The 72,089-nt window shown below is 48.4% G+C and overlaps 1 protein-coding gene across 1 annotated transcript; it reads right to left on the bottom strand.

Moving 5' to 3' along the window:
- Positions 1 to 3,019: 3,019 nt before the first annotated feature.
- Positions 3,020 to 54,788, bottom strand: LOC144752963 (uncharacterized). The gene is made up of 6 exons (XM_078640769.1): positions 54,605 to 54,788; positions 20,387 to 20,455; positions 20,185 to 20,265; positions 16,012 to 16,287; positions 13,395 to 13,586; positions 3,020 to 3,132 (listed from the first exon to the last, which is right to left on the bottom strand). Exons 1-6 carry the CDS (start codon positions 54,678 to 54,680, stop codon positions 3,086 to 3,088), a joined length of 741 nt encoding a protein of 246 aa, XP_078496895.1. The 5' UTR covers positions 54,681 to 54,788; the 3' UTR covers positions 3,020 to 3,085.
- Positions 54,789 to 72,089: the final 17,301 nt, after the last annotated feature.

A 72,089-nucleotide genomic window follows, 5' to 3' on the forward strand; every position in this document is an offset into this window, starting at 1 on the left:
AGGGAGAGAAAGAGAGGTAGAGAGAGCGAGAGGAAGGGGGAAACAGAGAGAGCGTGAGAAAAGCGAGAAAAGCAGACAGTGGGTAGCTGGCGTCTACTGAGGGTGGAGGGGGTGGTTGATCAAAATAAAAAAAAAAAGAAAAATACTTACGGATCATGAAAGGCAACGTCCTCCTCACTCCGACAACTTCTGCTGAGACTGCAATGCAGGCCCCAGCAAACTCCTTCAACCAATCCAGGCCTGCTCACGTGCTGTTAACCAGCATGTGAGCAGGGCCCTGATTGGTGGGCGTGGCCTCCCTCATCACTGCTGAGAGCACTGGATGCCTGCACTTGCTCCCAACCTAGCTGTCTTAAAACACTATAAAGTGTGCATGTCTGGCTGGCCATCGCAAGACGGCCGGCCAAAGAGACATGCGCACTGTAAACAAGCACAAAGACAGCCCTCGGCCCACCACTCCTCCCTGCTCACTCAGCAGGCCTCGCTCCACCCTGAGACTCGGTTCAGGACAAGGCGACAAAATAAAATGGTAATCAATCACCATTTTATTTTTTTATCTCTGCGGCTTTGTGGGGTTCGTAAGTGGGACGATGTTCCTCCGCTCCAATGGAGGAGCCATCGCTGAAAGCAGAGAGTGAGAATCAGAGCGCGTGTGTGTGCCTCACGGTAAGTGCTGTGTACGCCGATCAATATTGCTCGAACTTCCATTGAGAGTCGATTAATTCTCGGTTTAGTTTTAAATAGTTTATTTCTCATTGCTTACACACATGCTTAACACACAAGCAGTTTGTTGATTGGTAGGGAGAAGAAAGCAGCCCATAGTATGTGTCCTTGGTAATGAGGTGGAGCCATGTTTGTGGGAGCGCGTCACCACCACGCGTCGAAGGGTTGGCCTCCGCAATGCGCAGCCTGAGGTGTGATCCCTTGCAGGGCCATCGCTGGACTCGCCCGGCAGAGTACCTTGGCTGTCTTCAGTTGGTGGGATAAGTCTGTAGGGTGCACTCCCACCTCATCTGTAGGTCTGTTGCTGGTCACCGCAGCATGAGGGTCAGTCGCGGGCTCCTGCAGGGGGGAGGCATGTTGTTACATTAGAGTGGTGCAATCCAACCCCACCAATAGGACAGACTCCCACCACCCTCACAGCCCACAAGCAGTGTGCACTATGCTTCAAGTTTTCCTACGTGTTTACTCATGGGGCATTATGCTGCGTCGCCTTACTTTGCGCTCATGGCGTTGTGGTGGTTTTTCCCGCGCAACCCCATGGACTTTGATGCTGCCCCGGATGTACAAAAACATGTGAACCTGGGGAAGAACCAAATCCTTACGACCCCTGAGGAATAGTCAGCGTAACAGCATGCAGTCAATGGGAAATCAGCACAAGAGAAGGCAGCCAATGAACAGCCCTTGCAACAGCAGGCAGCCAATGAGTGCCCAGTGCAACAGCAGGCATCCAAATGAGCACCCAGTGCAACAGTATGCAGCCAATGAGCACCCAGTGCAACAGTATGCAGCCAATGAGTGCCCAGTGCATCATTATGCAGGGCCAGTCCAACATTAGGCAATTCTAGTGAACGAGGGACATGTTATTCTTCTGTCTCCCTTTCTAACATCACTTCATGCTGCACACTTCTGGAACCTGGAACCCAGGTGATGCGCTGTATCTGTCCCTTTAACCCAGGTGATGCGCTGTACCTGTCACTTTAATCCAGGTGATGTTCTGTATATGTCCCTTCAACCCAAGTGGTACATTGTACTTGTCCCTTTAACCCAGGTGATGCACTGTATCTGTCCATGAACCCATGTCATGCGCTGTGCCTGTCCCCCATGTGATGCGCTGTACCTGTCCCTGAAACTCAGGTGATGTGCTGTACCTGTTCCAGTCACCCAGGTGATGCACTGTACCTGTCCATGTAGCCCAGGTGATGCACTGTACCTGTCCCTTTAACCCAGGCGATGAGCTGTACCTGTCACTGTAACCCATGTGATGTGCTGTACCTGTCCCTGTAAACCTGGTGATGAGCTGTACCTGTCCCTGTAACCCTGGTGATGAGCTGTACCTGTCACTGTAACCCATGTGATGTGCTGTACCTGTCCCTGTAAACCTGGTGATGTGCTGTACCTGTCCCTGTAACCCTGGTGATGAGCTGTACCTGTCACTGTAACCCATGTGATGTGCTGTACCTGTCCCTGTAAACCTGGTGATGAGCTGTACCTGTCCCTTTAACCCAGGTGATGCACTGTATCTGTCCATGAACCCATGTCATGCGCTGTGCCTGTCCCCCATGTGATGCGCTGTACCTGTCCCTGAAACTCAGGTGATGTGCTGTACCTGTTCCAGTCACCCAGGTGATGCGCTGTACCTGTCCCTGTAACCCAGGCGATGAGCTGTACCTGTCACTGTAACCCATGTGATGTGCTGTACCTGTCCCTGTAATCCAGGTGATGTGCTGTATCTGTCCCTGTAACCCCGGTGATGAGCTGTACCTGTCACTGTAACCCATGTGATGTGCTGTACCTGTCCCTGTAACCCAGGTGATGTGCTGTACCTGTTCTTGTAACCCAGGTGATGTGCTGTACCTGTCACTGTAACCCAGGTGATGCGCTGTACCTGTCACTGTAACCCAGGTGATGCGCTGTACCTGTCCCTGTAACCCAGGCGATGAGCTGTACCTGTCACTGTAACCCATGTGATGTGCTGTACCTGTCCCTGTAACCCAGGTGATGTGCTGTACCTGTTCTTGTAACCCAGGTGATGTGCTGTACCTGTCACTGTAACCCAGGTGATGCACTGTACCTGTCACTGTAACCCAGGTGATGCACTGTACCTGTCCCTGTAACCCTGGTGATGCTCTGCACCTGTCCCTGAAACTCAGGTGATGTGCTGTACCTGTTCGTGTCACCCAGGTGATGCACTGCACCAGTTCTTGTAGCCCAGGGGATGTGCTGTACCTATCCCTGTAACCCATGTGATGCGCTGTACTTGTCCCTCTAACCCAGGCGATGTGCTGTACCTGTCCCTGTAACCCAGGTGATGCGCTGTACCTGTATGTCGTGCCTCGGATGCTGGAATTCCAAGCTCATGCTTTCACTGTGCACTTTGGTGGCCTTTTACTCCTGATGAGCCACCAGGACCTGAAATAAACACAAAGTACGTGTTACACTATGAACATTTAGAAGCCACAGCCTAGACCCAAGATGGCGACAATCAACCCCTTTGCATAGAAGCCTCTGGGACCATAAACAAATCAGTAATCACCACCTTATGTCTTCAAGGTCGCCTCAACTTTATGGCGACAGACTAGCTTAGTGGCTGGGGTCAATCTTCCTTTGCAGAGGGTATCCCCCATACTGATGCTTCCCCAACATCACTCCCTGCCAGAGGGGTGATCTCTCCAGTGGATGCCTCTGTGCGGAGTGCCTGGGATTTGAGGACAGAGACGAACAGCTGGTGGAGCCGTGATGCGATTGTGCAGAGTCCAGCGATTGTTAAACCTGGTCATCTAGAATCGAGCCATATAGCAATACATATTTGTTAGACCTGGCACCTTGGCGTGGGTCTCCCTTCCACTTTTTGTTACTGTGCCTCATGTGTTTTGCTGGTGTAAGCTGCTCCGAGCACTGTGCCACTGCCAATCAGTGCCACAGTGCCAGTGCTCCCTGTATAAATGTATATGTTGATTGGATTCCATGATTAGCTTATTTGGTTTACTGTCAGACCCCAGTACAGTGCACCAGACGTGCTCAGTGCTTGTAAATCCAAATGCTGCTTGTGGGCTTGCAGCGCTGGTTGTGCCACCCACAGAAGCAGCCTTGTAAAATGTGTCTAAGGTCTGCCATTGCAGAGCTTGCGTGCAGTCTGGTACTGTCATGCTGACTGGGCAAGTGCACCCACTAGCCAGTCCCTAAACCTTCCCTTAACTTCATATCAGTCACCCCTATGGTAGGCCCAAGGGCAGGGTGCATTGTAAGTATAGGGTAGGACAAGCCCTGATGTGTGTGGCATGTCCTAATAGTGAATTACAGCCATTTTCGTTTTTCACTATTGCACGGCTACCTGTTCTCATAGGCCAGACTGGGCTGTTAGAATTGTTACATTCTATGATCCTAACAGACTCGGAGAACATGGTAGAAATTCGAGTTTAGTATGCCTGACTCAGAATAATAAAATACATCTTTTAGTAAAGTTTATTTTAATATTCTGTGTTTGCAAATACCACTTTTAGAAAGTAGGTATTTGCTTGCCTAACCATTTCAGCCCGCTTCTGCTAGGATGTGTATCTGCTGTCTGGTTTCTGTGAGTGACAGGGCTGGGCAATTCCAGGAGACAGACTGGGGCAGCCCAGTGATGAATAGAGAGATTTACATCCAGATGGGTGGCAGGAGTACATCTGGGTTCTGAATAGGCCTGTTCCTTTCCACCACAATGCTGGCTCCACCTTCTGTGGAGCGTCTGATGTCTCTGCCCTGCACATTGAAAGAAAAGTCTAAGAGTCATGTCAACAAAGTGCTCAAGAACTGGACTGGACTAGGCAAAGGCCCCCTGACCTCAGAGAACAAAAGATTAGGGGTATAAGTATTGGGACCCTGCTCCCAAGAAATTAGATCCTGCTTGACAAGAAGAAACCTCTGCCTGAGGAGAAGGAACTGGGAAAGCTGTAAGGAGGAGTACTGTCCCTGACCTGGGGGATTGGCCTGCAGTGGTTGCCTTGCTGCTGAAGGAGAGGAGAAAAAGACTACAAAGACTTTGCTTCAACTTGTGCATAAAGATCTCCAAGGGCTTGTGAGTGAGCTTGCCCCCTGAACGAAATCCCAGGACCAGTGGACTTCATCCGCCTCGCAATCCGCCGCTAGAAACGCTGTTTTTAGCATTTGCCGAGGCCAGGAGCTGTGGAAGCCTTGTACCATCAAATCGTGTCCAGCAACGCATCGTACCCCGACTGTCCGCTTCAATCAACGTGTCCTACGATCTGTAGATCGCACCATGACTGGCCGACTCCGCCACGTACAAACGCTTTGCCGCTTCGAGTCATCCTGGTTGGTATGACTTGCACCCTGACGCCGAAGTTCGAAGCTGCTGATCGCATCGGAAAGGGGAGTACGCTCTGTACGTCCGCCCCTCACCGCAGCCAAGACTGCTGCTGCGGATCCCGCAGTACGGCTCGTACGCCGCTTCGTAAAGTGAACGTATCGCATCCAGGACCGTCCACCTCACTCCACGCGGCCCACCCGCTCTACGCCGGGGCTCGCACCATAAAAGGGGCGACAATGCTTCTGGATTACCTTCTGTTTTACAGCGCATTGTCCGTGCCGAACACAACAATTAAGGTACTGTGAACGACTCGCACCACAGTGGTGTACGCGTCGGACCGAAGCGTCCGCTGCGCCCGTTTGTCTCTGTTAGACATTCTTTCCATCTCCGTGAGAGTCGGACAGAGGGTGTGAAGCGCACAGAACTAGAAATTACGCATTTTTAAAGAACACTTGATTGCTAAACAGTATTGTGGGCATTGTTGTCGTTATTGGGTCTTGTGCTAAGTCTCTATATAAAGATTAACTATTTTTGATATAATACTAGTGTGGTGTCCATTTGTGGTGTTGTCCCTTGATTACTCTGTATGATTAAAACTGCTTAACTTATTTCGCCTATGAAATAATCCTTGACTGCTCACGCCACGCCTCCTAGAGGGTGAGCAGGGTTTTTTTTGAGAGAATAATTCTCTTGCCCTGACTGGAGGAGAGGGTCCCTGCTTGTTACAAGTACCTACCAGTGCCAACCAGAGACCCCCAATTCTAATAATATTGAGATGGCAGTTGGGCAATACCGATTCCATCTAGAAACCTTCTCGAGGCAAGACACTATGCCAGGACCAGAGTTATCCTGTTTATTGATGGAGACGACCAACTGGGTGTCGTCGGCATAGGTAACAAGTTCTATCCCAAACGGAGTTACTATTTCTGCCAGAGCTCATGTAAATATTAAATAGAGTGGGTCTCAGGGCAGATCCCTGGGGGACCACGCATGTAAGGGGCAAGTGTTTTGAAACTATTTCATCTTCAAAGACTGTAAAAAAAATCTATTTACCAGGAAGGACTGCAGCCATTTCAGCGCTATTCCAGTCACTCCCATATCCCTGAGTCTTTGAATCATCAGTGAATGATTCACTGTGTCGAAGGCTGCGCTGAGGTCTAACAGAATAAGTGCAGCCTCCGCCATCCTGGATTTTTCTTGATGCCTCTACTACAGACAGGAGTGCAGTCTCCTTACCCTGCTGTGATCTAAATCCTGTCTGTGTGGGATGGAGACAGTTGTTATTTTCCAGGAATGCAGAAAGAGCGGAATTCACGTGTTTCTCAGCTATTTTACTTATTCACGGCAGCAGAGATATGGGTCAATAATTCACCCACTTCTCTGAGTCCAAGTTGTTTTTGTTAGTAGTGCTTTGACCATGGCCTGTTTTCATAGCGAGGGCACAATTCCCGCAGGAGGGAGGTATTGATCAAATCCAGTATAACTGGCGATACCGTCTCAGCGATCTTATTTAGGATAATAGGGGGACGGGATCTGTGGGGTACCAGATTTTAAATATCTCAGAATCCTTTGAAAAGAGGTTAGGTCCAGGGGGGAATACCCCCAAAAGATCCTGTTCATTTATTGTGTCTGTTGGTAATACCATTTGTTGGGCTATTGTCTGAGGGAAGGATATACAAAATGTTTTGTATTTTAGCAGAAAAGAACTCTGCAATTTGGTTACACTGAAGTTGGGCATTATCAGAGATAGGGAGGGGAGCGGGGGGAGTCAGGAGCGATTTTGCAATGTGAAAGATTTCACGAGGAGAATTTGCAGCCGATGTAATTTTATCTTGGTACTATCAAGCTTGGGCAGATTTTAGCTCTGTTTTATAAAGTTTTATGGATTCCCTATATTTAGCTTTGTTGGTTGCTAAAAAGTCCTTTCTCCTCTTCTTGCAATCGTTTACATGCTTGTTTGAGCTCCCGCAGTTTAGGGGAATACCAGGGGTTTTTATTGGCTCCTATTTTTATATACGTCACTTTTTGGGGGAAAACAGTGTTGAGTGAAGACTCGAGCCATTTATTGAGATTGTCATTTGCAATAATTGGATTTTGGTGAGATATTGGTGTGGTTACCCATGATTCCAACGGGAGTTTAGACCATGTGCGGGTCAGCTCTTTGGTCCTCTCCGCAGGTGTAGTAGTGTTCTGCGAAGCCCGGGTAAATGGGAGTAGAAAAATGGTCCTACCAGGGCAGTGGAATAGGCTTAGCAACAAGAAGATTCTGGATGTTAGAAAATATGGGGTCCAGCAGATGGTTTTTAGAATATGTCGGGCCAACCACTTTTTGATTAAGCTGAAAGGCCGCCAACCCATCAACCAGTTCTAACGTGGTAGTAAGTTGAGTGTCGTCAAATTGCATATTAAAATCTCCCAATAGTGTGAAATTGGGTAGGGGACTGGCAAAGTTGGCTACAATATCGAGCAGATCCTTACAAAATTGTCCGAGAGGGCCTGGGGGGCGATGTACTAAAATACCAGAAAAGGTGCAAACATGAAGTTGAAGTTAGTTGAAGAGACTTATAAAGCGCTCGATCACCGTGCGGTTTCTTGGCGCTAAGGACACAGACCCGAGTGAGAGGGAGTGGTCAGCTAGGGCGAGAAAGCTCGTGAAAAAAGGAGAGTCTTAAGGGCTTTGCGAAAGTCAAGATAAGTGGGAGTGGACCTAATGGTGAATGGGAGAGTATTCCAGAAGGTCGGAGCCAAGTTAGAGAACTTCAAGCCCCCTGATTTCTTCTTTCTAGAACGTGGGACAGAAAGTAAAAATTGGGTGGAGGAGCGCAGGTCTCTATTGGGATGCTGTGATTTTGGAGTTGATAAAAGCTGGTGCAGTGCCTGCTAGAGCCTGGAAGGTCATGCAGCCCATCTTGAAGAATGCGTGCTCACGGATGGGGAGCCAGTGCAAGGTTTTTAACAGAGGGGTAACGTGGTAAGATTTGGGAGGTTTGTAAATGCAACGAGCTGCGTGGTTTTGAAGGAGTTGAAGGCGTCGAAGGTCGTATGCTGGGGCGCCGGTGTACAGAATGTTGCCATAGTCAAGTCGCGACATGACCATGGCCAGGAGAATGCATTTAAGAGCTGGAAAGGAAAAAAAAACGAGAGATCTTACATATTGTGCGAAGTGTCAGAAAACATGATGAGACCACAGTGCTGATCTGGGAATGCATTGTGAGATCGCTATTGACTTTGATCCCTAGCGTTTTAACAGAAGGGGAAGGTGAAGGAGGGGTACCAAGGGAGGGGGGCCAAAAGAGAGGGGTCCAGGGACTGGATTTACCACCCGTGTGTACCAGTTCGGTCTTATCGAGGTTTAACTTGAGGTGGTTGCAGTTCATCCAGTCACTGATGAAGATCATTGTAGTTTGAAAGTTGTGAATAGAAGCCGGGGAGGGAGAGAGGGTGAACATCAGCTGGAGATCATCGGCATAATTAAATACCGTGACCTCCATCTGCTGCAATGCAGAGATAAGAGGGAGAATGTAGAAATTAAAAAGAAGGGGGGAAAGGGAAGAGCCCTATGGTACCCCGCAGTTGACATTACGTATAGGCGCCGAGAAATCTGCTCGCTGGACAGCCTGAGTACGATTCCCCAGGAAGGAGGTAAGCCAAGCCAGGGCGGGTCCCCTGATGCCGGCGCCTCCGACACGGTCGAGAAGAATAAAATGGTCGACCGTGTCGAAGGCGGTGGACAAATCAAGGAGAACCAGCGCCTGGGGCAGGTTCACATCCGCGCCCCCTCTAAGCGCGTCCAGAACGCAAAGAACAACCGATTCGGTGGAATGAGATGGACGAAAGCCAATCTGGTTGGGGGCTAAGAAGCAACTTTCCTCAATGAAGGTGCTAAGGGCTTTGGTGACATGACATTCTAGGATCTTTCCCAAGAAAGGGAGAAGGGAAATAGGGCGGTAGTTGGAGAGAGAAGTAGGGTCAGCACCTGGCTTTTTAAGGATAGGAATTATTGTAGCGGATTTATGCAGGTCAGGGACAGTGCCCTGCATAAGGGATTCATTAAGGAAGGTTGAGGGGGGCAAGGGGCAGGCAGAAAAGATCTCTCTCAATATGTGGGCAGGACGGATGTTAGAAGGAGACCCTGATTTAACTTTAGCAAGCAAAGTAAGAAAGGTTTCTTTAGAGATCAGAGGGAGTTGATCTAGAAGAGAAGGGTTAAAAGGGGGTTGGGACATTGAAAGGAGGGGGAGGGCAAGGGGATATTGGACTTAATAGTTATAATTTTCTCAATTAAATAGTCATTGAGAGAGTCGCAGAGGGATTGAGAAGGAACTGGTTTGGGGGTAACTCTATCCGAAGAGGGTAGTTCATGGACTATGGTGAAGATTTCCTTAGGTTTATTTTCGGCAAGGAGGACCTTGGAGGAAAAATATTCAGACTTAGCGTGAAGGATGGCTCTTTTATATTCCTGGAGAAGGGTAGTGTACTGTAGTTTTAGTACAGGACAGTATCCGCGTCTCCAAGCACGCTCCGCCTGCCGTAATGTGAGTTTTTTGTTTTTTAAGCTCAGTGTAGAACCATCTATTGGCGTCATGTGCGCGTCGGGTTCTGACGCGTCTGAGAGGGGCCACTCGATCACACGCAGTAGAGAGCCAGTTGTTGATGGTGACGGCTTGGGAGGAGGGGGAGAGGCCTACAAGGTTGGGAGGTGAGGCTGCAAGGGAAGTGCAGAGTGTGGCTAAATCCACACGGTTCCAATTACGCGCCCATGTGATACCTCGATTGTGAAAGAAATACTTTCGCAGTCAGGTATGGGGTTTATAGTAAAGGGCACTTAAATTCATGACCTTTGCAATTATGCAGCAATAGAGGACCACATTATGAGACAGGATTGGCTAAATTAAGCTGCAGGAAAGGCAGGGGGGTCTTAAATCGGAAAAGGAGCTAGTGAGGGGCACACCTGCCTTTTTTTTTTGCCAGGATATATCGCCTAGCGCTACTCCTTAGCAGTGAGAATCAAAGATCTGTTGGGGGGAGCTTCAACTAGCGCGCATAGTGTGGGAGGCTCGAACGTGGCACCGACACGTGACTTGCGAAGATATCACCTGTCTGTGGAGAAGGTCTGGACGTGGACAGGCATGAGCACCCCCTCTCCCCCGAGAGGAGCAGCGTGCAGCTCATGTGCACGTGTAGTGAGCGGCTAGCTCAGCTTGTCTATTCGTTTCTGCCACAAGTACTCCCACACACTACGCTACCACTGCTCTCCAGTGGCACTACTACATGTCAACAGGTACTCCCACACACTACGCTACCACTGCTCTCCAGTGGCACTACTACATGTCAACAGGTACTCCCACACACGACGCTACCAGTGCTCTCCAGTAGCACTACTACATGTCTATAGGTACTCCCACACACCACGCAACCACTGCCCTCCAGTAGCACTACTACATGTCTATAGGTACTCCCACACACCACGCAACCACTGCCCTCCAGTAGCACTACTACATGTCTATAGGTACTCCCACACACCACGCAACCACTGCCCTCCAGTGGCACTACTACATGTCTATAGGTACTCCCACACACCACGCAACCACTGCCCTCCAGTGGCACTACTACATGTCTATAGGTACTCCCACACACCACGCTACCAGTGCTCTCCAGTGGCACTACTACATGTCAACAGGTACTCCCACACACCACGCAACCACTGCCCTCCAGTAGCACTACTACATGTCTATAGGTACTCCCACACACCACGCAACCACTGCCCTCCAGTGGCACTACTACATGTCTATAGGTACTCCCACATCCCACGCTACCAGTGCTCTCCAGTGGATAAACAACATGTCAACAGGTACTCCCACACACCACGCTACCACTGCTCTCCAGTGGATAAACAACATGTCTATAGGTACTCCCACACACCACGCTACCACTGCTCTCGAGTAGCACTACTACATGTCTATAGGTACTCCCACACACCACGCAACCACTGCCCTCCAGTAGCACTACTACATGTCAACAGGTACTCCCACACACCACGCAACCACTGACCCCCAGTAGCACTACTACATGTCAACAGGTACTCCCACACACCACGCAACCACTGCCCTCCAGTAGCACCACTACATGTCTATAGGTACTCCCACACACCACGCAACCACTTCCCTTCAGTAGCACTACTACATGTCAACAGGTACTCCCACACACCACGCTACCAGTGCTCTCCAGTGGATAAACAACATGTCTATAGGTACTCCGACACACCACGCTACCAGTGCTCTCCAGTGGCACTACTACATGTCAACAGGTACTCCCACACACCACGCAACCACTGCCCTCCAGTAGCACTACTACATGTCTATAGGTACTCCCACACACCACGCAACCACTGCCCTCCAGTAGCACCACTACATGTCTATAGGTACTCCCACACACCACGCAACCACTTCCCTTCAGTAGCACTACTACATGTCAACAGGTACTCCCACACACCACGCTACCAGTGCTCTCCAGTGGATAAACAACATGTCTATAGGTACTCCGACACACCACGCTACCAGTGCTCTCCAGTGGCACTACTACATGTCAACAGGTACTCCCACACACCACGCAACCACTGCCCTCCAGTAGCACTACTACATGTCTATAGGTACTCCCACACACCACGCAACCACTGCCCTCCAGTAGCACTACTACATGTCTATAGGTACTCCCACACACCACGCAACCACTGCCCTCCAGTAGCACTACTACATGTCAACAGGTACTCCCACACACCACGCAACCACTGCTCTTCAGTAGCACTACTACATGTCAACAGGTACTCCCACACACCACGCTACCAGTGCTCTCCAGTGGATACACAACATGTCTATAGGTACTCCGACACACCACGCTACCAGTGCTCTCCAGTGGCACTACTACATGTCAACAGGTACTCCCACACACCACGCAACCACTGCCCTCCAGTAGCACTACTACATGTCTATAGGTACTCCCACACACCACGCAACCACTGCCCTCCAGTAGCACTACTACATGTCTATAGGTACTCCCATACACCACGCAACCACTGCTCTTCAGTAGCACTACTACATGTCAACAGGTACTCCCACACACCACGCAACCACTGCTCTTCAGTAGCACTACTACATGTCAACAGGTACTCCCACACACCACGCTACCAGTGCTCTCCAGTGGATAAACAACATGTCTATAGGTACTCCCACACACCAGGCTACCAGTGCTCTCCAGTGGACAAACAACAAGTCTATAGGTACTTCCACACACCACGCTACCAGTGCTCTCCAGTGACACCACTACATATCAACAGATCTCCCACATGACCAGCGCTCTTCAAGGGCACTACTACATGTCAGCATTTACACTCACGTTCCCCGCGACCCATGCTGTGCAGTGGCATTACTGCATGCCATGAATAATGCAAGCAAAAGACACACAATTGATGGACGGAATGCAGAACAAATCAAAACATTCACCCCCAGTCAAGAGATCTGGGTTAAATCCATCATTCTTTTGCTCACCACACCACCCCAGTTTAGACCTGGCCATTGGCTATTCAGTATTGACCCTGTGCCTCATGGGAATAGTCTAGCCTGAACTGCCAGGCCAGGTCCTCCCTGGACCGGAAGCAAGCATCATAGGACCGGTTTCGGGGTTTCACCCCTCTTCAGCCCGGCTAGCTTGAATCCAGTGGCACAATGAGCCCAGCATAATGCAACAGCACCAGCTAGTATAACCCACAAGTGACTGGTACACATAGATCCTCTCAGGAGTTCAGGTCTACACCATGATTTAACACAAAATAAATAACACTTTCTGGTCATTATAGGCGTGTGTACCTCAACAAGAGTCACCCTTCAAGTTAGCCTGGAGGAAAGTGTTCTCTCCAGGAGTCAACACCACCCAAACCTCTCTGAATAGATCAGTAAATGTAATTACTGTTACCCCCTCATTCCATTACTCAGGCACTACTTCAGAGGTCCACAACTTGGTGCCAGGTTAATCTCAGGAGTAAATGTAACTCAAAGTCACAGTGCTTTGGCGTATGTTATCACAACTCAACCCCACACACGCTTCCGGTTGGGAGTCCTTGCACTCCACAGATGCTGATCATCCCTTCTTTGAGTATGTGCCTGGACCACCCTGAGAGTAGCTTCACAGCGCACATCAGCAGCCAGCATGTGGTCCTGATCAGCAGTCACTCGCTACTGTGTAACCCTTTAAGCTGGCCCAGGTTAGAGTCATGGCCCTAAGCCATCAAACCTGGCTGTTCTTGTACCACAAGGTCACCTTTCTACGCTTGCATGGGTTTCTCTGGTCGTTGATGACATCACCAGCTCACCTTTCTTGAAGGTCCCACTGTCGTCATCATGATCACCATCTGAGCCATTGACGTCATTTCCGTCGTTATTACCATCTCCGTAATCATTTGACACTACGACGACAATCACGTCCTCCTCATCATTATCATCTGAGCCTTTGTTGGCAGCTTCGTCCGATGGCACCTTAGTGTCTGCTCCGGCGTCTGAGGCATCTGGACCGGGGGAGAGAGAGAAAGGAGCTGTGGCTTCCACACACAGGTTGATTCTCTTAATTGCAACACACATTAGTTTACTGTTTATGAAACCTTGACACCTTAACGCTCTACTTTTTCCCACTCTACTCCACCTGCATCCGACTACAGGAACCACAAGCCCATCCTAACGCTTGCCATGAAAGAACAACATAAGCCTCTGCTCTCCCCTGTACACCACAGGCCCCCTTTCTATACGCCTGACCCATATATATTTTATCTCAGGAAGAAACATCCTTACCCAGGCCTTCTCTCATTTCAGCTTATCCACCACATTCGGTACAGTTCAAAAACCCCTTTCCAAACGTCCTGCCCAGACGACTGGAAGCGCGCGGAGGTAAAACCCCTCCTCAAGAAACCATCAGCCGACCCAACGGACCTGAAAATCTACCGGCCCATCTCTCTCCTCCCCTTTGCGGCCAAAGTCACCGAGAGACTTGTAAACACCCAGCTGACCACCTTCATAGAAGAGAACTCCATCCTAGACACCTCCCAGTCTGGATTCGGCAGAAACCACTGCACGAGGCCTCCTCTCCGCCACTGACAACATCTGCACGCTATTGAACCAGGGACACACCGCAGCCCTCATCCTTCTAGACCTCTCACAGCCAGACTGTACATCGCAGGGATACAAGAAGCCGCCCTGGACTGGATCCAATCCTTCCTCTTCGGTAGAACCCAGAGGATCCCCCTGGTGCAATGAGTCCCCTGGTACAGTGAGACCCCTGGTGCATTGAGTCCCCTGGTACAGTGAGACTCCTGGTGCATTGAGACCCCTGGTACAGTGAGACCCCTGGTGCATTGAGACCCCTGGTTCAGTGAGACCCCTGGTGCATTGAGTCCCCTGGTACAGTGAGACCCCTGGAGCAGCCACCCTCTGTGATGGGAAGCTCCTTGGTGCAGCGAGACCCCCTGGGGCAGTGAGACCCATGGTGCAGTGAGACCCATTTGTACTGTGAGACCCCTGGTACAGTGAGACCCCTGGTGCAGTGCGACCACTGGAGCAGCCAACCTCTGTGATGGGAACACCATTGGTGCAGTGAGACCCCCTGGTGCAGTGCGACCCCTGGTGCAGTGCGACCCCTGGTGCATCGATACCCCAGGGCAGTGAGCCCCTGGATGCAGTAGGCCAGCATAATAGGAAGAACCCAGGTACTGCAAGACCCCCGGAGCAGCGAGCCTGTGATAGGAAGACCTTTGGTGCAGCAAAACCTCCTGGTACAGTTGGACCCTGAGCTTGTGTAATAGGGAGACCCCAGGTGCTGCAAGACCACAGTAGCAGCCAGCCTCTGTGATGGGAAGATCATTGGTGCAGAGAGACCTCCTGGTGCCGTGAGACCTCTGGTTCAGTGAGACCGCTGGTGCATTGAAACCCCTGGTACAGAGAGCCCATGGGTGCAGTGAGCCCATGTAACAGGAAGAAAGAACCTAGGTGGTGCAAGACCCCAGGAGCAGTAACCCTCTGCGATAGGAACACCCTTGGTGCAGCAAGACCCCCTGGTACAGTGAGAACCCTGGTGCAGCGAGACCCCTGTGGCAGTGAGACCCCTGGTGCAGTGATACCCATGTGTACAGTGAGACCCCTGGTGCATTGAGGCCCCTGGTACAGGTAGACCCCTGGAGCCGCCAGCCTCTGTGATGGGAAGCTCCTTGGTGCAGTGAGACCCCTGGTGCTGTGAGACCCCTGGAGCAGCCAGCCTCTGTGATGGGAAGCTCCTTGGTGCAGAGAGACCTCCTGGTGCAGTGAGACCCCTGGTCCAGTGAGACCCTGGTGCATTGATACGCCTGGTGCAGAGAGCCCCTGTGTGCAGTGAACCTATGTAATAGGAACAATCCATATGGTTCAATACTCCAGGAGCAGCGACCCTCTGTGATGGGAACACCCTTGGTGCAGTGAGACCCCCTGGTACAGTGAGACCCCTGGTGCAGTGAGACCCCTGGTACAATGAGACCCATGGAACTGTGAGACCCCTGGTACAGTGAAACCCATGGTGCATTGAGTCCCCTGGTACAGTGAGACCCCTGGTACAGTGAGACCCCTGGTACAGCGAGACCCTTGGTGCAGCGAGACCCCCTGGTGCAGTGAGATCTCTGATGCATTGAGGCTGCAGGTACAGTGAGACACCCTGGTACAGTGAGACCCCTGAAGCAGCCTATGTGATGGGAAGCTCCTTGGTGCAGAGAGACCTCCTGGTGCAGTGAGACCCCTGGTGCAGTGAGACCCCTGGTGCAGTGAGACCCCGGTGCAGCAAGTGAGACCCCTGGTGTCGCGGTTCCCATTGTGGAGGTAGCCCATGCGTGCATTGAGCCCCCTTGACAGGAAGAGGGTCCACGCATGACCTCAGTCACCTCTTCACTCTTGTGGTACCATTTTCACCATACTCACCAGGGTATCCACCATTGACAGAGGTGTCCAGCGGAGAGGGGGTCGTCTCCGCCATAGGGGGGGCAGCGCTTGCCAGGCCACTGTTCCCATAGGACCCCCCAGCAGCCAGTGGTGGGACCTCACTCACGGCATAGAGGGCGGAGTCATTGTAGAGAGTCGCGTTCTCTTGAAGAGTGGGCGAGGCTGAGGTGAGTTCCGGTGAGGCGGGGGCTTCAGAAGTGTTTCCTGTAGTAGAGTTTATGACTGAGTCAAGCGGCCGCCCGTAGACCCCCAAACCTGTGACAGAAGACGGGAAAAGCAGGAAAAGGTGAGTTCATTTCAAGCATCCGCTGTCGCCTTTTCCACTCTCCCACTCCGGAGAGTGGCAAAGAACACAAAGGAGCCTGGTAATCGCACCGGTAACTCCAGTCCCTAGAACTACCATTACATATGTTCCCATTGGGCTGGTGATATAGTTTGAATAATAAAGCTAAAATGAGAAGGAGAGAAAGGTGGGGGGGCAGAGTGCGGAAAGGGTTAGGAGGAGGAACGATGGTGTGGAAAAGACCCCCCACAAATAAAGTGGACAAAAGAAAGAGCAATGGAAGAGAGTAAGAAAGCCATCTTCCTCACCCCTGATACCCCCCTACACCCCAAACAAAACAAGTTGCGGGGATGGAGGCAGGGAGGGGAGAGGAGGAGAAAGGAAGAAGTAAGGTCAGAAAGAATACAAAGTAGATGGAAGAGGGGCTCCGGCATGGGAACCCCAAGAAAAGCAATTTTAAATAAGCAGAGCTGGAATTGGGAAGAAATTACTCTGGTAAACCAAAAATTGGGGTTCGTGGTGTGGAGAGTAGAGTCACGAGAGCGGAGCTTGAAAATGACAACTTATACATTCATAAACAAAAAAACTTTGCTAAGAAGTTGAGAACAAAGACATACGTGACAGTAAATCTACATTATTTAATTGGTCACAAAAAGGCTGCATTTAAAATATCTTAGAGGGTTAAGACACCTGCTGCAGAGATCTTTGTGCCCAGTGATTTTGAAGGGATTCTAATAGTGTTACAATCACTCTGGTGGTTAACACAGCTCTGGGAGAGCTCTGTCTTTGGTCCAGTCACAGTTTTGACTCATAAAGTAGCACAGAGGGTTAGTGCGCCTGCTGCAAAGCATATTACATAACATGCAGAGCACAGATTTTTATTTCATGTAGGTTGGAAAGTGGGCAACTGCTTTTGACACTGAGATAATTTTGCTACTGCTAGTTCATAGGCTGCAATCCTTCTAATATAGCGCTGTAATCTATTTACCGGCATGAAGGAACTGCATGCAAACTGCAAGTCATGGGTTTAGATCATGGTGTTTTTTCTCAATCAGCGGTTATTGTTAGATTAACAACAGGGGGTTCCTTTGAGAGGTACACAGTCTTGTTACCACAGAGAAGCACAATCACTGCGTTACATTTTACATCCTGACTTTGTGTTTCTCCCACCATTCACTCTTAACAGGGAGTGTCTACAGGTACGGAGGATGTGTGATTGCTAAGCCTTGTAACCCTTTTGTCTCACGTAACAGTTCCTGTGCATTGATGTAATAAAAAAACAAGAATCTGCAATGCAATGGGTCTCACATTTATGCGAGTTTGAGCTATTGGCAATGTAAATGACAATGGCTTTTATTTATGTTTTGGTTTTTAAAACATAAACAAAAGGCCATGTCATTTACAATGCCAATAGCTTAAACTCTCGCAGTCCAAATGCCTGACCCTCCTGCAGTAAGGGAAACTCATTAAAGAAAATGGTGCTCACAGCGTAAAGAATACGTACTGTAACAACCAAAGTAAAAGGGCCAGTCCTCTTGGAAGGCTACAAATGAAGACAAGGCTGTACTAAGGAGGGACTAACAAGCCTAATAACGAATCAGAAGCCAGCATTTACGAAGGACAATTACACACGCCAATGACAAATATGGGCGGAGAGTAGGCGGGGCCTGAAGTTCATACTCCAACGCCGCATGGCTCACAGAGCAGTGCATACGCTGCCCAGGCTTGACCTAAAGAGTAGGTGCCATTGAAATCAACATTTGTGTAATTACTCATACAGAAAGATACATCTTGCATTCTTACAGTGCAAGCACACCCTTTACATAGGGAGGTGAATAAAGTTAAGAGCCTACCTCCAATAGTTTCTCTTAAGTACTTGTGAAGTGATAACAAGATGTGCGCCTTTGTTTCCTTCTATTGTATTGGTGTCTAGGTGTTAGGCCTCGGATGGCTCCCAGCAAGACTGATACATGAACAAAAGGGGGGCTGATGGACCTTTAAATCAGGAGTTTGTTTTGAGCCCAGCAGCAATTTCAAACAAGCATTGGCATAGCCAATAGGTCTCGCATTTGGGACCTTATAAGTGTTTAGCCAGGCAACAGTTGGTGTTGTTGCACCAAGGATATTCTGCTGCATAACTAAATACTCAGCTGGACATGGTTTTTGTTAACAGTTCTTTGCATCAAATGAACTTGTTTTCATTGCTCTGAATGTTGTTTCCATTCTGGTTGTAGGAAGCAGTTATTCCCGGGGGTGTGGGGGCTGCCTAGCTGTGGGCATGCGCCGATCTTTGCAAATGAGAAAAAGCCTAGTGAAGGCGCAATTTACAAGTGTGGAGTGAGTGAGCCCCAGTCAGCATGACTCACTCACACAGGAGTTCATGCACTGCACCTGCATACTCAGCATTGTTTAAGGAAACTCGACCCACTCCCTTCCAGGAATCGAACACATATTTACCAAGAAACTCTGAGAAGAGCCTGCCTGCTGCACTGACGGCTGGTGGTGTGTGTGCCTGGTGAAAGGGTGCACTGACGGCTTGTGGTGTGTGTGCCTGGAGGAAGCGGCGTGCACTGACGGCTGGTGGTGTGTGTGCCTGGTGAAAGCGTGCACTGACGACTGATGGTGTGTGTGCCTGGTGGAAGCGTGCACTGGCGGCTGGTGGTGTGTGTGCCTGGTGAAAGTGTGCACTGACGGCAAGTGGCGTGTGTGCCCGGTGGAACCGTGCACTGGCGGCTGGTGGTGTGTGTGCCTGGTGGAAGCATGCACTGATGGCTGGTGGTGTGTGTGCCTGGTGGAAGCGTGCACTGGCGGCTGGTGGTGTGTGTGCCTGGTGAAAGCGTGCACTGATGGCTGGTGGTGCATGTGCCCGGTGAAAGCGTGCACCGACGGCTGGTGGTGTGTGTGCCTGGTGAAAGCGTGCACTGATGGCTGGTGGTGTGTGTGCCTGGTGAAAGCGTGCACTGACGGCTGGTGGTGTGTGTGTCTGGTGGAAGCGTGCACTGACGGCTGGTGGTGTGTGTGCCTGGTGGAAGCAGGAGCATTCACAGTGATAGAACACACAAATGAAACTGACGAAGACGAGGGGGAGAAGGGAGGGGGGAGTGCGAGCAGAGGAGCCTGATTACAGCAATAAAAACACAGATGGCAGCTGTGCATCTGCACGAGCTCGTGAACGCAAGCTGTAGGCCAGTAAAAGCCTCTGGTGGCACTTTTAAAAGCCACTTACTAAATGTCTCGAAGAGACAGCGGATGCGCTGTCTCAGGCGAGACCTAAAAAGAATGTCCCTTCTCTGCCTCAACCTTTCTGCTCCGAGCAGACACAGCGCGGGTGCTGCCGAATTATTCCCCATGACACAAGGACAAATTCACCATGTTCCCTGGGTCTGCCGAATCCCGGATCCGGCCTAGAACTGAACTGAGATCCTGCGCGAGCCCCTTCTCTCCAGCACTGTAAACAGGCTTTGGCAAAGCTTGTAGGTCTCTCCTATGTGAAAGCTGTTGGCTTTGTCAATGTTTTATCGTGGTTGCTGTGCAGCAGAATTAAAAGTAAAAAAAACAAGCGCTGCAACTGAGAACTTTTTTTTGTTGCCTCTGGCGGGTGGGAGGCAATGACAAAGGAGGGTGAGTCGGTGACTGAAGGGACAATGGTGGATGGGAGGGGGGAGAGGGCGGAGCAAGCAACAGCAGGGACAAACACGGAAGTGGGGGAGACTGGAGGGGAACAAGCAGCCACGGGAGAGAGGGACACGGAGGGGGGCAAGGGGACACGGAGGGGGGCAAGAGAAGTGCACAAGGCATGCCAAACACACAGAGGGTTATAAATTCACTTTTTACACTTTTGTTTGGAGGCCTGCGAGGGCGCATCTTACCTTGATTTCCACCCACTCCCGCGGCTCCACCTGTCGCCCCAGGATCGTTGTTGAAGGGGGCGCTTGTTACCCCTCTGGAGCCTGTAGAAGAACAAGAGCTATAAAAACTGCAGGGACTTGAGCCTATTGGCTTCAAATTCTGTATTTCAAAGGAGTTTCTAGACTTTGTGCTGAAGGTCACTTGTATTTGACCCAAATGTACCTGAATTACTGGAGGAGTAAGGCACTTCCTGGACGCTCTGACCTTTGACCCCATCGAGTGGAAAGGCGTCTGTAAGGGAAAGAGACATAGGAGTCATACATAAAGCTGGGAACATACACCACACTAACACATACCGTATCACATTCACATCCCCATAACATACGCGCACACACGAAGGACATCATGTACCAGGCACGCGCACACGCACATTACATCCCTAACACACGCACATCATTACATTTCTAAAGCAGATGGCTTTAATTGGGATTAAAAAAACGGATCTCTGAAAGAGGTGTAGCCAAAGAGGTGTACACAGGAGTCCTTTAAAGGGCTGTGGTTTGTGTAACTAAGAATGTGGCTTAAATCAAGTGAATCTGGAATCCCGCGCCCCACAAATTGTTAAAGTCAACAGGTTGCATGAGATGCTGGAAGATGCAATGTATTCATTACTCCTCATTTTTTTCCTCTTTCTATGTGTGCTTCATTCTGCAGCACACATATAACGAGGAAATAACCTCTAATGATTGTTTATGTGCAAGAAGGTGTCCCTTCCTGCACATAAACAATCCTTTAAATAAATTACGTTTTACAAGTTCTGTGTGTGCTGGATTAATCAGAGCTTCCTAGTGAGCAAGGCACCAGCACTGCATGTCTAGGTGCAGTACCACAAGCTGCTCCTAGAGGTCCCTAGTGAGCAAGGTACCAGCACTGCATGTCTAGGTGCAGTACCACAAGCTGCTCCTAGAGGTCAGTAGTGAGGAAGGCACCAGCACTGCATGTCTAGGTGCAGTACCACAAGCTGCTCCTAGGGGTCCCTGGTGAGGAAGGCACCATCACTGCATGTCTAGGTGCAGTACCGCAAGCTGCTCCTAGAGGTCCCTAGTGAGGAAGGCACCATCACTGCTTGTCTAGGTGCAGTACCACAAGCTGCTCCTAGAGGTCCCTAGTGAGCAAGGCACCATCACTGCATGTCTAGGTGCAGTACCACAAGCTGCTCCTAGCGGTCCCTAGTGAGCAAGGCATGAGCACTGCTTGTCTAGGTGCAGTACCGCAAGCTGCTCCTAGAGGTCCCTAGTGAGGAAGGCACCAGCACTGCATGTCTCGGTGCAGTACCGCAAGCTGCTCCTAGCGGTCCCTAGTGAGCAAGGCACCAGCGCTGCATGGCTAGGTGCAGTACCGCAAGCTGCTCCTAGAGGTCCCTAGTGAGCAAGGCACCATCACTGCATGTCTAGGTGCAGTACCGCAAGCTGCTCCTAGAGGTCCCTAGTGAGGAAGGCACCATCACTGCATGTCTAGGTGCAGTACCGCAAGCTGCTCCTAGAGGTCTCTAGTGAGCAAGGCACCAGCACTGCATGTCTAGGTGCAGTACCGCAAGCTGCTCCTAGAGGTCCCTAGTGAGCAAGGCACCAGCACTGCATGTCTAGGTGCAGTACCGCAAGCTGCTCCTAGAGGTCCCTAGTGAGCAAGGCACCAGCACTGCATGTCTAGGTGCAGTACCGCAAGCTGCTCCTAGAGGTCCCTAGTGAGCAAGGCACCAGCACTGCATGTCTCGGTGCAGTACTGCAAGCTGCTCCTAGAGGTCTCTAGTGAGCAAGGTACCAGCACTGCATGTCTCGGTGCAGTACCACAAGCTGCTCCTAGAGGTCCCTAGTGAGCAAGGCACCAGCACTGCATGTCTCGGTGCAGTACTGCAAGCTGCTCCTAGAGGTCTCTAGTGAGCAAGGTACCAGCACTGCATGTCTCGGTGCAGTACCACAAGCTGCTCCTAGAGGTCCCTAGTGAGGAAGGCACCATCACTGCATGTCTAGGTGCAGTACCGCAAGCTGCTCCTAGAGGTCCCTAGTGAGGAAGGCACCATCACTGCATGTCTAGGTGCAGTACCGCAAGCTGCTCCTAGAGGTCTCTAGTGAGCAAGGCACCAGCACTGCATGTCTCGGTGCAGTACCGCAAGCTGCTCCTAGAGGTCTCTAGTGAGCAAGGCACCAGCACTGCATGTCTGGGTGCAGTACTGCAAGCTGCTCCTAGAGGTCTCTAGTGAGCAAGGCACCAGCACTGCATGTCTGGGTGCAGTACTGCAAGCTGCTCCTAGAGGTCCCTAGTGAGGAAGGCACCATCACTGCTTGTCTAGGTGCAGTACCACAAGCTGCTCCTAGAGGTCCCTAGTGAGGAAGGCACCATCACTGCATGTCTAGGTGCAGTACCGCAAGCTGCTCCTAGAGGTCCCTAGTGAGCAAGGCACCAGCACTGCATGTCTCGGTGCAGTACTGCAAGCTGCTCCTAGAGGTCCCTAGTGAGGAAGGCACCATCACTGCTTGTCTAGGTGCAGTACCACAAGCTGCTCCTAGAGGTCTCTAGTGAGCAAGGCACCAGCACTGCATGTCTAGGTGCAGTACCGCAAGCTGCTCCTAGAGATCCCTAGTGAGTAAGGCACCAGCACTGCTTGTCTAGGTGCAGTACCGCAAGCTGCTCCTAGAGGTCCCTAGTGAGGAAGGCACCATCACTGCATGTCTAGGTGCAGTACCGCAAGCTGCTCCTAGAGGTCCCTAGTGAGCAAGGCACCAGCACTGCATGTCTAGGTGCAGTACCGCAAGCTGCTCCTAGAGGTCTCTAGTGAGCAAGGCACCAGCACTGCATGTCTAGGTGCAGTACCGCAAGCTGCTCCTAGAGATCCCTAGTGAGTAAGGCACCAGCACTGCATGTCTCGGTGCAGTACCACAAGCTGCTCCTAGAGGACCCTAGTGAGCAAGGCACCAGCACTGCATGTCTCGGTGCAGTACCACAAGCTGCTCCTAGAGGTCCCTAGTGAGGAAGGCACCATCACTGCATGTCTAGGTGCAGTACCGCAAGCTGCTCCTAGAGGTCCCTAGTGAGGAAGGCACCATCACTGCATGTCTAGGTGCAGTACCGCAAGCTGCTCCTAGAGGTCTCTAGTGAGCAAGGCACCAGCACTGCATGTCTAGGTGCAGTACCGCAAGCTGCTCCTAGAGGTCCCTAGTGAACAAGGCACCAGCACTGCATGTCTAGGTGCAGTACCGCAAGCTGCTCCTAGAGGTCCCTAGTGAGCAAGGCACCAGCACTGCATGTCTAGGTGCAGTACCGCAAGCTGCTCCTAGAGGTCCCTAGTGAGCAAGGCACCAGCACTGCATGTCTCGGTGCAGTACTGCAAGCTGCTCCTAGAGGTCTCTAGTGAGCAAGGCACCATCACTGCATGTCTAGGTGCAGTACCGCAAGCTGCTCCTAGAGGTCTCTAGTGAGCAAGGTACCAGCACTGCATGTCTAGGTGCAGTACCGCAAGCTGCTCCTAGAGGTCCCTAGTGAGGAAGGCACCATCACTGCATGTCTAGGTGCAGTACCACAAGCTGCTCCTAGAGGTCCCTAGTGAGGAAGGCACCATCACTGCATGTCTAGGTGCAGTACCGCAAGCTGCTCCTAGAGGTCCCTAGTGAGGAAGGCACCAGCACTGCTTGTCTAGGTGCAGTACCGCAAGCTGCTCCTAGAGGTCCCTAATGAGCAAGGCACCAGCACTGCATGTCTAGGTGCAGTACCGCAAGCTGCTCCTAGAGGTCCCTAGTGAGCAAGGCACCAGCACTGCATGTCTCGGTGCAGTACCGCAAGCTGCTCCTAGAGGTCCCTAGTGAGCAAGGCACCAGCACTGCATGTCTAGGTGCAGTACCACAAGCTGCTCCTAGAGGTCCCTAGTGAGGAAGGCACCAGCGCTGCATGTCTAGGTGCAGTACCACAAGCTGCTCCTAGAGGTCCCTAGTGAGGAAGGCACCATCACTGCATGTCTAGGTGCAGTACCGCAAGCTGCTCCTAGAGGTCTCTAGTGAGCAAGGTACCAGCACTGCATGTCTAGGTGCAGTACCGCAAGCTGCTCCTAGAGGTCCCTAGTGAGGAAGGCACCATCACTGCATGTCTAGGTGCAGTACCACAAGCTGCTCCTAGAGGTCCCTAGTGAGGAAGGCACCATCACTGCATGTCTAGGTGCAGTACCGCAAGCTGCTCCTAGAGGTCCCTAGTGAGGAAGGCACCAGCACTGCTTGTCTAGGTGCAGTACCGCAAGCTGCTCCTAGAGGTCCCTAATGAGCAAGGCACCAGCACTGCATGTCTAGGTGCAGTACCGCAAGCTGCTCCTAGAGGTCTCTAGTGAGCAAGGCACCAGCACTGCATGTCTAGGTGCAGTACCGCAAGCTGCTCCTAGAGGTCCCTAGTGAGCAAGGCACCAGCACTGCATGTCTAGGTGCAGTACCGCAAGCTGCTCCTAGAGGTCCCTAGTGAGCAAGGCACCAGCACTGCATGTCTAGGTGCAGTACCGCAAGCTGCTCCTAGAGGTCCCTAGTGAGCAAGGCACCAGCACTGCATGTCTCGGTGCAGTACTGCAAGCTGCTCCTAGAGGTCTCTAGTGAGCAAGGCACCATCACTGCATGTCTAGGTGCAGTACCGCAAGCTGCTCCTAGAGGTCTCTAGTGAGCAAGGTACCAGCACTGCATGTCTAGGTGCAGTACCGCAAGCTGCTCCTAGAGGTTTCTAGTGAGCAAGGCACCAGCACTGCATGTCTAGGTGCAGTACCGCAAGCTGCTCCTAGAGATCCCTAGTGAGTAAGGCACCAGCACTGCATGTCTAGGTGCAGTACCGCAAGCTGCTCCTAGAGGTCTCTAGTGAGCAAGGTACCAGCACTGCATGTCTAGGTGCAGTACCGCAAGCTGCTCCTACAGGTCCCTAGTGAGCAAGGTACCAGCACTGCATGTCTAGGTGCAGTCCCACAAGCTGCTCCTAGAGGTCCCTAGTGAGCAAGGTACCAGCACTGCATGTCTAGGTGCAGTACCACAAGCTGCTCCTAGAGGTCAGTAGTGAGGAAGGCACCAGCACTGCTTGTCTAGGTGCAGTACCGCAAGCTGCTCCTAGAGATCCCTAGTGAGTAAGGCACCAGCACTGCATGTCTCGGTGCAGTACCGCAAGCTGCTCCTAGAGATCCCTAGTGAGTAAGGCACCAGCACTGCATGTCTAGGTGCAGTACCACAAGCTGCTCCTAGAGGTCAGTAGTGAGGAAGGCACCAGCACTGCTTGTCTAGGTGCAGTACCGCAAGCTGCTCCTAGAGGTCTCTAGTGAGGAAGGCACCAGCACTGCTTGTCTAGGTGCAGTACCGCAAGCTGCTCCTAGAGGTCCCTAGTGAGCAAGGCACCAGCACTGCATGTCTAGGTGCAGTACCACAAGCTGCTCCTAGAGGTCAGTAGTGAGGAAGGCACCAGCACTGCATGTCTCGGTGCAGTACTGCAAGCTGCTCCTAGAGGTCCCTAGAGAGCAAGACACCAGCACTGCATGTCTAGGTGCAGTACCACAAGCTGCTCCTAGAGGTCCATAGTGATCAAGGCACCAGCACTGCATGTCTAGGTGCAGTACCGCAAGCTGCTCCTAGAGGTCCCTAGTGAGGAAGGCACCATCACTGCATGTCTAGGTGCAGTACCGCAAGCTGCTCCTAGAGGTCCCTAGTGAGCGAGGCACCAGCACTGCATGTCTGGGTGCAGTACCACAAGCTGCTCCTAGAGGTCCCTAGTGAGCAAGGCACCAGCACTGCATGTCTCGGTGCAGTACCACAAGCTGCTCCTAGAGGTCCCTAGTAAGCAAGGCACCAGCACTGCATGTCTCAGTGCAGTACCGTAAGCTGCTCCTAGAGGTCCCTAGTGAGGAAGGTACCAGCACTGCATGTCTAGGTGCAGTACCGCAAGCTGCTCCTAGAGGTCTCTAGTGAGCAAGGCACCAGCACTGCATGTCTTGGTGCAGTACCGCAAGCTCCTCCTAGAGGTTCCTGGTGAGCAAGGCACCAGCACCGCATGTCTAGGTGCAGTACCGCAAGCTGCTCCTAGAGGTCCCTAGTGAGCAAGGCACCAGCACTGCATGTCTAGGTGCAGTACCGCAAGCTGCTCCTAGAGGTCCCTAGTGAGCAAGGCACCAGCACTGCATGTCTAGGTGCAGTACCGCAAGCTGCTCCTAGAGGTCCCTAGAGAGCAAGGCACCAGCACTGCTTGTCTAGGTGCAGTACCGCAAGCTGCTCCTAGAGGTCCCTAGTGAGCAAGGCACCAGCACTGCATGTCTAGGTGCAGTACCGCAAGCTGCTCCTAGAGGTCCCTAGTGAGCAAGGCACCAGCACTGCATGTCTCGGTGCAGTACCGCAAGCTGCTCCTAGAGGTCAGTAGTGAGGAAGGCACCAGCACTGCATGTCTAGGTGCAGTACTGCAAGCTGCTCCTAGAGGTCCCTAGTGAGCAAGGCACCAGCACTGCATGTCTCGGTGCAGTACCGCAAGCTGCTCCTAGAGGTCGCAGTGAGCAAGGCACCAGTACTGCATGTCTAGGTGCAGCACCGCAAGCTGCTCCTAGAGGTCCCTAGTGAGGAAGGCACCATCACTGCATGTCTAGGTGCAGTACCGCAAGCTGCTCCTAGAGGTCCCTAGTGAGCAAGGCACAGCACTGCATGTCTAGGTGCAGTACCACAAGCTGCTCCTAGAGGTCCCTAGTGAGCAAGGCACCAGCACTGCATGTCTCGGTGCAGTACCACAAGCTGCTCCTAGAGTCCCTAGTGAGCGAGGCACCAGCACTGCATGTCTAGGTGCAGTACCGCAAGCTGCTCCTAGAGGTCTCTAGTGTGCAAGGCACCAGCACTGCATGTATAGGTGCAGTACCACAAGCTGCTCCTAGAGGTCCCTAGTGAGGAAGGCACCATCACTGCATGTCTGGGTGCAGTACCGCAAGCTGCATCTAGAGGTCCCTAGTGAGCGAGGCACCAGCACTGCATGTATAGGTGCAGTACCGCAAGCTGCTCCTAGAGGTCTCTAGTGTGCAAGGCACCAGCACTGCATGTCTAGGTGCAGTACCACAAGCTGCTCCTAGAGGTCCCTAGTGAGCAAGGCACCAGCACTGCATGTCTAGGTGCAGTACCGCAAGCTGCTCCTAGAGGTCCCTAGTGAGCAAGGCACCAGCACTGCTTGTCTAGGTGCAGTACCACAAGCTGCTCCTAGAGGTCCCTAGTGAGCAAGGCATGAGCACTGCTTGTCTAGGTGCAGTACCACAAGCTGCTCCTAGAGTTCCCTAGTGAGTAAGGCACCAGCACTGCATGTCTCGGTGCAGTACCACAAGCTGCTCCTAGAGGACCCTAGTGAGGAAGGCACCATCACTGCATGTCTAGGTGCAGTACCGCAAGCTGCTCCTAGAGGTCCCTAGTGAGGAAGGCACCATCACTGCATGTCTAGGTGCAGTACCGCAAGCTGCTCCTAGAGGTCCCTAGTGAGCGAGGCACCAGCACTGCATGTCTGGGTGCAGTACCACAAGCTGCTCCTAGAGGTCCCTAGTGAGCAAGGCACCAGCACTGCATGTCTCGGTGCAGTACCACAAGCTGCTCCTAGAGGTCCCTAGTAAGCAAGGCACCAGCACTGCATGTCTCAGTGCAGTACCGTAAGCTGCTCCTAGAGGTCCCTAGTGAGGAAGGTACCAGCACTGCATGTCTAGGTGCAGTACCGCAAGCTGCTCCTAGAGGTCTCTAGTGAGCAAGGCACCAGCACTGCATGTCTTGGTGCAGTACCGCAAGCTCCTCCTAGAGGTTCCTGGTGAGCAAGGCACCAGCACCGCATGTCTAGGTGCAGTACCGCAAGCTGCTCCTAGAGGTCCCTAGTGAGCAAGGCACCAGCACTGCATGTCTAGGTGCAGTACCGCAAGCTGCTCCTAGAGGTCCCTAGTGAGCAAGGCACCAGCACTGCATGTCTAGGTGCAGTACCGCAAGCTGCTCCTAGAGGTCCCTAGAGAGCAAGGCACCAGCACTGCTTGTCTAGGTGCAGTACCGCAAGCTGCTCCTAGAGGTCCCTAGTGAGCAAGGCACCAGCACTGCATGTCTAGGTGCAGTACCGCAAGCTGCTCCTAGAGGTCCCTAGTGAGCAAGGCACCAGCACTGCATGTCTCGGTGCAGTACCGCAAGCTGCTCCTAGAGGTCAGTAGTGAGGAAGGCACCAGCACTGCATGTCTAGGTGCAGTACTGCAAGCTGCTCCTAGAGGTCCCTAGTGAGCAAGGCACCAGCACTGCATGTCTCGGTGCAGTACCGCAAGCTGCTCCTAGAGGTCGCAGTGAGCAAGGCACCAGTACTGCATGTCTAGGTGCAGCACCGCAAGCTGCTCCTAGAGGTCCCTAGTGAGGAAGGCACCATCACTGCATGTCTAGGTGCAGTACCGCAAGCTGCTCCTAGAGGTCCCTAGTGAGCAAGGCACAGCACTGCATGTCTAGGTGCAGTACCACAAGCTGCTCCTAGAGGTCCCTAGTGAGCAAGGCACCAGCACTGCATGTCTCGGTGCAGTACCACAAGCTGCTCCTAGAGTCCCTAGTGAGCGAGGCACCAGCACTGCATGTCTAGGTGCAGTACCGCAAGCTGCTCCTAGAGGTCTCTAGTGTGCAAGGCACCAGCACTGCATGTATAGGTGCAGTACCACAAGCTGCTCCTAGAGGTCCCTAGTGAGGAAGGCACCATCACTGCATGTCTGGGTGCAGTACCGCAAGCTGCATCTAGAGGTCCCTAGTGAGCGAGGCACCAGCACTGCATGTATAGGTGCAGTACCGCAAGCTGCTCCTAGAGGTCTCTAGTGTGCAAGGCACCAGCACTGCATGTCTAGGTGCAGTACCACAAGCTGCTCCTAGAGGTCCCTAGTGAGCAAGGCACCAGCACTGCATGTCTAGGTGCAGTACCGCAAGCTGCTCCTAGAGGTCCCTAGTGAGCAAGGCACCAGCACTGCTTGTCTAGGTGCAGTACCACAAGCTGCTCCTAGAGGTCCCTAGTGAGCAAGGCATGAGCACTGCTTGTCTAGGTGCAGTACCACAAGCTGCTCCTAGAGTTCCCTAGTGAGTAAGGCACCAGCACTGCATGTCTCGGTGCAGTACCACAAGCTGCTCCTAGAGGACCCTAGTGAGCAAGGCACCAGCACTGCATGTCTCGGTGCAGTACCACAAGCTGCTCCTAGAGGTCCCTAGTGAGGAAGGCACCATCACTGCATGTCTAGGTGCAGTACCGCAAGCTGCTCCTAGAGGTCCCTAGTGAGGAAGGCACCATCACTGCATGTCTAGGTGCAGTACCGCAAGCTGCTCCTAGAGGTCTCTAGTGAGCAAGGCACCAGCACTGCATGTCTAGGTGCAGTACCGCAAGCTGCTCCTAGAGGTCTCTAGTGAGCAAGGTACCAGCACTGCATGTCTAGGTGCAGTACCGCAAGCTGCTCCTAGAGGTCTCTAGTGAGCAAGGCACCAGCACTGCATGTCTAGGTGCAGTACCGCAAGCTGCTCCTAGAGATCCCTAGTGAGTAAGGCACCAGCACTGCATGTCTCGGTGCAGTACCACAAGCTGCTCCTAGAGGACCCTAGTGAGCAAGGCACCAGCACTGCATGTCTCGGTGCAGTACCACAAGCTGCTCCTAGAGGTCCCTAGTGAGGAAGGCACCATCACTGCATGTCTAGGTGCAGTACCGCAAGCTGCTCCTAGAGGTCCCTAGTGAGGAAGGCACCATCACTGCATGTCTAGGTGCAGTACCGCAAGCTGCTCCTAGAGGTCTCTAGTGAGCAAGGCACCAGCACTGCATGTCTAGGTGCAGTACCGCAAGCTGCTCCTAGAGGTCCCTAGTGAGCAAGGCACCAGCACTGCATGTCTAGGTGCAGTACCGCAAGCTGCTCCTAGAGGTCCCTAGTGAGCAAGGCACCAGCACTGCATGTCTAGGTGCAGTACCGCAAGCTGCTCCTAGAGGTCCCTAGTGAGCAAGGCACCAGCACTGCATGTCTCGGTGCAGTACCGCAAGCTGCTCCTAGAGATCCCTAGTGAGCAAGGCACCATCACTGCATGTCTCGGTGCAGTACCGCAAGCTGCTCCTAGAGGTCTCTAGTGAGCAAGGCACCATCACTGCATGTCTAGGTGCAGTACCGCAAGCTGCTCCTAGAGGTCTCTAGTGAGCAAGGCACCATCACTGCATGTCTAGGTGCAGTACCGCAAGCTGCTCCTAGAGGTCTCTAGTGAGCAAGGCACCAGCACTGCATGTCTGGGTGCAGTACTGCAAGCTGCTCCTAGAGGTCTCTAGTGAGCAAGGCACCAGCACTGCATGTCTGGGTGCAGTACTGCAAGCTGCTCCTAGAGGTCCCTAGTGAGGAAGGCACCATCACTGCTTGTCTAGGTGCAGTACCACAAGCTGCTCCTAGAGGTCCCTAGTGAGGAAGGCACCATCACTGCATGTCTAGGTGCAGTACCGCAAGCTGCTCCTAGAGGTCCCTAGTGAGGAAGGCACCATCACTGCATGTCTAGGTGCAGTACCGCAAGCTGCTCCTAGAGGTCTCTAGTGAGCAAGGCACCAGCACTGCATGTCTAGGTGCAGTACCGCAAGCTGCTCCTAGAGGTCTCTAGTGAGCAAGGTACCAGCACTGCATGTCTAGGTGCAGTACCGCAAGCTGCTCCTAGAGGTCTCTAGTGAGCAAGGCACCAGCACTGCATGTCTAGGTGCAGTACCGCAAGCTGCTCCTAGAGATCCCTAGTGAGTAAGGCACCAGCACTGCATGTCTCGGTGCAGTACCACAAGCTGCTCCTAGAGGACCCTAGTGAGCAAGGCACCAGCACTGCATGTCTCGGTGCAGTACCACAAGCTGCTCCTAGAGGTCCCTAGTGAGGAAGGCACCATCACTGCATGTCTAGGTGCAGTACCGTAAGCTGCTCCTAGAGGTCCCTAGTGAGCAAGGCACCAGCACTGCATGTCTAGGTGCAGTACCGCAAGCTGCTCCTAGAGGTCCCTAGTGAGGAAGGCACCATCACTGCATGTCTAGGTGCAGTACCGCAAGCTGCTCCTAGAGGTCTCTAGTGAGCAAGGCACCAGCACTGCATGTCTAGGTGCAGTACCGCAAGCTGCTCCTAGAGGTCCCTAGTGAGCAAGGCACCAGCACTGCATGTCTAGGTGCAGTACCGCAAGCTGCTCCTAGAGGTCCCTAGTGAGCAAGGCACCAGCACTGCATGTCTAGGTGCAGTACCGCAAGCTGCTCCTAGAGGTCCCTAGTGAGCAAGGCACCAGCACTGCATGTCTCGGTGCAGTACTGCAAGCTGCTCCTAGAGGTCTCTAGTGAGCAAGGCACCATCACTGCATGTCTAGGTGCAGTACCGCAAGCTGCTCCTAGAGGTCTCTAGTGAGCAAGGTACCAGCACTGCATGTCTAGGTGCAGTACCGCAAGCTGCTCCTAGAGGTCCCTAGTGAGGAAGGCACCATCACTGCATGTCTAGGTGCAGTACCACAAGCTGCTCCTAGAGGTCCCTAGTGAGGAAGGCACCATCACTGCATGTCTAGGTGCAGTACCGCAAGCTGCTCCTAGAGGTCCCTAGTGAGGAAGGCACCATCACTGCATGTCTAGGTGCAGTACCGCAAGCTGCTCCTAGAGGTCTCTAGTGAGCAAGGCACCAGCACTGCATGTCTAGGTGCAGTACCGCAAGCTGCTCCTAGAGGTCCCTAGTGAGCAAGGCACCAGCACTGCATGTCTAGGTGCAGTACCGCAAGCTGCTCCTAGAGGTCCCTAGTGAGCAAGGCACCAGCACTGCATGTCTAGGTGCAGTACCGCAAGCTGCTCCTAGAGGTCCCTAGTGAGCAAGGCACCAGCACTGCATGTCTCGGTGCAGTACTGCAAGCTGCTCCTAGAGGTCTCTAGTGAGCAAGGCACCATCACTGCATGTCTAGGTGCAGTACCGCAAGCTGCTCCTAGAGGTCTCTAGTGAGCAAGGTACCAGCACTGCATGTCTCGGTGCAGTACCACAAGCTGCTCCTAGAGGTCCCTAGTGAGGAAGGCACCATCACTGCATGTCTAGGTGCAGTACCGCAAGCTGCTCCTAGAGGTCCCTAGTGAGGAAGGCACCATCACTGCATGTCTAGGTGCAGTACCGCAAGCTGCTCCTAGAGGTCTCTAGTGAGCAAGGCACCAGCACTGCATGTCTGGGTGCAGTACTGCAAGCTGCTCCTAGAGGTCTCTAGTGAGCAAGGCACCAGCACTGCATGTCTGGGTGCAGTACTGCAAGCTGCTCCTAGAGGTCCCTAGTGAGGAAGGCACCATCACTGCTTGTCTAGGTGCAGTACCACAAGCTGCTCCTAGAGGTCCCTAGTGAGGAAGGCACCATCACTGCATGTCTAGGTGCAGTACCGCAAGCTGCTCCTAGAGGTCCCTAGTGAGGAAGGCACCATCACTGCATGTCTAGGTGCAGTACCGCAAGCTGCTCCTAGAGGTCTCTAGTGAGCAAGGCACCAGCACTGCATGTCTAGGTGCAGTACCGCAAGCTGCTCCTAGAGGTCTCTAGTGAGCAAGGTACCAGCACTGCATGTCTAGGTGCAGTACCGCAAGCTGCTCCTAGAGGTCTCTAGTGAGCAAGGCACCAGCACTGCATGTCTAGGTGCAGTACCGCAAGCTGCTCCTAGAGATCCCTAGTGAGTAAGGCACCAGCACTGCATGTCTCGGTGCAGTACCACAAGCTGCTCCTAGAGGACCCTAGTGAGCAAGGCACCAGCACTGCATGTCTCGGTGCAGTACCACAAGCTGCTCCTAGAGGTCCCTAGTGAGGAAGGCACCATCACTGCATGTCTAGGTGCAGTACCGTAAGCTGCTCCTAGAGGTCCCTAGTGAGCAAGGCACCAGCACTGCATGTCTAGGTGCAGTACCGCAAGCTGCTCCTAGAGGTCCCTAGTGAGGAAGGCACCATCACTGCATGTCTAGGTGCAGTACCGCAAGCTGCTCCTAGAGGTCTCTAGTGAGCAAGGCACCAGCACTGCATGTCTAGGTGCAGTACCGCAAGCTGCTCCTAGAGGTCCCTAGTGAGCAAGGCACCAGCACTGCATGTCTAGGTGCAGTACCGCAAGCTGCTCCTAGAGGTCCCTAGTGAGCAAGGCACCAGCACTGCATGTCTAGGTGCAGTACCGCAAGCTGCTCCTAGAGGTCCCTAGTGAGCAAGGCACCAGCACTGCATGTCTCGGTGCAGTACTGCAAGCTGCTCCTAGAGGTCTCTAGTGAGCAAGGCACCATCACTGCATGTCTAGGTGCAGTACCGCAAGCTGCTCCTAGAGGTCTCTAGTGAGCAAGGTACCAGCACTGCATGTCTAGGTGCAGTACCGCAAGCTGCTCCTAGAGGTCCCTAGTGAGGAAGGCACCATCACTGCATGTCTAGGTGCAGTACCACAAGCTGCTCCTAGAGGTCCCTAGTGAGGAAGGCACCATCACTGCATGTCTAGGTGCAGTACCGCAAGCTGCTCCTAGAGGTCCCTAGTGAGGAAGGCACCATCACTGCATGTCTAGGTGCAGTACCGCAAGCTGCTCCTAGAGGTCTCTAGTGAGCAAGGCACCAGCACTGCATGTCTAGGTGCAGTACCGCAAGCTGCTCCTAGAGGTCCCTAGTGAGCAAGGCACCAGCACTGCATGTCTAGGTGCAGTACCGCAAGCTGCTCCTAGAGGTCCCTAGTGAGCAAGGCACCAGCACTGCATGTCTAGGTGCAGTACCGCAAGCTGCTCCTAGAGGTCCCTAGTGAGCAAGGCACCAGCACTGCATGTCTAGGTGCAGTACCGCAAGCTGCTCCTAGAGGTCCCTAGTGAGCAAGGCACCAGCACTGCTTGTCTAGGTGCAGTACCGCAAGCTGCTCCTAGAGGTCCCTAGTGAGCAAGGCACCAGCACTGCATGGCTAGGTGCAGTACCGCAAGCTGCTCCTAGAGGTCAGTAGTGAGGAAGGCACCAGCACTGCATGTCTCGGTGCAGTACTGCAAGCTGCTCCTAGAGGTCCCTAGTGAGCAAGGCACCAGCACTGCATGTCTAGGTGCAGTACCACAAGCTGCTCCTAGAGGTCCATAGTGATCAAGGCACCAGCACTGCATGTCTCGGTGCAGTACTGCAAGCTGCTCCTAGAGGTCTCTAGTGAGCAAGGCACCATCACTGCATGTCTAGGTGCAGTACCGCAAGCTGCTCCTAGAGGTCTCTAGTGAGCAAGGTACCAGCACTGCATGTCTAGGTGCAGTACCGCAAGCTGCTCCTAGAGGTCTCTAGTGAGCAAGGCACCAGCACTGCATGTCTAGGTGCAGTACCGCAAGCTGCTCCTAGAGATCCCTAGTGAGTAAGGCACCAGCACTGCATGTCTAGGTGCAGTACCGCAAGCTGCTCCTAGAGGTCCCTAGTGAGCAAGGCGCCAGCACTGCATGTCTAGGTGCAGTACCGCAAGCTGCTCCTACAGGTCCCTAGTGAGCAAGGTACCAGCACTGCATGTCTCGGTGCAGTACCACAAGCTGCTCCTAGAGGTCCCTAGTGAGCAAGGTACCAGCACTGCATGTCTAGGTGCAGTACCGCAAGCTGCTCCTACAGGTCCCTAGTGAGCAAGGTACCAGCACTGCATGTCTAGGTGCAGTCCCACAAGCTGCTCCTAGAGGTCCCTAGTGAGCAAGGTACCAGCACTGCATGTCTAGGTGCAGTACCACAAGCTGCTCCTAGAGGTCAGTAGTGAGGAAGGCACCAGCACTGCTTGTCTAGGTGCAGTACCGCAAGCTGCTCCTAGAGATCCCTAGTGAGTAAGGCACCAGCACTGCATGTCTCGGTGCAGTACCGCAAGCTGCTCCTAGAGATCCCTAGTGAGTAAGGCACCAGCACTGCATGTCTCGGTGCAGTACCGCAAGCTGCTCCTAGAGATCCCTAGTGAGTAAGGCACCAGCACTGCATGTCTCGGTGCAGTACTGCAAGCTGCTCCTAGAGGTCTCTAGTGAGCAAGGCACCATCACTGCATGTCTAGGTGCAGTACCACAAGCTGCTCCTAGAGGTCAGTAGTGAGGAAGGCACCAGCACTGCTTGTCTAGGTGCAGTACCGCAAGCTGCTCCTAGAGGTCTCTAGTGAGGAAGGCACCAGCACTGCTTGTCTAGGTGCAGTACCACAAGCTGCTCCTAGAGGTCAGTAGTGAGGAAGGCACCAGCACTGCATGTCTCGGTGCAGTACTGCAAGCTGCTCCTAGAGGTCCCTAGTGAGCAAGGCACCAGCACTGCATGTCTAGGTGCAGTACCACAAGCTGCTCCTAGAGGTCCATAGTGATCAAGGCACCAGCACTGCATGTCTAGGTGCAGTACCGCAAGCTGCTCCTAGAGGTCTCTAGTGAGGAAGGCACCATCACTGCATGTCTAGGTGCAGTACCGCAAGCTGCTCCTAGAGGTCCCTAGTGAGCAAGGCACCAGCACTGCATGTCTAGGTGCAGTACCGCAAGCTGCTCCTAGAGGTCCCTAGTGAGCAAGGCACCAGCACTGCATGTCTAGGTGCAGTACCGCAAGCTGCTCCTAGAGGTCCCTAGAGAGCAAGGCACCAGCACTGCTTGTCTAGGTGCAGTACCGCAAGCTGCTCCTAGAGGTCCCTAGTGAGCAAGGCACCAGCACTGCATGTCTAGGTGCAGTACCGCAAGCTGCTCCTAGAGGTCCCTAGTGAGCAAGGCACCAGCACTGCATGTCTCGGTGCAGTACCGCAAGCTGCTCCTAGAGGTCAGTAGTGAGGAAGGCACCAGCACTGCATGTCTAGGTGCAGTACTGCAAGCTGCTCCTAGAGGTCCCTAGTGAGCAAGGCACCAGCACTGCATGTCTCGGTGCAGTACCGCAAGCTGCTCCTAGAGGTCGCAGTGAGCAAGGCACCAGCACTGCATGTCTAGGTGCAGCACCGCAAGCTGCTCCTAGAGGTCCCTAGTGAGGAAGGCACCATCACTGCATGTCTAGGTGCAGTACCGCAAGCTGCTCCTAGAGGTCCCTAGTGAGCAAGGCACAGCACTGCATGTCTAGGTGCAGTACCACAAGCTGCTCCTAGAGGTCCCTAGTGAGCAAGGCACCAGCACTGCATGTCTCGGTGCAGTACCACAAGCTGCTCCTAGAGTCCCTAGTGAGCGAGGCACCAGCACTGCATGTCTAGGTGCAGTACCGCAAGCTGCTCCTAGAGGTCTCTAGTGTGCAAGGCACCAGCACTGCATGTATAGGTGCAGTACCACAAGCTGCTCCTAGAGGTCCCTAGTGAGGAAGGCACCATCACTGCATGTCTGGGTGCAGTACCGCAAGCTGCATCTAGAGGTCCCTAGTGAGCGAGGCACCAGCACTGCATGTATAGGTGCAGTACCGCAAGCTGCTCCTAGAGGTCTCTAGTGTGCAAGGCACCAGCACTGCATGTATAGGTGCAGTACCACAAGCTGCTCCTAGAGGTCCCTAGTGAGGAAGGCACCAGCGCTACATGTCTAGGTGCAGTACCGCAAGCTGCTCCTAGAGGTCCCTAGTGAGCAAGGCATGAGCACTGCTTGTCTAGGTGCAGTACCACAAGCTGCTCCTAGAGGTCCCTAGTGAGCAAGGCACCAGCACTGCATGTCTAGGTGCAGTACCGCAAGCTGCTCCTAGAGGTCCCTAGTGAGCAAGGCACCAGCACTGCTTGTCTAGGTGCAGTACCACAAGCTGCTCCTAGAGGTCAGTAGTGAGGAAGACACCAGCACTGCATGTCTACGTGCAGTACGCAAGCTGCTCCTAGAGGTCCCTAGTGAGCAAGGCACCAGCACTGCTTGTCTAGGTGCAGTACCGCAAGCTGCTCCTAGAGATCCCTAGTGAGTAAGGCACCAGCACTGCATGTCTCGGTGCAGTACCACAAGCTGCTCCTAGAGGACCCTAGTGAGCAAGGCACCAGCACTGCATGTCTCGGTGCAGTACCACAAGCTGCTCCTAGAGGTCCCTAGTGAGGAAGGCACCATCACTGCATGTCTAGGTGCAGTACCGCAAGCTGCTCCTAGAGGTCCCTAGTGAGGAAGGCACCATCACTGCATGTCTCAGTGCAGTACCGCAAGCTGCTCCTAGAGCTCCCTAGTGAACGAGGCACCAGCACTGCCAGTAATGAAAGCTGCTCCTAGAGGTCAGTAGTGAGGAAGGCACCAGCACTGCATGTCTAGGTGCAGTACCGCAAGCTGCTCCTAGAGGTCTCTAGTGAGCAAGGCACCAGCACTGCATGTCTAGGTGCAGTACCGCAAGCTGCTCCTAGAGGTCTCTAGTGAGCAAGGTACCAGCACTGCATGTCTAGGTGCAGTACTGCAAGCTGCTCCTAGAGGTCCCTAGTGAGCAAGGCACCAGCGCTGCATGGCTAGGTGCAGTACCGCAAGCTGCTCCTAGAGGTCTCTAGTGAGCAAGGTACCAGCACTGCATGTCTAGGTGCAGTACCACAAGCTGCTCCTAGAGGACCCTAGTGAGCAAGGCACCAGCACTGCATGTCTGGGTGCAGTACTGCAAGCTGCTCCTAGAGGTCAGTAGTGAGGAAGACACCAGCACTGCATGTCTACGTGCAGTACGCAAGCTGCTCCTAGAGGTCCCTAGTGAGCAAGGCACCAGCACTGCTTGTCTAGGGGCAGTACCGCAAGCTGCTCCTAGAGGTCTCTAGTGAGCAAGGTACCAGCACTGCATGTCTAGGTGCAGTACCGCAAGCTGCTCCTAGAGGTCTCTAGTGAGCAAGGTACCAGCACTGCATGTCTAGGTGCAGTACTGCAAGCTGCTCCTAGAGGTCCCTAGTGAGCAAGGCACCAGCGCTGCATGGCTAGGTGCAGTACCGCAAGCTGCTCCTAGAGGTCTCTAGTGAGCAAGGTACCAGCACTGCATGTCTAGGTGCAGTACCACAAGCTGCTCCTAGAGGACCCTAGTGAGCAAGGCACCAGCACTGCATGTCTGGGTGCAGTACTGCAAGCTGCTCCTAGAGGTCAGTAGTGAGGAAGACACCAGCACTGCATGTCTACGTGCAGTACGCAAGCTGCTCCTAGAGGTCCCTAGTGAGCAAGGCACCAGCACTGCTTGTCTAGGTGCAGTACCGCAAGCTGCTCCTAGAGGTCTCTAGTGAGCAAGGCACCAGCACTGCTTGTCTCGGTGCAGTACCACAAGCTGCTCCTAGAGGTCCCTAGTGAGCAAGGTACCAACACTGCATGTCTAGGTGCAGTACCGCAAGCTGCTCCTAGAGGTCCCTAATGAGCAAGGTACCAACACTGCATGTCTAGGTGCAGTACCGCAAGCTGCTCCTAGAGGTCCCTAGTGAGCAAGGCACCAGCACTGCTTGTCTAGGTGCAGTACCGCAAGCTGCTCCTAGAGGTCCCTAGTGAGCAAGGCACCAGCACTGCATGTCTACAAAGTTGGAGTAATTGGCATTATAAATGGCAATGTTTTCTACCTAGTCTTGTTGCAGGGTTCAGTACCATATGTGGCCCAAAGGGGACCTCTTTTGGTCACATATGATACTGCACCCTCAAGGGAATGTTTGATAAATTGTATGGGAGAAGCATTGAATAGCTGCTCATATTTTTGCTTCACAAGCTATCTTTGTCTTTATCTTAAATTGTTTATGTTTTTATGTGTTCGCTTTGATTGTGGTAATTTTCTGTTCAAATAGTAAGACATAACTGGCTTTATGTAAGAAGGAAAAAAGAAAAAAGAAACAAATTATATTTGTATATACACAAGTAAATATGTATTGTAATCATGACTCTTTGAATTGTAGATATATGCTGATATTGTCCTGACGAAGACACTCTGGTGTCGAAACGCGTTGGCAGACGGACATCAATTTCTCTAATCAGCTGGGGAACTTATTTCAGTCTATTTCCCCTCACTATCTTTTAAAGAACATAATAATTGAATGTGAAATTCTCTTTTTATTATCTTGTATATCTTTTATTATTATGAGTATGTACCTGAATATGCCCATCATTTTTATCAGTATTATTAAATTTCATGACATCATGATTATGTGTTAGTACTTTTTACTTGTGTTTTTTTGATCTACTCTTGCCAGTTGTCTACTTTGTTAATGCCTGGATATATGTTGTTGCTAAAAATTGCTTTGCCCTGATCCAGGATTTTGATCTCACTCAGGGGGTCCTTGTTTTATGCCATAACCTACCCACGGCAAGCCGTGTGGGACTTGTTCGTTTATCTGTTGTTGCCATAATCCTGTCTTGTTTTTTACCACATACATGAACACTTTTTGATTTTTCTTTTTTTGAATACCTTATCTTTGGTCTCATGTAATTGATTTATTCGACTTGTCATTTATATTATTGCGCAGGATATTGTTGCTAATTCTTCTCCCTTTGGACTGTCTTAAACAGATCTCTGAAATGGCCAATCTTCAGACCTTCGGCTTCTCCGATGAAGATTTTGAAACTCTGGTAGGAACAAGCACGGCTTTTGGTAGTAGCTCGACCACCAACACTAATAACAACTCTGATGTTAGCAAACTGCAAGCTCTCCAAAAGAAACTAGTCAGGATAGAAGCCCATGGGGAATTTATGTTAAACTATTTAAAAGCAGGCATAATCCCGTTAGGACTAAGAGTTCGTAACATCCCTGGTCTATTTGTAGATGTAAAAACCTTTTTAAATAAGTGGAGCATGATAGCCAGCCGTTGCTCCAGGGATCTGATGATTCTTATTATATCGACATCGAAAGAAATAGCTTCAGATATAAAGAAAGAAATAGACAATCTAGAGGATAAAATTAAACAAGCGTTAACTTTAGAAGAAGCAGAAAAACACCTAGAAGCAGCAAAGAAAGACGTTCTGTCGTTTACGGACTACTTAAGGAAAAGAAAAACTGATAAGTTTTCCAAAGACAAAAGGTTCTACACAATAGAACGTACATATCCTTATCTGTCTGACAGTTTTTACAAGGCTGAACATCAACAGGGAGATTTCAATTATAACCCACATCAAAAAGTTAATACTTTTTCTGACTCCTCTGATCCAGAATCAGATGGAGACAGCGATATAGCATATCAAGATGAGGGTCCGTACAATCCCCAGAATGGCCGAAGAAATATGCGACAACCTTTTTTAGGCCAGCGAGGGGGGAGACGGGGACGACAAAAGGTGAGATTTGCGAATCAGTCAAGAGGCCAATATCAGAACCAGCCGAGAGGCCAATACCACAACCATCAATATCCACAGGAGCCCCAGCAATACCTGGAAACGCGGAACAAGCAGTATTGGAGACACGGGATGTGATCCCTATCTTTAATTTATCCCTACATAATTTGACAGCTGGTGATGTGTCTCTGTTGTCAAAAGGCCTCTCCTATATCCCTCACGCCAATGCAAATCTGTTTGAAGTATACCAAGATATCCACTCTTTCTTTTGTAAGATTAGACTTAAAAAATACTTTTTGGATAGTGAGCATCTACAAACAGACAATAGGATTACCAATGTAGTATCTCTGCCTTCTAATTTTACCCCGACCCTAGATCAGATAGGCCCGGAAACCGCTATTTTTGAAAAAGTAGTGATGACCCGTCTTGAGCAAGCCTTTCGCTTCATTCCGAAGCCAAAATATAATATCACGAAAGAGGAACATGGGTCCATTAATGAGTTTAAAAACAACAAATCGGTCACCATTAAGAGTAGCGACAAAGGGGGAGGTATCGTTATTTTGGATACCACTATGTACGAAACAAAAATGCGAAATATGTTGAGTGATACTACTTTCTATAGGAAAATTAAACTTAATCCCACAGAGAGAATTATCAAAACTATTCAAAGAATTACTCTGAAAGCGAAGGTAATGGGTATCATAACAGAAAAGGAATGTGCTTTTTTGAATACATCTGAGAAAAAGGTTTCGTGTATATATGGACTACCCAAGATCCATAAGAATGAACTGGATCCACCCTATAGACCCATCGTGTCTACTTTAGGGACTCCCCTGGAGGCTATCTCAAAATATTTGGACAAAATATTGCGTCCTTTTATTCCTCTGACGCCCTCCTACATCAGAGATACGGGGGATATCATCTCCAAAGTGGAAAATCTCACTTTCAATAAACATAGAGATCTGTTAGTCACCTTAGATATCGAATCGTTGTATAGCAACATCCCACAGATTGAAGCAATCGCTGCAACGATGTGGTTCATAGACAAGTATGATATCCCATGCTCAAAGCCCTTCATCAAAGAATGTCTGACATTGGTCCTAAAAGAAAATTTCTTCGAATTCGGAACGGAAATGTACCTCCAGACTAAGGGAGTAAGTATGGGGGCGTCCATGGCACCATCTATAGCGAATGTGTACATGTCGCTTTTCGAATCAAAGTTCATTCACAATGAAATCGCGCCTTTTTTTGAGTCTGTTTCCCATTGGTACCGTTACATTGACAACATCTTTTTTGTATGGACCGATGGGGAACAGACTCTAATGGAGTTTCTGACGTGGCTAAATCTTGCAGATGTGAATCTACACTTCACTGCACACATTGATGCATATAGAGTGGAGTTTCTGGACATCTATATTAGATGTAATGAGGATGGACATCTTGAAGTTGACTTGTACACGAAGCCAACGGCCAGAAACACCTTATTACACTTCAAAAGTTACCATCCTAGGTGCCAAAAGGATAGTATCCCCTTTTCTCAATTCCTCAGAGTAAGGAGGAATTGTACGAACATCAAAGATTATGACCTCCAATCAGTCGCAATGAAAAGGAAATTTTTAGAGCGAGGTTACCCTCATCGCTTGGTGAGAGAAGCCTACAAGAGAGCACGGTTTTTCGACCGAGACTCCCTGATAAATACTCAAAGACAGGTCAAAGAACAAAAACTTGTCTGTATCACGAGGCACTCCACCCTGAACTCAACGATTAGACAAGTGATCAATTCTAATTGGCACCTTCTTAATGTAAACCAAAATGAGAGTAAACTGGCCAAACCTATGTTCGCTCATCGGCGAAATAAAAATCTGAAAGACCTTATTGTCAGATCTCGGTTTGTGAAATCACCTGAGATCCCATTTGTACAGAAGTCTATTGATGGAAAAAACGGAGTCGGCGGTACATCCCGCTGTGGCACTTGTCTATCCTGCAACTCTATTTTTACCAATGACCCCATGATCTTCAATGGTGTCTCGATTAAAACTAAGGAGCTATGCACCTGTAACACCCGGAACGTAGTCTATTTAATAGTGTGTCCCTGTAATTTAGGATACGTAGGTGAGACCTCCCGGGCAATTAAAACCCGCCTGACTGAACATAGATCCGCTATAAAAACGAAGAAGCACCCGGCACCCTTAGTGAACCACTACACTGAATACAAACACTCACCAACAGAAATGAAATGGTGCATTCTGGAGAGAATACACCTTTCTGATCATAATGGAGGTGAGAAAGTAAGAAAGAAAAAAGAGGTGTACTGGATTTTCACTCTGGGCACTTTCGACCGGGGGCTGAATCTGGAATTACCCTGGGAAAATGCCATTACGTAAATGAACCAATGAACATTGGAATTAGAAGCAGTCATTCAGTTTGCGCGACTAGTATGAACCTCTCAATCTTAGAGTAATCTATTATATCTGTGTGACCAATCTGGCTTCGAATATATCTTTTGTTTTGCTGAATCTGTTCTCGATAATCACAACCATATTTTTTCCCCCTCTTTAATCCCCCCGTTTTTCCAACCATTTTACATGGAAAATATAGGCCATATGTGTATTTCCAACATGTGTATTTGCACTTTAAATATGGGTGGAGCTAGAAAAGTCCACCAATGAGACACCACTATATAAGAACCTATCGATTGTAAGTTTACAATCCTTGTCCTGTTCCTTTTGATCCCTTCGCCGCCATCATAGACGTTGTGATATTTCACCTACAGCAGGTATGCGCTTTGTGCATGAATCCGAACCGTGTTAGCTCTTTAAACTTGGGAGTAACTTTCCCCTCTTTTACTTTGCGTAACTGGAGTGAGTGGCCATAGATAAATACTAAGACATCGTATGGTAGTTTCGCAATATTTCCTGACGGATAGCGTAAAGCATGTGTCACAGCTAAAATGCATTTATTAGTTATCTTGCAATGCTAGAGACAGAATGTTTATCTGAAACTGGGTTGTCTCGCTTTGCACATAAAGGTTCGACGACGGGAACCTACTGCCGTGAAGTTAATAATCTTCTCGAGCGCCGCTACAACTAGAGTTTTCCGACATCTGTGACGCCTTTCAAAGAATGTGGGCGCGTATGAGGTAATTGGAGGAGCGGTTTTCTAGCAAGCAGTATCCGTCCTTCCTTTGACGAGTGTAGAATAATTTTATGCACGCCTTGAAATTACGGTGGAGATATTTACCATTTATTATTTATATTCTCTTGCTATTCTCACAGAAAGTAATTTTGGCCTTCAAACAAAGAATACGTGGGAATGCCCGTACAAGCGTCACTGAATATAATTATAGGCGGCCCTGTTTTTAACTAAGGTAAGCTGAGGATACCAGTAAACACGGCGGCCACATACAAACGCGCACGGAGAAGAAATGTATAATAGCGTTTTAGCACGCTTTGAAGTTACGGTGGAGATATTTACCATTTACTATTTATATTCTCTTGCTATTCTCACAGAAAGTAATTCTGGCCTTCAAACAAAGAATACGTGGGAAAACCCGTACAAGCGCCACTGAATATCACTATAGGCGGCCCTGTTTTTAACTAAGGTAAGCTGAGGATAACGAGAAATACGGCGGCCACATACAAACACGCATATAGAAGAAATGTACAATAGCGTTTTAGCGCCTAAAAGTATCTTTTCTTTTTTCAATCCTCTTTCCTTCCTCTACCCTTTGTTTTATCTTTGAAATATAGGAATACCCGAACAAAAAATAGTTTTAAAGCAAGAAGTCACTTCACTATTACGGAAACCAATACAACAACATATTATACGGTAATACCTGAAAGTAGCTACATGTATAAATATAGGAATCCAAAATCACGTAAAGTAACTTAACAGACCGTAATATTGCTTTTTAGATAGTGAAGCAATATAAGAAACAGAACATGAAATGCAGTTCCGGTTTCACCCAGAACGAGTTGTAGTGAATGAATACACGAAGGAACACAGAACTATCCACGAGTGGTAGGTTATACAAAGATAGATGGAATACACACTATAGGATGAGTTACTTTTATAATAAAAAAACGCCTTTTGGTAAGAACGCAAGAAATAGGGGGTCTTCTTCTCTATCTTTGACTCTAGGATAACTTTAAAAAAAGAAAGAAACTCCTTAGAAATGTATAGACCCTCCAACGAAATAGTAGTCCTTATAAGTGGGTAGAAACCTTTATCGACAGGTAGTAAGGGGGAATCATACCATAATTATTCTTCCCTTTGGAATGACTAATAAAATGGCTAGCAGGGAAAGAATTGGCATCAATAATCTCCGTGCTCTATTTCTAGGCTGCATGACAAAATGTATAATGTGAAATGTCTCAGTATACACCTATGGGGCCTAAGTAGGGGCCACCCCTTTAGGTGACCAACAAGGGAATGTTTGATAAATTGTATGGGAGAAGCATTGAATAGCTGCTCATATTTTTGCTTCACAAGCTATCTTTGTCTTTATCTTAAATTGTTTATGTTTTTATGTGTTCGCTTTGATTGTGGTAATTTTCTGTTCAAATAGTAAGACATAACTGGCTTTATGTAAGAAGGAAAAAAGAAAAAAGAAACAAATTATATTTGTATATACACAAGTAAATATGTATTGTAATCATGACTCTTTGAATTGTAGATATATGCTGATATTGTCCTGAGGAAGACACTCTGGTGTCGAAACGCGTTGGCAGACGGACATCAATTTCTCTAATCAGCTGGGGAACTTATTTCAGTCTATTTCCCCTCACTATCTTTTAAAGAACATAATAATTGAATGTGAAATTCTCTTTTTATTATCTTGTATATCTTTTATTATTATGAGTATGTACCTGAATATGCCCATCATTTTTATCAGTATTATTAAATTTCATGACATCATGATTATGTGTTAGTACTTTTTACTTGTGTTTTTTTGATCTACTCTTGCCAGTTGTCTACTTTGTTAATGCCTGGATATATGTTGTTGCTAAAAATTGCTTTGCCCTGATCCAGGATTTTGATCTCACTCAGGGGGTCCTTGTTTTATGCCATAAACTGCACCCTCAAGACATAGGTTAGGTTGGTAAAGCCACCCTACCCATAATGCATGGCATGCAAGACAGTACTACGAGTACATTCAAATAGCTATGTCCATGAATACAATTAGTAGTTTTTTAATGTAACAATAATAATTATTACATTTGTTTGGGATTAGGTTGTACTCTGTGTGGAGCTGATGAAGGGAAATTTATAGACGTCTCATATGAATGCGAGATGTTCTAGTGAGTGAAATAACCACCGCTAGCCTAGCTTAGGAACAAGTGTGTGTCCCACCTGAAGCCTTTTAAGAAAATAGTGCTCTGAGGCTGTAACTAAAATCTAGGGAGTAACAACACATGTAACAGGGGGAGTTCTCATGAGAGGTTACAAGAAGATACAAAGCGGTACAAAGGAGGGACAACTAAGCCTATTGACCAATAAAAAGCCACAATTTACAAAGGACAGGGACAGGAGCCAATTAAAAAGGTGGGTGGAAAGTGGGCAGAGCTTTATGCCTATATCCTGAATACGTAAATAGAAACAGTGGTTCCTGTGGACAAAGGCATATAATTAACAATAATAAAAAGCACAATGGCAGTAATCAAGGGCAAATGGATATCAGAGAGAGAACAGACCATATACTGCGAGATACTTATAAATCCAAATATTTTTATAAATGAGTATTTACATTGTTCAAAAATCAAGTGCATAGTGCCCCAAGTGAACATAGAACCTACATATCAGTTTGTGACATTTTGCGACATAAAAGGTATGGTTTCCAAAATTACAAAGACGACCACAACAAAAGTATCAGATAAATGATCACAGCCTTCTAGTGCAGTGGTAGGGGCTGAAAGATGGTTGGATGGAGGACTAATTCCCTGAAAGATACTGATACTTCTGTTTTTCTTACAACAATCTAGTAAGGATTATCAAGGGTTGAATCTGGTCTTTTTGCTTTTGAATTTAGGCTTACTTATCAGTGGCTGGTTAGCACTCGTTCCAATTTCCCTTGTTTTAGCAGTATGTCTCATTACAACTCCTTCTGAGTAGTCTATTTAATTCCATACTTAGTTTCTTCACATTCAGTTGTTTTACTTTATCAGCTCCTTTTTTTATTTCATTTTTCAGGAGCATTATATTTGTAAGGTAAATCCATAAATTATTTTACTAACTCCCCACTTCGATGTGTCACTGCTTGCACACCTTGACACCTTCAGTTATCTTTCAACTACATGCATAGTACATGACTGTTTGTTTCTTTTTTCAGATTACCCCAGTGCTGAACTTGCAGATATCCATTATATAGCCTCCAATTACTCTTTTAATGTTAATCATTGTTTGGTTTATGAGGGATACTGGATTCATTTTCCGCTTTTACTTTCACGCAGCAATAGATATTTTTGGTGCTGCTTTAATGCTTTGTCCTGATGATGACCTGGTTCATTATGAAAGGCCGAAACGTTGTCAACATTATACCAGCTGAAAAAGATGTGGATTACTGAACACACATATGTGCAATGGAATTACTATGAACTGTTATCTATAACCTTTCCACACACATTACTGAATTGTTACCTCTTTTTACTGCTTTTGTCCTTTTTAGTTCAGTATTTTGTGTCATCTGCACAATCCTGGGCTCTCTATGTCTACCTCACGCTTTGAACACCTCTCACTCTCTAATTACTTTAAAGCTGCTTAATATCAATTGTTATAGCAAATCAAATCTATACAGATTCATTTCAGACATTTTTTAACGATATCTTTCTTTCCTTCTTGACTTGTGGCACTTAACAATACATTTCTTAGAATTGAGTGAACAATGATATTTTGGCCATGAATGATTCCTTCAGGACACTGTTGATAATATCTTCTCATTTCTATTGGCAAAGAAACAAGGCCAATCACTTGTGTGCAGCGGGATACGGCATTTACAACGCAGACGGAACCACGCGTGCCTTTACCGCACAAGCGTTACTACCCTTGCCTTTACCACGCATATGTGTAGTAAAGTTAGTCAGCGCTCTAGATACAGAGTGGATAGGTGGGTAGAATGGAAGGAACAGGAAGGGCTGGGACGCGGCTTGGTAAGAAGGGCGGGGGTCGGTTTTAGGGCTCAGGGAAGGGAGATAAGATGTTTCAAGGACCGGGGTCCGGGTAGTTTTTTATGGCTGGGGCCAGGTTTGAAGGGCTCAGGGCAGGGGGTTGGGGTCAGGGTAGGTTTTAGGGCTGGGGGCTGGGTTTAAAGGGTCAGGGCGGGGGTTTAGGGTAGTTTTTAGGGCTGGTGTGGGGTCATTTGCAGGGCTGGTGCCAGGTTTTAGGACTCAGGGCCGGGAGGTCAGAGTGTCATCTTTACCACATATATGCCTTCACCAATTATGCCTTTACAACAAAATTTGGTGCAGAGGCATGCGTGGTAAAGGCATGCATGGAAAAGACGCGGTCGTAGTAAAGACCGCGTTGTTAAGGCATGCGATATAACCACATGCGTGGCTCCATCATACAACCTCGAGCACAGTTTTATCTCCCTTTCACCTCGAAGCTGGGGCTCACAGTTAAAGACAGGGAGCTCTATGAACTGTTTTTACAGTGGTGTATGGTATGTCCCGGACTACCTTGCGAACACTGACCTGTTATACCCCCACCAGGAACTTCCGGTCCTCCAGCCAAGCCCAAAGTCCCACATGCATCATCTGGGTTTATCCCCTGTACCTCATATGTCCCATCGCTGGAATCCACAGGTCCCATCCCTGGACCCCACAGTCCCATCACTGGACCTCACAGTCCCATCCCTGGACCTCACAGGTCCATCCCTGGACCCCACAGTCCCATCCCTGGACCTCACAGTCCCATCCCTGGACCTCACAGTCCCATCCCTGGACCTCACCGTCCCATCCCTGCACCTCACAGTCCCATCACTGGACCTCACATTCCCATCTCTGGACCTCACAGTCCCATCCCTGGACCTCACAGTCCCATCCCTGGACCTCACAGTCCCATCCCTGGACCTCACAGTCCCATCTCTGGACCTCACAGGTCCCATTCCTGGACCTCACCGTCTCATCCCTGGACCTCACAGTCCCATCTCTGGACCTCACAGTCCCATCCCTGGACCTCACAGTCCCATCCCTGGACCTCACAGTCCCATCCCTGGACCTCACAGGTCCCATCCCTGGACCTCACAGTCCCATCCCTGGACCCCACAGTCCCATCCCTGGACCCCACATTCCCATCCCTGGACCTCACAGTCCCATCCCTGGACCTCACAGTCCCATCCCTGGACCTCACAGGTCCCATCCCTGGACCTCACAGGTCCCATCCCTGGACCTCACAGGTCCCATCCCTGGACCTCACAGTCCCATCTCTGGACCTCACAGTCCCATCCCTGGACCTCACAGTCCCATCCCTGGACCTCACAGTCCCATCTCTGGACCTCACAGTCCCATCCCTGGACCTCACAGTCCCATCCCTGGACCTCACAGTCCCATCTCTGGACCTCACAGGTCCCATTCCTGGACCTCACCGTCTCATCCCTGGACCTCACAGTCCCATCTCTGGACCTCACAGTCCCATCCCTGGACCTCACAGTCCCATCCCTGGACCTCACAGTCCCATCCCTGGACCTCACAGGTCCCATCCCTGGACCTCACAGTCCCATCCCTGGACCCCACAGTCCCATCCCTGGACCCCACATTCCCATCCCTGGACCTCACAGTCCCATCCCTGGACCTCACAGTCCCATCCCTGGACTCCACATTCCCATTCCTGGACCTCACAGTCCCATCACTGGACCTCACAGTCCCATCACTGGACCTCACAGTCCCATCACTGGACCTCACAGGTCCCATCCCTGGACCTCACAGTCCCATCCCTGGACCTCACAGTCCCATCTCTGGACCTCACAGGTCCCATCCCTGGACCTCACAGTCCCATCCCTGGACCTCACAGTCCCATCCCTGGACCTCACAGTCCCATCCCTGGACCTCACAGTCCCATCCCTGGACCTCACAGTCCCATCTCTGGACCTCACAGGTCCCATTCCTGGACCTCACAGTCTCATCCCTGGACCTCACAGTCCCATCCCTGGGCCCCACAGTCCCATCCCTGGACCCCACAGTCCCATCCCTGGACCCCACAGTCCCATCCCTGGACCTCACAGGTCCCATTCCTGGACCTCACAGTCCCATCCCTGGACCTCACAGGTCCCATTCCTGGACCTCACAGTCCCATCCCTGGACCTCACAGTCCCATCTCTGGACCTCACAGTCCCATCCCTGGACCTCACAGGTCCCATCCCTGGACCTCACAGGTCCCATTCCTGGACCTCACAGTCCCATCTCTGGACCTCACAGGTCCCATTCCTGGACCTCACAGTCCCATCCCTGGACCTCACAGTCCCATCTCTGGACCTCACAGGTCCCATCCCTGGACCTCACAGTCCCATCCCTGGACCTCACAGTTCCATCACTGGACCTCACAGGTCCCATCCCTGGACCTCACAGTCCCATCCCTGGACCTCACAGTCCCATCTCTGGACCTCACAGGTCCCATCTCTGGACCTCACAGGTCCCATCCCTGGACCCCACATTCCCATCCCTGGACCTCACAGTCCCATCACTGGACCTCACAGTCCCATCCCTGGACCTCACAGTCCCATCCCTGGACCTCACAAGTCCATCCCTGGACCTCAAAGGTCCCATCCCTGGACCTCACAGGTCCCATCCCTGAACCTCACAGTCCCATCCCTGGACCCCACAGGTCCCATCCCTGAACCTCACAGTCCCATCCCTGGACCCCACAGGTCCCATCCCTGTACCCCAGAGGTCCCATCCCTGGACCTCACAGTCCCATCACTGGACTTCACTGCCTCTTGAGATCCCAGCATCCTCCTTACTCAGTGACTTAAAATCTATCTTAAGGTGATCTGAGCAAAGAAGGAGGCATATTACATCACATCTGTAAACCTGGTATTTTGTGTAACTTCAGTATGTAATATCTCTACATTTCTGGTGTTGTTGCTCATCCCTCACTGACCTTGCACAAGCCTTGCCCCCCAGGCTCTTTAGTACTATATACTACAGGGCGAATCCAATTAACCACCAGGCATCTGGGTAAAAATACATGAAGTAATAAACGTGATGCCTAAGGGAGACTAACACACATCATTTCTGGAACAGATACAATTGATTATCTCTTCCTAAATAAAGTTATTCTTTTTGAAATAAATCTTGAGTTTCCTTTATACTCCTACAACTAAATGGCAATCCAAAAAGATCATTCCAACTTGTTGGTTTATATATTTCATTTAATAAACCATTTTTTCAAAACAATTGACTATGTATTATTTGAAAATATCTTTTTTTACATATATATATATATATATACACAACTGAGACATATATATACAATATACAAACAAACATATTTATAAACAGACAAACAAAAATATCCTTGAACCTTTTTCAGGGTTCTATGCCCTTAAATTATATCAAAAGGATGCTTTCTCAATCAATTATACAAAGACATTCCTTATAAACAGGTCACCACAAAACGAAATAGGAGCAAACGAGGTATAACCCTATAATCCTAATAGTTAGGGGTGGAAGAGAAGGCTGCCAAACAACCGTCAATGGCCTCGATGCCCGAACCGGCACGCCGGTGCGTCGTCCAGGAGCCCATCGGCTCAAATCTCAAGAGAGCCAATTTGTAGAATACCTCCGTTAGTAGAATGGGGGCTTGCACTTTCACCGACTCGTTTTGACCGGTGTAGCAAAATTGAATTACAGGAATCCATGGGTCTACATTAGATCCATGCGTACTCCGTTTCCGCCATTACGATCTCTGGTGAAATCCCAGGCGCACATACAGCAATATTTCTCCGTATGTGCGCCTGGGATTTCACCAGAGAATTTTGCTACACCGGTCAAAACGAGTCGGTGAAAGTGCGAGCCCCCATTCTACTAACGGAGCTATTGGCAAGTGATGTAAGCTGGCAATATTAGAGACCCTGACTCCGAGAGAGTATGCAGGAGTACGATGTGATGGCATAACCTTGATTGCCCTAAGTCCTGATGAGGCCTGAAATCTTGAAAGGCTGAAACGCGTCGACAGTTTGTTGAAGGCACCGTTATAAAATTCTGAAAAATATAAAATGAACTAAAAGGAGTACAAAAATAATAGAGGTTAAAAGGATTATACCTCGTTTGCTCCTATTTCGTTTTGTGGTGACCTGTTTATAAGAAATGTCTTTGTATAATTGATTGAGAAAGCATCCTTTTGATATAATTTAAGGGCATAGAACCCTGAAAAAGGTTCAAGGATAATTTTGTTTGTCTGTTTATAAATATGTTTGATTGTATATATATATGGTGCACAGACATAATATCGACTCCAAAATATCGTTTGGACAGAATATCGAGTCAAAAATATCGTTTGGACAAAATATCGACAGGACAGAATATAGACAGCCAAAATATCGTTTTTAAGGTAAGTGAAGTAATATCGACTGTAAATAATATAGAAAGTGAAAATATGTAAGTATATAATATAGATAGTAAAAAAATTCGTTTTTATTTTTAGGGTTCAGGGTCAGTTTTGGGTTTTTGGGTAAAGGGGTATTTTTAGAGTTCAGGGTCAGTTTTCAGTTTTTGGGTAAAGGGGTATTTTTAGGGTTCAGGGTCAGTTTTCAGTTTTTGGGTAAAGGGGTATTTTTAGGGTTCAGGGTCAGTTTTCAGTTTTTGGGTAAAGGGGTATTTTTAGGGTTTAGGGTCAGTTTTCAGTTTTTGGGTAAAGGGGTATTTTTAGGGTTCAGGGTCAGTTTTCAGTTTTTGGGTAAAGGGGTATTTTTAGGGTTCAGGGTCAGTTTTCAGTTTTTGGGTAAAGGGGTATTTTTAGGGTTTAGGGTCAGTTTTCAGTTTTTGGGTAAAGGGGTATTTTTAGGGTTCAGGGTCAGTTTTGGGTTTTTGGGTTAAGGGGTATTTTTAGGGTTCAGGGTCAGTTTTCAGTTTTTGGGTATTATTTTATTATATTTTGTTACTATATATATATGTTTTAATAAATATGAAATAAAAAAATATTTATTTAACTTTCATTAATTATTTAATTATTATAAGTTAATTTAAGTAATTTTAAGTATTTTAGTAATTAATTATTAATATTAATTTAATTTAACACTGTTTTTAGTAAATACGATATTTTTTACAACTATATTTTTGTAAACGATATTTTTAACTCGATATTTTTGTACTTACCTGTTTGTAGATAGAAACTCGATATTTTGACTGTCGATATTTTGTCAACGATATTTTTGATGGTCGATATTCTGTCCCTCGATATTATTTCAGTGATCCATATATATATGTATGAGTTGTGTGTATATATATATATAAATATATGTGTAAAAAAAGATATTTTCAAATAATACATAGTCAATTATTTTGAAAAAATGGTTTATTAAATGAAATATATAAACCAACAAGTTGGAATAAACTTTTTGGACTGCCATTTATGTGTAGGAGTATAAAAGTAACTCAAGATTTATTACAAAAAGAATAACTTTATTTAGGAAGAGATAATCAATTGTATCTGTTCCAGAAATTGTGTGTGTTAGTGTCCCTTAGGCATCACGTTTATTACTTCATGTATTTTTACCCAGGCTCTTTAGGGCACTCAGACTTTCTGCATCCAAGCTGCCCTTATGTACAGCCTTTCAGTTCACAATGTTCTGCCAACCGTGTAATTAGAGACGCAAATGCCAGCTGTACCAATCCTCTGATTGCAAAAAGCCACATAAGAAACTCTACTTTTCGCAACCAGCCACTTATTTCATGAACCTACCAATTAACTAATAGGTTGGTTGGTGAAAATAAGGGATTGTAGTGAGTCACAGCCCAAACTGCCTAATTATTTATTGGGCAGGTCTCAATTTACAACCCACTACAGTTGATCCCAGTCCCAGTCCCAGGGATGGTGTCCTGCAAGGGTCTCTTTGATTGCATTTCAAAAGAGATTTTTTTTTAAAGCAGCCAGATGTCTTTGAATGAAACCGGACTACTTCATCAAATTCTATTCTTTTTGGAAAATGTCAGTACCATTCGGCAATGGGACACTGGACCACCGCCTACCCCCCCCCCCCCTGAAACTTTGACTGCAATTGCAAAGAAGGGTCCAACAAAAGAGAGCTCTGACTTTGTGCGAATAAGTTACCACCCCAACTTGAGAGTCGGCGACTTATCAATGGTTTGCAAATGGAAATCCTGTCACGATTAGGTATTTTAAAGAGACGGCCACAAGGCGCTCTTTGAGGAGTAATTCACAAACCATTTTTAAGCCTATTTTAGTATTCACTAAAAGTTACAGACTCCTAAACTGGGATTAGGACTCATGGAAAACTGTTTAGTGATCACAAATTTAGAGAATCACAGGGTGTGCGCCTGCTTAAAGGTTTTGTACATCCAGTGGCGGCTCCTCCGCTATGGCGGAGGAGCATCGCCCCACTGCTTTTGAGCAGTGTAAAGTAAAGAAAAAAATATAAGTTTGAGTTATTATCATTTTATGTTTCCTTTGCATGCGGGGCTGCTCTGCTTTCAGAGCAGGGCAGGGGAGCAGGGGTTTGCCCACTCCTAAGTGTGCAATGACTCTTTGGTCGGCCCTCTTGGGCCACCCAAACCAGTCATGCACACTTTCCCCGTTCTCCATGCTGGCTGCATTGCAGGCTGCGTGGAGAACATACCGGGCCCCCATTCCCTGGTTGAGCATCCAACTAGGATGCTCAAAACCAATCACAACACTTCATTGCAGGGTTGAGATTGGTCAGGGCAATCCGGGTGCTTACCAATCACAACACTGCATTGCAGACTTGTTATTGGTCAGGGGAACCTGGCTGTTCTTCCTGGCTTCCTGTTCCTCAAGTCCCATGAGGAGAGCAGGAGCAAGGAGCAGTTGCTGACCTGGCGGCAAAGTAAAAGTATATACTTTTTGTGTCTTTTTTTTGTCTTTGCCCAACCCGTGGCCCCCCGTGCCCGCCCAGCCACCCGCAAGTCATGCCGGCCGGCACTGTGTACATCTGGCTCCAAACACATAAATCTCTAAAGGAGACACCACATGATGATGCCTTTCATGTCCCCAAGTATTAATAGTGGGATCAGCAAGGACCCCCGCTAAGATCAACTCACAGGATCTGTCTACTCATCTGAGGGCACAGGTTCCTCCTGTCCTCAGCTCTCTGGACCAACAGCCAACGGCATACGATACTCACAAGTCATATGACTGCAGGAGATGAAGACGAGAAGGCCCAAAGCCTGGGGTGCGAGGGGACCACGAAGGCACCACATGGTGGATGCTGGAGTGGACACTGAGTCTGGTCACCAGGAGTGTATCTGGAGAGTGAGCGGATCCTCCACCTTCAGCTCAAGCCTCGGCCTTCCTGACACGGCTCCAAATCAAACATTTATACAGAGTACGAGATGGGCGGCGACCCATCGTGGAGAGAGAGGAGGCGGAGCAGCGTCAGCTGGTCCGCCTTAGATTGCAGCACTCTGAGGAAGGTCTAAGACAAGATACAGCCATGGAAATTATAGACTAGAAACATCTCATTACTTTTATACCAATAAATTTCTCATTTAAATGGAGCAGCAGGGCGTCTTCAGGGCTGGGTGGGCACCATTGGGTTCATCAAGGTGGCATGAGGGCTGGCTTGTGTCCAAGAGTTAGGTGGGTATCAGCTGAGCTATTTATACACATAGAGGTGAGGGCATATGGCAAATTATGCATCCAGATCTTGCCACATATAGTCGCTGGCAGAGTGCTTCGCATTACCTGCTCTGCTGGGTCCCCACCTCTCCCTCAAGGGTTGACAGGGAGCCCAGTGCGGAGCGTCCTGGTATTAGGCCAAGTTCTTCTCTTGCTGCTACTGAGGAGACTTCCACGTGCAGCAGCCGGTCTCCGTGGCCCTCAGATTTGTTCATTGGCACCTCCTGTTTCCATAATTGGCCACTAAGCTAGGCTGCATGGCCAACTCTAGCCGTACAGGTGAGACGTAGCCAGACATGAATTCCTCCAGCAGGACCACCTGCTTGGGGTATTGAAGATAGGGTCATGTACTAGTGACGTGTTATCCACCCCTTCACCCTGGTCAGATGGGCAGGGTAGAAGGGTTGACTGATGTCGGCTCTTCCCGGGGAGAGGCCCATTGATTCAAGGAGTCATGCTCCCCAAACACTGCCCGCTGGTAGGAAGTTGATGTTCTCTTGGCTCCAGGATGGATAAAGGTACCTCCTGGACCAGATTCTGCAAACTGCCCCCCACAGTGAACATGGGGGGTCCTCCACCTTAACCTGGCCGCTCTACTTTCAGCTCGAAGGGTCAGCACAGGGTGGTCTTGGCGCCATTTACCGAAAGACGTTGGTAGATTTCCTCATGAGGAGTGGGCACCAGACTGAAGTCCTGGTAGTAGACAATGAGTGCCCGTACTGGATGGCGTTGGCTAACGGTCGAGGATGTGGACAGTGTATTTGACAGGGAGCTCTCATTGGTTGAAAAGGTTTGGGTTTCCTGCTTCTAAAGCAGACCTTGCGTTATGTTCCACTCCATATGCATGTCCTGGTCATCGCATGGCAGTTCTTTCTCATTTACTCTTTTACTCATTTACTCATTACCTCTTTTACTTGTTATTGCGCAGACATTTGTCTGTTGTGGACCACTTATAAAAGTGGTTGAAAGGAGTTAAAGTTTCGATACCCAATCTTCAGTATATTTGATGTCTGAAGCAGAGACTCTATCCTATACGGATGAGTATGTCCTGAAGATAGCTGCTGGTCCCTCTCTATCGGGAAACAGAGGCTCCACGGTTCATCTTCCATATGAATCGGATTTAAACCAACTAGAACGCCTCAAGAAAAAACTTATTAGAAAAAAGCTGCACGCAAAATTTCTAACAGACTGTCTAAGTGCTAATATTATTCCAACCGGTCTGCAAATTAGAAACGTTCCCATTATCTTCATTGATGATGATGATGAATTCAAGGTAGGATTTAGCTTTGCAGCAAATAAATGCTCACGCACCTGGATGGTGTTGAGCATAGAGACAGCCTTTAAACAAATCAAACTCCTGTTGAAGGAGATAGAAACCCTTGAAAATAAAATCAATACTGACACCAACATCACTAATGCCAAGACCTTATTAGACAAAGTGGCACTAACTATAAAGGATTTCGAGGAGTTCAATTCACACAAAAAGACAGACAAATTGCACAAAGACATTCGGAGATACAATAAGGAAAGGACTTACCCCTACCTTCAAAAAGACTATTATCAAACACAGGGTTCCTATCAAGGCCCTAATCAATTCCAACAAAAAAGGACTACCTTCTCTGACACTGGTCGAAGGCGCGCCAAAGGCAAGCCCGTCTGCGCCCGTCCGCGCCAGACCGTCACCTGTTGACCTAACCCCCGTTGGTTTTCCCAATCATAGGCAGTAGCGACCTAGAGGTGAGCTGTGTCATAATGATAACCTACACAAGTGGGGGACTGAAACACCTGAACCTAGGGGGACAAAGGGACCAGCGAGCCCGGGTCTTATCCTCTTCCATCGGGCCCTCTCAGACAGTTACATCGGTCAACGCCCTCATAGACGCTGCAATGGGCAAAACAAAGACCGCCCAGTCAACTAGCTCACCAACCATGCCTGATAGGAACTGCTCGGCAAAAGATGCGACCATCTCAGCACTGTATCTGACCGCCCGCTCAATATCTAAGCATGCTATCGAGGTATGGAGCTTACTTGAGGCAGATAAACCGGAAGTTTGCTTCTTCACGGAAACCTGGCTGAACAGCCAGGCGGCACCGGACTTAGCGGATGCCTTCCCCTCGGAATACCGCACAACGAGGGTGGACAGGGAAGGGAAGAGAGGTGGAGGTCTAGCAATTGCAGCCAGACTCCCTATCGAGGTCAAGCTACTGGAATCTCTGTCCAGTCCTACGCTTGAAATCATGATAGTGAATCTGCAATTTTCCCAAATGGACAGCTGGCGCGTTGCTTTAGTGTATAGGCCGCCGACCAGTAAAACAGGCTTTGTTAACCTAATACTTGAAACAATAGTGGCCCATGCCCTGGCCTCTGAGAATTTCATCCTACTGGGTGATTTCAATTACCATGGGGAACTTTCTGGAGACCCAGAGACTGGTCTCCTAATTAGCACAATAAAGTAAAGTCCACATTTGTAAAGCGCACAATCACCCGTAAGGGTCTCTAGGCGCTGGGGGGCCGTCGGGAAGATTAAGCGAGCTATTGCCCAGAGTCACATGGTGCTGGGCTACCCTGCCGCCGGAGCCGGGGATCGAACCGTGGTCCCCAGATTCCAGCGTCAGTCGCCCTGGCCGCGGCGCCACACCACAATGGAAAGCGTGGGTCCCACACAAAGAGTCAGGGGCCTCACTCACTGTGCAGGCCATTCTCTTGACCTAATCTTTACCAGCTGTTCTAAACTTAATATGGAAGATCCTCTCCCCATGATCTGGACGGACCACTACCTCTTAAAGTTTAGCTTTCCATATAATATTTTAATTCACCCTGTGAACAACACCAGAGTGCGGATCCGTCCATGGCATAAACTTACACCGGAAGCATTCCTAGCCCATTTTAAACCTGGAAATTGCCCCCTTCCTTCTTTAGAGCGAATGGTAACTAATTTGGAGTCCTCTATCCTACAAGCCTTAGACCGAGCCATTCCTGAAACTGCCGTTAAAGTAAAATCGACAGCATCTCCATGGTATACGACCAATTTAAAAAAGGATAAACTAGCTAGTAGAGCTGCTGAGCGCCATTGGCGGACATCCAGAATGGAAGTGGACAGAGCTAAGTATAACCTGCTCCATCTCAGTTATTTGAAAAATATAAAAATAGCGAAGAAAACTTACCTGACGCAGCGAATAAACACTGCGGCGAGTTCCATTAAGGAGCTATATAAGATATTGAAGGAATTTACATCCCCTCGCGCTGAGCAATCTCTGTTTAATCCTTCTATAGAATGGGTTGAGTCAATGGCTAAATTCTTTGAGAATAAAATCAAAAAAATATACTCTGCTTTCCCCATCTCAGACCCAGATCAACCCCCGTCACATAGGAATCCGGTGACGCTGTCGCCTGGGGGGGTCTGTAGCCAAGCCTTCCATTTGACTGAATTTACCCCCATCACCGTTGATGAGACCCTGAAAGGCCTCAGTAAAATAAAATCAGGATCGCCTATGGACCCGTTCCCTCCCCGCCGTTGTACAAAAATCATGCCCCTGTTTGCAGAACCCCTTACGGCCATATTTAATGCTTCGCTTGAGCAAGCGCATGTCCCCACCAAATGGAAGCACGCTCAAGTAAAGCCCATTTTGAAGAAACCTTCGGACGATCCGACTCTACCATCCCACTATCGGCCAATATCGCTGTTACCTTTCTTTGGGAAAGTGTTGGAACTTCTTACCAACAACCGGCTGACGGCCTATATAGAAGCGTGTGGTGCTCTTGACCCCTCTCAGTCTGGCTTCCGGGCCGCACACAGTACTGAGACGGCTGTGGTTGAGATAGTGGATAACATCAGACTCGCGGTGGATGGGGGCGACTTCGCTGTCCTCATCCTCCTGGACCTCTCCGCGGCCTTTGACACCATTTCCGACGGCATTTTGAAACATCGGCTGTGGGAGATAGGTGTCATAGGGGGGGCCCTGGGGTGGATTGAGGACTACCTCACTGGCCGCCTTACCACCGTTCGAGTCGATTCCCTGGTCTCCGGCAGTCGCCCTGTGACTGTGGGTGTACCTCAAGGGTCGATTTTGAGCCCGCTGCTCTTTAACCTATACCTGACTCCCTTGGCTAAAATTATTAAATCATTTGGCTTTAAAACTGTGTCATACGCTGATGACACCCAGCTGCCGATCACGTGCGGTGTAGATCCCACAGACACCTGCACTCGCTTTAAAAACTGCATGGTTGAGATCAGCAGCTGGATGCGGGATAATAAGCTCCAACTAAACGCAGGCAAGACAGAAATCATCCTGTTTGGCAAGGCAGAGAGGTGCTGGACCCTGGAGTGGTGGCCCGCTGAATTGGGTGTATGCCCTACCCCCAAGACAGCGGTCCGCAACCTGGGAATAATTATTGACAGCACTCTGTCTATGAAAAATCATGTAGCCAGGATGACGGGTACCTGCTACGGAATAATGCGCCGCCTCAGAAAAATCTTCAGGTGGCTCCCCATTGAGGCAAGAAAACCTCTGGTGCAGGGCCTTATCATTAGTCATCTTGATTATGGTAACGCCCTGTACCATGGCCTGAATGGGGACCTACTGGCAAAGCTGCAGATTCTGCAGAACACTGCCGCCAGACTAGTGCTGGACATGCTGCCTAGGACTGCTTCTTCGCCGTGTCTGGAAAAGTTGCACTGGCTTCCCATTCAGCAAAGAAGCCAATTTAGGATCCTGAGCTTGGCCCACAACGCACTATACAGCAAAGGGCCCGCTACCTCCAAAAAAAACTTACTTGGTATGTTCCGAAAAGGCCCTTAAGGTCTAGCAATAAGTCTCTGCTGACCCAACCTCGTGTGAGCTCCTCCAGGTATGGCCAACGCTCTTTCTCCTACCTTGCCCCCACACTCTGGAATAAACTGCCCACTCACCTCCTTTCCATCGTGGAGCACCAGAAATTCCGTAAAGCACTGAAAACCTGGCTTTTCCCAAGTAGGACCCCCTGTGTTGTTTAACCTCCTTTTCTCTTCTGTTTGTCATCTTTTTCTGGTTCCTTATGCTGCAAGCGCCTTGAGACCTCACGGTGAAAAGTTGCACTATATAAGAACCTTTGACATTGACATTGACATTGACATTTACACTATGTAACATAGTGTAACACATGTCCCCTTCCACTGGCTGTAAGAAACACACCCAGGCGGTGGTATAAATGCCTTGCACCCATGGCTGGTGGGTCAGGGATGTCACGGTGATGCCCAGCCAGAAGCATGAGGTTGGTGTGAGCTTCCTCTCCTCCTCAGCCAGTGGCTGCCGGTCATCTTGGAGGTGATAGCAGAGAAGAGCGCCCCGGCTCATCCTTTCACCCTCCTCCCCGTCCTCAGTAGGCGCTATAGTAAAGGGTCTCAGCATCTTCACATTCTCATGTTTTGGTTCTGTATATGACACGCGCACTTGCAGAGGCCTGTGTCAGGTGTAAGCCTCCAGAAATGGTCACCGCAAGGGTGAAGTAAAAATAAACAAGCATTGGCAAATCCAATAGGTCAGCAGCACTCGCCTTTTGAAGGCAAAGCCTGTTGGCTTTGCAAATGCTTGTATTCAATCTGTGGCCTTGTTTTCTGTACAGGACAGCTATGCCTTCCGCAGTGAAAATTGATTGTGGGCCTTGATACTGAAGGGGCATGGTATCATTCATTTTCTACGTGCCTCACTTTAAAATACCATGCACCCTACTTTGCGGGCTGCAAGGCCTACATAGAGGTGACATTATTATTTTAAAGGAAGGTTTTCTCTTGTCAGAAAGGGTTGCTTTGACAGGTCGTACTGTACGGTTATACTGCAGTAGTTAAGCTACACCGCCACTGCCGTGGCTGGCTCAATGGCTGCTGCAGTCAACAAGTGGCATTTAACTTCAAGGCCATGTGTACACTTTCTACACTATATTCTAGGAACATATGGGCAAGTTAAACATGCCAATTTGGAATAAATCAATTCAGACATGTTTAAAGGGGGAGCACAGGCAGTTTACTACTGGTTAAGAGATTTAACAAGACAAATATAAAGAGTTCAGCTAAAGGTAAAAATCGGGGTGACCACACAGAAGAGGCAGATTTCCTACAAAGGACATAGCAAATTTGATCCAAGTAGAGGGGGTTCTTATTTGTACTGCTTTGCGCTTTGGCTGCATGCGTATCCTACAAAGATCTTGTCTCATGTCCTAATGTCCTTGGTACGGTTAATATAATAGCTGAACACCCTCCTGGGATACAAAAATGAAGCTTCTCCTTCTGCACCTCATCTCGGTGTGACTTGAGGTAAAAAGAGGGAAGAGTAATTGATTGATCCAGTTCAAACGGGGTCACACCTTGGACAGGAAACCAACTCTGGGGAAAAATCATGGAACTAGAGGGGTTTGGGAGCAGAGGACTCAGTGATTGGGGGTCACTGGTGTGGTACACAAACAAGGATGCGTAGTCCAGGTGTAGTAGAAGATCCCTCTTTATTAGCAGGTAGTTAGGTGGCAGGTTACAGGTTAGGAAGATACAAGGAGAAAACCCCACCAGGAGCGAGCTACCAGCTCCTCAGCCTGAGATGACCAACTGACTCTCTAGCCACAGAAAGGGACTCTAACATTCCATGATGGCACAGGACATTCTGATGCAGTGGTAAAGGGGAAAAGATATAGAAAGCATTTACCACACATCCTCTTCCGTTAGCAAACAACAGCAAGAAAGAAGTTAAGACGGAACTGAAGAATATAGAGAAGACTGAAGACACAAGAGCTAGTCAAAAAGATAATTTGAAAAGCAGGAAACTCAAGCGTGAAAGCAGAGAGAAAATTAAAAGAGGCATGTAGAAAGAAATGCAAAATTACATAACATGCCCATCCACCCTCCTTAATAAAACAAGGTAGCGATCCCGGTAAACTAAGTAGGGTGTATCAACTAAATGACAAATTGTGTGCAGATGGACGAAAGCACAATAAGATAAAAAGGTAACCTACACAGAAAAAGGTATGCTTTGTAATAAAGACTAGCGCATGACATGCACTAACAACCTCCCCTCTAAGGGTACACTTAGAAGAGCAACCTTTAAATTGTGGAACACAACAACTCCCCAGGAAAGGGTACACCAGCGGAAACTAACGCCCCTGGAACAAAATACACAGTAGCCACACACTAACAAAAGTGGCGGAACTACACCAAGAGGTAGCGCTGACAACGCACCCCGACTACCCACAAAGAGTGATGCAACTTAGACCAACACAGACAACCGCCCCTAACTAAAGGGTACACCATTGAACAATGTAGGAATTGTTCAAGATAACATCACTAAATGGCGGCGCTGACAACGCACACCACATTCCCCAGAAAAGGGTGTAGTGTAGCTCCTATTTTCCCAATAGGCTCTGCGCATTGGAATAGTGCCTACAGCAGTAAAGGCCTAGGCCAGACGTTAACTAGGTCTACTACTGTCGATACTAGACTTAATTTTTGGGTTTGCCAGCTAAGCTCAGAGTTCGCTAGAAACTTTCTCGAATGTTCAAGGAAGGATTAACTCCCCTGATTAGACAAGAAGGGATTTAGTTTCTGACAACCATAGAACATGACAACTTTGCTCTCCCCTAATCAAGAGTCAATCTCGAGAGTCGTGTGAGCACAAGGCAATTATTTTACTCAGTCAGTACGTGCATTCTTAGTCTCATCAGAATGTAGAGAAAAGGAAGAGACGGGCGTGTTCAATAAAAGATGTTATTTATTGATCAGTCTCTTTTCTCGTACAAGAGAAATGGATCGATATTATTGCAATACTTATAGTTAAGTAAAGTGCATACATTAGAAGCAATAGTATAAAATAATACTGTAAAAACATTGATATGGTTTCTGAGCCATATGATGTTTTAAAATGATTAAAATATATTTACATACACATATACATTTGACTAAACGTACTCAACTGGTGTTTCTAAATACGCCTACCCCGTGTACCTGACCTAAGTCTAATGCGTGGGCGGGAATAGAAAGTTACAGTTTAGTTTAAGTTTGTTTTTGCCAAGTGAATAACTAAAGAATTCTCTAGGAGGGGTTATTCAGTTCTGTACCTGGAATTTAGGATGAATGAGGAATGGTATCTCTTTCTCTGCTCTCGATATTCCAGGCTGCCTGCGAGGGCTGCCCAGAAGCGCCGGTGCTGGGTCTCTCGGCTTGAGATAGCAGCGCGTCTCTCAGCGCGTCAGGAAGGCGGGGCTGCTGCCTGCGGGGTCTGCTTCTGCTCTCGGCTTCGGCAAGTATGGCTGCTCCGTCTTGTCACCACGCGTGTGTTTGCATAGGGCAAGGTCGGCAATATTTATACCTTAAAGGTGCCGAGATTGACGTAAGGATGGACATAGGTACGTCAATAAAGATGTCATACGACTTGCTCGTTAGCACATTCTTTACTAAAGTTCTCTGTGAAATCAAAACAATGGCCGCACGGATTATCCAGGTTGTCATAGGTTTGATTTGTTATGAGAACGTCGTATGCCTTATCAGGGGCTGGAGGAATGTCGCTTGTCTAATTAGATCTCAAGCGTTATGACCTAATCAGATAACACGTTCCTGTGCCGTAGTGTGACTGCGTCAGATAACGGTATCTGCATCATGGGGGATTTCTTGCCTCATGGGCTGACTGTTAGTTAACTAGCTAATAAGTTTAACCAGAATAGGGTCAGGAATAGGGGGATCGAATCAGAACCTATAGAAATACACGACACCCACTCCACGCTAACTATGGTCATATCTACTAATCTATGCATAGTATAACATAGTACAACATACTATAGAGTATAGTGTATACCTTACCACCCCAAAATACATAAATGCATTTCGAAATTTTCAAATATACTGAAAAATTGCAGTCATATATATTGTATGCACTTAAGCTATGAATTAAATGCAAAAGTAAACACGCATTGTTATGCATTATTGCTTGTTGGTATATGAGAAATACACATGAAATGGCTCTTAATATGGCTATACAGAAAAAAAGTCGAAACCATTTCATCACATAAAATCTATTGCGAACATACCAGCGGGCAGCTAAAGTCCATAAAGTCTATAAAGTATCTAAAATAGAAATCTTAGTTCTCTAGGAATAGTCTCTTACTTTAAGCAGAAAATCAGTGTCCCGGGAAAAAATATATAGAAAAATATTTTAGGGGCTTGCTGAAAAAAGTTGCTGTCCGTGAACTGGATTGTAATTGTTCATGTGACTTTATTTTTAAAGTTGAAGGCCGAATTCAGGGAACGCCGTGTGCGAGTTTACTCAAAAGTCTCTATTTCTGTTCCGGAGAGAACATCATATCATTCAGGCTTTCGAAAAAACTGTCAACAGCTTCATGGGAAAGTTCCTCTAAGTCGGAAATAGGGGTAACCATGCATTCATGCGCATGATTGTCTCCATTGACATTCTGATTTGCATTGCTGACAGAAGGTCGTACCTGTTCGATGCTGCTTTCATCTTGAACTTCACTACTCTTCAATCGCAGTGGTGAAGATTCCAGGAATGCCGTCATCAGAATTGGCAGCCTTTGAGGGCAGCACAGTGCGTGAACCTTGGTAGGAACCAACAGTGTATCTGCATCCACCGGCGCATCCGATTGTAGCGTCAGACAGGTGTCTAACACGCATTCTTCTCCGCATAGCAGACACCTTAGTACAGGTAAAACACACCTTTGCCACATTGGTCGAAATGATAGAAACCAAGTCATGTTTAGGTCTCTAAGCCGGGATAGTCCCAGGATTTTTGATATCCGGTCCCGGTATCCAATGGCTAGGATCGTATCTTCCATTGTCGCGAGAGTTTGATCTGTGACATGGGTTGCCATAACGAAAAATAAGGACTAGGAATAGGATTCCTGTAATTAGTCCTAGGATCAGGGGAAGTCCGCCAAAAATCGAATGGACGAAGTCTGGAAAAATACCCAGTATGGCTTTGAATGGTGTTAATGCCATCGAAAATACTGTCTTAAATACCTTTGAGACCCCAGTGGTATCAGAAATATTTAAGATTTCGCTCAGGATTTCCGCGAAATGTACGGGGGAATTAGTTGATAATAATGTATGTATCTCTGCAGTCGTCCTTGCGACTTGTAGATCATACGTTTCTTTAGATGACGTGAGCCTTGTAGGCGTCTGAAGAAGCACTGTTTTCATTCTGCTTAAAGTGTCTATTCGAATAGAAGTAATTTTCAAACCGGGCCATGCCCTTGCCTCCCTGTCTGGAAAGGAGCTGGGAAACAAAGAACGTCCACAGCACTTGACCTTCGCCGTCGTAGTGACGAGATAAGGAGTCCCGGGCATAAGACTACAGCATCTGCGGTCTACAATAAGAATGTAACTCCCATTATAGAGTCTTTGAAAGAATGGTTCTATTTCAGTTGCAGGTGCGCCTTGCTGGTGACATGAAAGGTTGTATGAATTCCCTTCACAGGCTCCGTGCAAACTAATACCGTTACACAGAAGCGTGCCGCTTAGTGACATAGCACAATTGTTGCCACTAAGAAACACTTTCTGTCCTTTGTTACTGACACATGCATGTGAATAGGGCAGGTTCCATGTTGTTTTAAGGTACCCCTTTCCCAATTTCTCGTACATGCCAGCCTGTATATATTTTTGGCAGTATTGAAACCTGAAGGTTGAGATTGGAATATTTATGATTCTGTGGATTATCCATTCACTGACAGGTCGTTCTGACATTGTCAACGGTAATCTTTCTAGTTTTTCAATGCTCAAGATTGTATAATCAGCACCCTTCTGAGCCATACCGATTTGTCTATCAGTAAGGTTAAAGATTTGGAATAGTGACGTTGTGTTGATTAAACGCCAAGGCACATAGCCTGAACGCAGATTTTGTAACGTCCAGCCAAGCTGTACAATAGAACGCAATTGTGACTGACCATGTTGTAATAACAGTAAGTCTTGCGATAATATATCGATTGCTGAAGACACAATGCTGTCCAATGAAAAAATTCTGGAGGACAGAGTCATTAACCCATTGTCCACTACAGAAAGTGATTTTTCCAAATTAATACGGTCAATTTCCCGTATTCTTTCTGCTGTCTCAATTTGAGTAACCTTCCAGGCCTCATTGTATGCTGCATATACAGAGGCTGCTATGAAACGCTTTTGACGCTGTTTGCGTGGTCCCATTATGAAATCACGCAAGTCAGCACCATCAGTAAGTAAAGTTAGGTGTTGCTTAATTTCAGGCAGTGTGGAAGTTTGTAGCCATTGAAGGCATAATTTGCCCACACTGTAGGTTGTTATTATCCCTGGGTGATGTCTTTGGGGATATCTAGGGTCTGGCCTGTTCATTTTGAAACCCTGTGTTTTATTCAGGAATCTATCTTGACAGTTATTTGTATCTGTGGGCCAGATCAACCATTGTTTCCAATCAGGATGTGTTCTGTTGTGGTTAAGTATATGGTTTATGTCTATTTCTTCATCTGTTTCAGAGTTATTGCTAAACATTGTTGGCTTTGGAATAGACAGGTTATTTAAATCTTTGATTTTGGCTAAGCCAAGACAGGTGGTTTGTTGAACGGTGTCATTTAAAAATATCATTTGTTCTGGGATCATGCAGGCTCTAAACAAAGCTTCTATACCCTGTACTTGCCATTCTTTTGTACCCCAAACACTTTTCAAATCAACATGTTTGTCCCAATAATCAAATCCAAAAGTATTCATTTTTTCAAAGAAAGAATCTGAATATATCAATTTTGTGTTGGTTATCATGGTTTTCATCCCTGTCTTGTTTGACAATTTGTAATAAAATGTTTCAGCATTAGTTATGTTAAAACCTGAAAAATATGAATATTTGCCATACACGGTTCTAGAGCTCCCTTTTGGAGGTGTAGCACAATGTTCCCATTGATTAAAATTTAAAACATTTCTAGGTTGTGCAGATTTATGCAAGAAATGGTTACCATAATGGTTATAGCAGTACATGCTGTCATAATTTGTAGAACCCTGCAAATAATCATGTTTTGTAAATTTAGCAGACATTACTAAGTCAGACATCATATTGTTTATACTTTCAAAGTCCCAATCATCAGCAAATGAGTTTGGTTTTGCAAAGTCACTCAAGGAGATCTTGATTTGGTGTGGATATTTCAGGATCTCGACCGGACCATAAATTTCATAGTCAGTGTTGTCCCAGGCTACCCCACCAGATATTGGAATTGCTGTGAAGTTGGCTGAAGAAAGTTCTGAAGAAAGTTCTCTTTTCTCGACGTGTGAAGATGTGTGTGGTTTGAGGACCAAGTTGATGTTCTGACTTGCTGTGTCCATTTTAGCATATTTTCCCTCAATGAAGCGTCCCAAGGTAAATACCATGATGAGCCAAAGTATGAGGATAAATGCACCAAAACCCACCCAAAATTCAATCCATGGAGAAACTAGATATGTTTCTTTCAGTTGTTTCAAAAGTTCCTTAGCTTTGTCTTTAAAGGATTTTGATGATGGCTGTGTCTTTTGTTCGCTGAAGCCGTCAGAGGAATCATCGAAGTTGATGAAGTAACCGGATGCAGTTCTGTCAATTGTTCCAATTGGTTCAGGATTTTTGTTTCTCGCATTTTCACTTGGTACTTCTGTATAGATTGGTGTGTCTCTGCTAAATGTCTTTATTTGGGTTTTCAGAGGTCTAAGTTCTATTGCATTGTTGCATAGTCCTTGTTGTTCTTCCGTAGGCGTTTCGAATGTGATGAGCCTCTTTGATAGGACCTCTGTACTGGTAGCAAACCTTGGTGTTCTGCTACTTATTGGGAGTCCACTTGGCCTACTGTTGGTTATCGGCCACATGTTGTGGTTTTACCAGGTCGATGGATACAACTCGGTTCTCCTTTTTTCCAGCAAGTGGCGGTAGTACAACTGATCTTGTCCCGTTGACAGACAATACAGGAACTGCTTTTCTGTAAGAAGGCCCAAATTCCTTCTTTACCGCGATCTTCTCCCTGACTAGATCCCCGACTTTTGGAATCCAGACAGGTCTTGCTGGGACAGGTGGTGATTCTTCAGTGGTCGTTGGCTGTTCTTTCAACTGTATGTTGCTCAGGTCTTTTCTTGTTTTGTTTAAGTCCTGCAAAATAGCCAAACGGTCTTTGACATCAAAGCTTTTTTCTGTTACCACTGAAGTCTGACTATCAAGGTCAGAGATCAACATCCTAGTTCCGAATAATAATTCGTACGGACTGAATCCCTTCAGAGAATTTCTTGGCAAGTTATTAAGACTACGTTGGACACTTATTAGATGTTTGACCCACCCAGCTCCCGAACCTAATATCCTTTCTATTATAGATTGCTTTCTGTCTTGGTTTTTTCTTTACACCATCCCATACCCTCAGGAAGGAAGTGAGAAGATTCCCGCTGGGCTGTGCTCATTTGGCCATTCTTTCCCCCCCCAGGCTGGATTGCCTGAGAAAAGTAAAAAAAAATGGTCGAACGTAGCATGCTCTTAGCGTATATGCCATTTAGACTCGCAAATCTTGTATAACAGTCCGGACGTCAGCCGAGTGTTGTGGATCTACATTATAAGTGGGAACTAGCCTGTATATGTTAATCGCAAGCCATTCTTTTTAGTGGTGATGTTATCTGCCTTGATACGACGAGGTATTAAACTGCTTCTCTCCCCACTGCGATCTCTGTTGCAGTTTGGGCAGTTTTTTTACAAACATGGTGTAGTGCAGGCTCATGCCTGGCCACCAGTACCGTGATTGTAATTCTTCCAGAGAATCCTTTAATTTAAGGTGTCTGAGACCCTCGCCCATGTGTGCGTCTGCGATTAACAAGTTTCTCCTGTCCATGTTTGGAATCACTCTATCCCCCACTCCAGGGATTCGAGCAAAAGGAATGGAGTTTGCATCTATGATGTATGTGTAATTGAGTGGATAGTTGATCGGTAACGCCGAGCAGTCGCCTTTTGATGACGTTTTTACTGCCAGCAATGTTTCGCCGTCAATGTATTTTAATGTACGCTTTTTTCGATCTACGGGAGCCGGTTTACTGGCTGCCGCTGCGGCTGTTTCAGCCAATGAATTCCCTACAACGTGAACGCCATCACGCTGGTGACTCAGTGAGTGTGTCACGTGAGTCTTTGGTAGTTCTTTTTTCAAAAGAGCTACTTGTTCCCAGAGAAGTCTCTGCTTTATTGGTGCACCTGTGTCATCTTTGTAACCGTTCTGAATCCATGTCTGCAAATCCTTGTTATATGCTTTGACGCAGAAATATGAATCTGACACTATAAGTGTCGGGAATTCGCGATCCGCATTATCTAGCGCCATTTTCAAAGCTAATATTTCAGTTTGTAGTTCTGAATTAGTTTCTACTGAGTGTGATTTTGTTAATAGAGGTCTTAGTTTACCTCCGTGCCACACTTCTTTTGTAATCTCACATGTGGGATTGTATGCATGTTCTCCCCAAACGGAGGGTTGAGCATGTCCGTCTGTATAGATTACACAGGCGTAATGTCGTAGAGGCAGAATGTCGATTGGCAGAGGATACGTTTTTTCATATTTTAGATTTTTTAATTCTTCTAGTTCTGGATCAAAGAAGTAATATACTTTGTCCGTTGTGATTGAATTTACCCATTGTAACCATTCTGGATCCAATGTTGTTGTTGGTAAATTACACGGTGTTGTTAATGCCTCAAAAGCTGATTCTGCTGTTCTGACTGTGATATGTCTACCGTCAGCTATGTCTTTTTCTCTAGCTATTGCGGTTTGAACTGCTTGAACAATTTTTCCTTTGTTGTTGAATCTCTGTTCAGCTTTTGTGTACAAATGTGATTTGAATGCAATTGGTACCTTATCTCCCTCATTAGAGGTTAGGTATGTGAATCCGTATCTCCCTGGGATGACTCGGATCACAAGGTTGCGTGTATTATCACGGGTTTCTAATTTTGTTTTAATTAGCATGTCTGTTTGTAAGGATCTCAAAATTTCTGTGTGTGCTTGAGTCCAACTGGATCTTTTAAAGTCTGGTTTAATTAGATCGTAAAGGGGTTTGACCCTTTCTGCGTAATTTGCAATGTAAGTTCTTCCGAAATTTAGGAAGCCTAGAATTGACTGTAGGTTTTTTAGTGTTTTAGGAGCTTGGATTACGGCACATTTCTCTAGGAAATTGTCTGCCAGGCTTTTGCCTTCACTTGATAACTCATATCCTAAGAATAGGACCGTCAGATGGGCAATTCTGGACTTTTTGAAGTTGAATTTGTAACCCTCTGCAGCGAAACCAAGTATTATGGTGTTCACTCTTTTCAAGTGAGTCTCCAAGTCATCATCTGTTAAGTAAATGTCATCGACATAAGATAATGCTTCATCATCATATAGTTGTAGTAATTCTGTTACTCTTGCTGAGAATACCCCCGGGCTGTTCTTGTACCCCTGGGCTAACCGACAGAATTGTTTTTGAGTGCCATTTACTGAAAATGCAGTTAAATATCTGCTCTCTGGTGCTATGTTTTGACAAAAGAATCCGTTGGAGATGTCCAAGGTTGTTTTGTATTTTTTGCGCACTATGTTATTCATTAGTGCAGCACTGTGTGAGTTTTGCACTGCAAAAGTTTTGCAACATGTGTTAAGGTGTCGGTAATCCAAAACTAGACGGTACGAATTGTCTGGTTTGGAGACCGGAAACAAAGGATTGTTCATTTGTGAGGTGCAAGTTTCAATCACCCCTTGGTATTCTAGCTGATCTAGTATTTCATTTACTTGTTTTTTAGCTTCTTGCTTAATTGGGTACTGCCTTTGTGCAGTAGGTTGTGATTTTAACTGGACTTTGTGAGGAGGAGAATCCTCATCCCATCCTACATGATTTTTATATAAAGCAGGTGCTAAGGCCACTGCCCACTTTCTAGCAAGTGTATATTTTTTATGAATCGGTATTTGATTCGAGAAGGCAGGCATAATTACTTCTTCGCCATGAGGGCACTCCCTGACAAACTCCGGTGGCCAGTCTTTTTCAGCTAGAAGGATGTCATAGCCCTTGGATAGGTTATCCCAAAATAGTCCCCTTATTTTCCTAGTCTTATCTCCCTCTATACGTAATGTTATCTCGTATATTTTGTGGGGCTTGCTAACTCTGGTATCTGCAGTTTCCACTTGAAGGTATTCATTCGTGTCCACTGTCTCCAGATGATTCATAAGGACTTTGCGAGCTATGCTCACCTCTGCTGCGCTGTCTAGCATTGTCTGAGCCCATTCTCCGTTTTTCAGTTGTGTCCTCAGTATTCTCGGCATTGTTAACTACCTTGATACTGGATACCTTCTTTTTTGGAAATTTTGATTTCTTTTTCAGTTGAGCAGGTTCCTTGTCTTTGGACTTGGCGTGCTCTTCTGATCGTCCTCTTCTTTCCGATTTCTGCGAGGAATTCTGAAAAGATTGAGACGGACGTGTATCAATGTCTTGATATCTATCAGGTTTTTTAATATTATCCCTATTTCTAAGGTTATATCTATTCCCAGAGGGTTCACTCTGAGGTGACCTTTGTCTCGGGTTCGGAGATTTCTCTCTTCGCCTAGGAGACCTTCCTCTGGACTGGAATTTCTTTTCTTTAGGATTGGATTGTTTATTTCCATCCCAGTTCTTTTTTGGTGAATTATTATTAAAAAATATTTTTTCTGGACTTGTAGTCAGTTGCGGTTTTACTGGTATTCCACCTAGACTATCTCTGCCTAGTTCTTCATAGGATTTTTCTATGATTCTGGCAATTTCAGCTGGTTGGTCTGCTATATCTGTCTCTTTTAACCTCTGGCGGATCGCCACGTTTGCTGCTTCACCCTTTATGTTGGCTAGTAATATAGCCGAGACCTGCTTGAAGTCTTTCAGTAATTTCATACCAAGAGTTAAAGCAGGTTCTGGACCGTATTCATCTTGAATTTGTTTTAGCACATCTGGTATCACCGAAATGGATGGAACACCGTGCGTTTTTGTATAGATGGAAGCAAAGACTGTACCCCAAGTGTCACAGTCCTCAATGTG

Source organism: Lissotriton helveticus, chromosome 5_1 (genome assembly GCF_964261635.1).
Source record: "Lissotriton helveticus chromosome 5_1, aLisHel1.1, whole genome shotgun sequence".
Taxonomy (NCBI): domain Eukaryota; kingdom Metazoa; phylum Chordata; class Amphibia; order Caudata; family Salamandridae; genus Lissotriton; species Lissotriton helveticus.

Coding starts and splice junctions, on each gene's coding strand:
- LOC144752963 (XM_078640769.1), bottom strand. CDS start 54,680: ATGTGGTGCCTTCGTGGTCCCCTCGCACCCCAGGCTTTGGGCCTTCTC. Junction 20,456..54,604: donor CTCCTGCAGTCATATGACTT/GTGAGTATCGTA, acceptor TTTCCCTTACAG/ACGCCTTTCCACTCGATGGG. Junction 3,133..13,394: donor CAGTGGGACCTTCAAGAAAG/GTGAGCTGGTGA, acceptor TGTTTATTTCAG/GTCCTGGTGGCTCATCAGGA.